This window comes from Dasypus novemcinctus, chromosome 7 (genome assembly GCF_030445035.2).
Source record: "Dasypus novemcinctus isolate mDasNov1 chromosome 7, mDasNov1.1.hap2, whole genome shotgun sequence".
Lineage (NCBI taxonomy): Eukaryota > Metazoa > Chordata > Mammalia > Cingulata > Dasypodidae > Dasypus > Dasypus novemcinctus.
This window is the reverse complement of record NC_080679.1, coordinates 12138589-12209028: the sequence shown is the minus strand read 5'-3', so window position 1 is coordinate 12209028 and position 70440 is coordinate 12138589. Positions and strand designations below refer to the sequence as shown.

At 47.6% G+C, this 70440-nt stretch overlaps 2 protein-coding genes, 2 long non-coding RNA genes and 3 other non-coding genes across 10 annotated transcripts; 1 reads left to right on the top strand and 6 right to left on the bottom strand.

Moving 5' to 3' along the window:
• Positions 1–4101: 4101 nt before the first annotated feature.
• NCL (nucleolin) lies at positions 4102–12716 on the bottom strand. Its single transcript, XM_004447061.5, has 14 exons — positions 12494–12716; positions 11379–11492; positions 9847–10321; positions 9271–9474; positions 9081–9167; positions 8752–8890; positions 8039–8163; positions 7172–7295; positions 6921–7084; positions 6383–6506; positions 6029–6162; positions 5297–5423; positions 4685–4911; positions 4102–4565 (listed from the first exon to the last, which is right to left on the bottom strand). Exons 1-14 carry the CDS (start codon positions 12509–12511, stop codon positions 4492–4494), a joined length of 2136 nt encoding a protein of 711 aa, XP_004447118.1. The 5' UTR covers positions 12512–12716; the 3' UTR covers positions 4102–4491.
• On the bottom strand, positions 5097–5231 carry LOC111762825 (small nucleolar RNA SNORA75). The gene has a single exon (XR_002795841.1). It is a non-coding gene; the product is annotated as a small nucleolar RNA SNORA75 (small nucleolar RNA).
• Positions 5806–5884, bottom strand: LOC111762830 (small nucleolar RNA SNORD20). Its single transcript, XR_002795843.1, has one exon. It is a non-coding gene; the product is annotated as a small nucleolar RNA SNORD20 (small nucleolar RNA).
• On the bottom strand, positions 8962–9029 carry LOC111762828 (small nucleolar RNA SNORD82). Its single transcript, XR_002795842.1, has one exon. It is a non-coding gene; the product is annotated as a small nucleolar RNA SNORD82 (small nucleolar RNA).
• Positions 12717–38426: 25710 nt separating the features above from the next.
• Positions 38427–50654, bottom strand: LOC131279107 (uncharacterized). 4 transcript variants are annotated; one of them, XR_009186437.2, is made up of 5 exons: positions 50421–50654; positions 49797–49894; positions 48700–48931; positions 41479–41636; positions 38427–40799 (listed from the first exon to the last, which is right to left on the bottom strand). It is a non-coding gene; the product is annotated as an uncharacterized lncRNA (long non-coding RNA). The 4 variants fall into 4 exon arrangements; XR_011649184.1 differs by having other exon boundaries at positions 50485–50654; XR_011649186.1 differs by having other exon boundaries at positions 48795–48931; positions 50421–50641.
• A 76-nt stretch (positions 50655–50730) lies between these two features.
• On the top strand, positions 50731–55562 carry LOC131279108 (uncharacterized). Its single transcript, XR_009186438.2, has 2 exons — positions 50731–51130; positions 53515–55562. It is a non-coding gene; the product is annotated as an uncharacterized lncRNA (long non-coding RNA).
• A 6095-nt stretch (positions 55563–61657) lies between these two features.
• On the bottom strand, positions 61658–67249 carry NMUR1 (neuromedin U receptor 1). Its single transcript, XM_023587124.2, has 4 exons — positions 67228–67249; positions 66758–66771; positions 65154–66009; positions 61658–61984 (listed from the first exon to the last, which is right to left on the bottom strand). The coding sequence occupies exons 1-4, from the start codon at positions 67247–67249 to the stop codon at positions 61662–61664; spliced, it is 1215 nt and encodes a 404-aa protein (XP_023442892.2). The 3' UTR covers positions 61658–61661.
• Between the last annotated feature and the right edge of the window lie 3191 nt (positions 67250–70440).

Here is a 70440-nt window from a genome sequence, read left to right as displayed (position 1 = left end):
ATCCTCGGCACAAAAGTGTAAAGAACTTCAAAGTATCTGGCCTAAGGAGCGGATATGGCTCAAGTGGTTGAGTGCCTGCATCTCACCTGGGAGGTCTCAGGTTCCATTCCCAGAAAAGAAAACAAACACGCAAAACAAACAAAAAACCCAAATCAAGGGAGTTGATGTGGCTCAGTGGTTGAGCACCAGCTTCCCACATACAAGGTCCCAGGTTCAATTCCCAGCCCCAGTACCTGAAAAGTCAAAGAACAAAATCTGGCCTAAACATTCCCTTCCTGCTGCTACCATGGAGTTCCTTAAATGTGGGGAAAGGATTTTCCTCAGTGTTCCCTTGTTCAATCGTTGAGGACTGTTTTAGTTTGCTAAGAGCTGCAGAAAGCAATATACTAGAAATGGGATGGCTTTTACAATAGGGGTTTTTCATTGGCTTGCAAGCTTACAGCTCTGAGGCCTTGGGAATGTCCACATCGAGGATTCTTCAAGTGATGCTTTTCTCCCTGAAGACTGGCTGTCGGTGATGCGGAACTCCCGTCGTGTGGCAAGGCCCCTGGTGGCATCTGCTGGTCTGCTTCTATTCTGGCTTTCCTTGCTTCAGCTTCTGGTTTTCTCTCTGCTCCCACGGGTATCTCTCTTTGTATTCATCCCATTATAAAAGCCTCCAGGAAGAGGATTAAGACACATCCTGGGCTACTGAAATAACCTAATCAAAAGACCCTTAACTGAATCTAATCAAAAGCTCCCATCTACAATAGGTTCACACCCACAGGAATGGACTAATGTAAGAACCTCATTCTCTGGGATCCATAAAAGCCGCAAACTACCACAAGGACCTATTATGCATCAGGCAGTAGTATAGGCTCATGGGACAGAACAGTGAAAAACCCCAAGCGTCTCCACTCAGAGGCTGGAGGGAACACACATGCTCTTCTCTTCAGTTTCCAGGCAGAGGTCTCAGCAAGAGTAACCCCCTGGCCTCTCATTCCTCCACAGGAAGTAGGTTACCCGAATGGTGGGAGACAGCCATTGGCGTGCAGCTGTTAATCGGATGCAGTTAGTCTGTTGAAAGACCCTAAACCTTGAGAATTTGCTCTTTTCCTTCCTTCCAGGCCTCACCTGTTGTCAGGGAGCCACCACTCTCAAGAGGACTACCCAAGTTGCCAAAGGTGAAGGGAGGCCAGTTTCAGGCAGGAAGGAGGGTTGTTCATCAGATGCTGCAGGCACTCAGGTGAAAAATGGAAGACCTACCAAGGATTTGGCAACTTTTAATCACTGGCACCCTGGGTTAGCATAGTTGGGAGCAAGGAAGTTAGGTCAAGAAGTGGATGTGGCTCAAGCAACTAAGCTCCCACCTACATGGGAGGTCCTGGTTCAGTTCCTGATGCCTCCTGGAAAAGACAAGCAAGACAACAAACTGGCGCCATAGGCAGGAGTGGCATGCTGATGGAACAGACACAAAGAAGGAAGACAATGAGACAACAAAGTAGGAAGCTGAGATGGTTGAAGCGACTGAACACATCCCTCCTACATGGGAGGTCCCAGTTGCAGTTCCCTGTGCCTCCTAAAGAGATGAGGGAAGCGGATTTGACCCAATGGATAGGGTGTCTGCCTACCACATAGGAGGTCCAAGGTTCAAACCCAGGGCCTCCTGACACGTGTGATGAGCTGGCCCATATGCAGTGCTGATGCACACAAGGAGTGCTGTGCCGCGCAGGGATACCCCCTGCATAGGGGAGCGGCACGCACAAGGTGTGTGCCCCGTAAGGATTCCGGGTGCTGCTGACAATACAGGCAGACACAACACACAACAAACGAACACAGAGAACAGACAACTGGGGGTGGGGGTGGGGGGCAGGAAAGGAGAAACAAATTTTTAAAAATCTTTGAAAAAAAGATGAGCAGACAGCAGTGTATTGACAGAGAGCAGACAGCGAGCAAACAAGGGAGGTATGCAATAAAAAAAATAAATCTTAAAAAGTAGCTCAAGGGTATAGCAATGGAGGGGGACAAGGAACACCTAGGGTGCAGGGCCAGAGAACCAGCTCTTTTTGGATGAGGGAAACCCTGACACTTTACTCAGAGGAGAAAGAGGCATGAGGTACAAGGGCACAGTGAGTGGACCAAGCATTGATAAATGAGGCAGCTCAATGCTTGTCCTATGTCCTTTTGCTTTCAGCAACTCTTCATTCTAGAATCCAACTGGCAGCTTTTCTGGGGTTCAGCAGCGTCTCTTGAAGGGTGGTAGGTGAGCAGACTTCCTAGACTCTAGGCCCCTGACCTGAAACTAGATCTACAGGCTTCTCTCCAGACACCTCCCCCTCAGGGGTTTCCACATTCTTTTACAGACTCATGCTGCCACCTGGTGGAAAGATGAAAACTGTAGCACCAACCATTTGCTGAAGGGAACTGATCCCTTTTCTAAAATGGCTGCTAAAGCCACCAAAACGGCAACCAGATTTAAAATTAGCGCACCTTCAGGATTTGTCCCTAATGCAAGGCCTAGCGACCCCTCCTGAGCCTGCAAGTTAACACGCTCAATACTCATTTCAACTCCACAGCAAGTCACCACACCACCCTAAAGAAAGAACCCCAGGGCGGGATGGCTCTCCTTACACAGGAAGGCAGCAGAAACCCTTAAGTTTTACCCTTGCTTTGCACTAGTTTTGAAGGGCCAAGATAATGCCTGGCATTATTACTGTATGGGAGCAAATGCAGCGGCAGGGTGGGTATTCATATCCCTTAAAATGCAAACCTTCAGCCACAAAATCCTGTGGGCCAGCCAGCACTACCAGGGAAAGCCTTCCAGTTAAGAGTTCCCTGTAATAAAGCCCTCTCACTCCCAGCCATCCAAACACTGCACACAGGCCATGGGACTTGAACTGGTGTTCCTACTTGACCTGACTCATGTTCCTACTTGACCAATGGCTTCTTTCAAGCTTAGCTAATAGAAGTCGTTTAAGTGCCCAAAAAGGGCGCACAGTGCAATGGGTAAGGCACTGGGGCCACCAAGTTTACCCTTAAATCTAATGTGGTCCCAGGAGACCCCAACAAGGGGAGTCTTACAGGCCTCAAGTTCAATTTGGAAGACTCGTGACACTAATCCATACCTTAAAAGTATTGGCTCTACTCAGCCTAATTTGAACTAATGGAGTTGATCTATGTAGTCTTTGATGGGCTTCAATTGAAGCAGTCTGTGAATCATCTTGAAAACTGTCAAGGGCTCATTGTAGTTGGTAAGCTGGACTGGAGGACTGCCCTTGGACGGCTATTCTCCCTAGAAGCACCATACCTACATTGGTTGTCAGCCTCCCATACTTGAGTGTGGTAAGTTACTCGGAAAGGCTGGCAAGTGGCAGGTGACCACACTTCACCACAAGTGTCACTTTGTACTTTTCACTCTGGTTAGAATAGGCAATCACAAATTCTGAGGTTTTCCGACTTGACGGCCTTGGATTTACAATTAGGCTCTGTACCAACCATTTCAGGCATTGGTTTTCAATAAATTCATACTGTTAATAACCTTAACCCAGACCTCTCTCAAGGTCTAGAAGTGAGGTGCTTAACACCACCAAACAATTACATACATGTGTACAGTTTTGAAGCCAACAGTTTTTTCTCCAGTTCAGCATTGCTAGAGGTTGCATAAAAAATGCCAGGCCCACCTCCAGGGTTGATGCTGCCCCAGGAGAAAGCCTCACTTCTCCATCAAGCCCTCTGCCGCATTATTCATGATTTATTGCGGTCATTGCAAATCCCCAAGCTGATACTCAACGCACAGCAGGGGACCTGGCCAACAAGCCCTGGCAGCTTTTTCAGAGGGCTTGCTCAGGACACCTGAATGCTCAGGCAGGCTAGCAGGAGGGGCCACAGGGATGCCCGACAAGCCTCTTGTCAGAGCACACACAGGCCTGCAGGAGATGGGTCACCCCACCACCATCTCACCCAAGTCCCAAGTGGCTGAGATACTCGAAGAAACCAATGCATCGAGTATTTCCATTACAGGTAAGGTGGATCTGGAGTGGCAGAGCTGGCGGCTCATCCAGGGCTTTGCCTCATCTCAGTGAGATGCAATTCCAGGAGAAACATTAGGAAACAAGTCTGGCACCAGAGTTTAGGACTTTTAATTTGTCCCAAAGTCACTGAAGCAAAAATCATGATAAAACATTCTGCTTTCCTTTACACCCCCCAACGCAAAAAACTATTCGTAGGAAAAAAATGGTTTTGTACATGGGATGAAACTTAATATAAATCCAAAACTTACAGATAAGGGTTAGCTCTATCACTCATCTCTTTAAAAAGTTTATATGAATATCCAGTCAAAACCAACAGGGCATCTCCCTTGAAATGTTATCTCTACAGATTTCCAAGTAGACCACAGGACTGTATACTGTCTTGGAATGTCCTCAGAAGGCTCTGTCATTGATCAGGTAACAGAGTAAAAACCCCAGAGTCCTTTCTTTCAAACGGAAGAGGGATAGACAGGGACAGAAGAAACTATTCAAACTTCGTCTTCTTTCCTTGTGGCTTGTGGTCTCCTCCTCCTCTGCCTCCTCGGAACCCTCCTCGCCCTAAAGAAAGAAAAGGCATCCTATCACTCAAGTTCTTCAGTCTTCCTCCCCAGTGACTAACAACATGGGGACTAATGCAGGGAGCCCCAACACAGACCGAGGCCTGCCACTCTCCTTACCTCCAAAACCTCCTCGGCCTCTGCCACCACCAAATCCACCTCGGCCTCCTCTGCCACCACCTCGGCCTCCAAATCCTCCTCTGCCTCCACCACGACCCCCAAAGCCACCTTCACCCTTAGGCTTGGCCCAGTCCAAAGTAACTTTGTTTCCGTCAATTTCACCATCTTCCATGGCCTCCTTGGCAGCTTTGGCGTCTTCCTCACTGTTGAAGTCTACAAAACCAAACCTGAAACATCAAAAAGGATACACCAGTGATTAGAAGCAAACATATACTGAATGTGCACCAAAGGTAACCTCATCTGTCGGATAGTAATCCCAAAGAAACTAGCCTTAGTTTCTACACACTGAATTAACAGAGTAGCTTCCCATGAAAAATGGAAATGGGTTTTACTGACAATTCGAACTGCAGAAAAATGTATCACAAAGCAGCAAAATATACCTCTGAAGACAGAAGGTAAAACAAGGCTAGCTCTGTGAATTGTCTCTTCTTCTCGTGCGAATCCATAAACTGCCACCAACTGACAGAAAGGAGCTCAATGAGAAGACACGTCTCTAGACAGAATGGAGACCCTACCACGCTGGGAGCCATCACTGCACCATCCATCCCTTACCCTTTGGAAGATCCTGTTTCCCGGTCAGTGACTATCCTGGCACGAATGGAGCCATCAAATGACTCCTTCAATGTCTCTTCAGTGGTGTCCTCAGATAGACCTTTGACAAACAAGGTTTTGGATGGCTCTGGGGGAGGGGAGAAAACAAAAATTACACCTCACATATTTGAAATCATGCATACTGACCAGATACCAAATCTGCACAATGCCTAGTATAGCACTAGAGGCCAAGAATTGTCTTAGCTGAAAACAGCTTTTCAAGAAAGTATACATATACCAGAAAGCAGCAAATGGCAATTTAGCTAGAGAACTAGTGCTAAATTAAGGAAAAGGACTCCTACTAACACCTACCCAGAGTTTGCACTATCTACAATCACTGGTGCAGTGGTTACGATCCCATCTCGAACTTTGTGGAAAGCAGGACAGTCCCAACAAGAGAAGAATGCCCCAACAAATACCACACAGGGCAGCATGTCACAGGCCAAGGTGCTGCTCTGATGTGAAGATACCTGGATCAGAACTTGACTATCTAGAGGAATTTCTTGTGATTTCATCAATTATTTCTCAGATAATCAGTCATCATATCCAGTATTTTTTACTCAGGAGCAACAGAAAAATATTTACCTCTAGGTTTGGGGGTGAATGTAAAGATGCCAGCATGAAAAAAAAATAACTTTCAGCGAGTACTAGCGAGTGCCACCCCCCAGTCACATCATCACAACAGCAACTTACGGCTTCTTGCATTAGGTGATCCCCTGGGCCCTTGCAACTCCAGCCTGATCGCTCTGCCCTCAATTTCTCTTTTATTACAGGAATTTAAAGCTTCTTTAGCATCTTCAAATGAAGCAAATTCTATAAATGCATACCTGAGAATGAAGTCAAATACTTAGCATTCTAAGTTATCAAGTATGTATCTCCCCCATCATACTGGATGTCACCAAGCACTTTTGCCCAAGTAGATACTAAGATATTTCATACCATTCTGTTTCTGCTGTTGACCAGGAAAAGAGCTTGGTTTTTTTTTTGACCCATGCAAGCCATTCCCCTAATTTATGGCTCATAATTGATACTATGTTAATTTTTTACCCTTTAGATTTGCCATTTTGGTTCTGGGGCACCTTGATAGAAGTTGCCTTTTCAAATACTTCCTGAAGAGTTTCTTCTGTTGCATTGTAGGAGAGGTTGTTTAAAACCAGAGTTTTTGATTCACCTATAAAGAAATGCCATTCTTAACACTCTGAAACAGGTTCCAACTTCAGTCATGGCTGATAACTTATTCAAGAACACCTCCTGTTACTTAACAAACTGAATCCCTTTAACATATATTATGGCCTTTCTCCCGTTCACGTTCTTATGTAAGAAGCAGACTACAGTTTGTCTCCCTAGAATATCACAACTATAAAACCCATGTGGATCAATTCATTTCAAGTCAGATTTCACAAGTACATTCCAATGCAAAATGACTTCACAATTCTCACTCAAATGATGGAATTACTACAAATTTAGCTACACCCTGCTTGATCTTCAGCTATATCTAATTAATGAGTCGTTATAAAGTACCAAGTCCCAAAGGAATTGGAATCTGTGTCCAATTCCAAAACCTTGTAGAAGCCGATAGTCTTACCACTCCAAGTGCTGTTCTTTCCACCTCTAAAGTCTTGACTTTGGCTTTGCCCTTTCTCTCCCGTGTAGTACAGAGAAATGGATCGCCCATCAATCTCTGTTCCCTGCTTTTCTTCCAAGTTTTTTTCTGCATCAGCTTCTGTCTTAAATTCAATATAAGCAATCCTGCAATTGAGAAGAAAAGTTGAGCTGACATTCTCCTCAAATCAAGGAAGTACAGATAAGTTTTACAACTTTTGTTAGTAAGCATACCCTTTACTCTTCCCATCCTTGCTGACTAATCTGATTTCCACAGCATCTTCAAACACTTCTTTTAGTTCATCCTGAGTGACTTTGTAAGGCAGATTTTTGGCCAAAAGTGTTCTGGCATCTCGATCTAGATAAAAACAACGAACAGCATAGTTTAAAAGACAAAAAACAACAAATCCCCCAAGATTTTTCAGAGTAAAGAAAACAGCTCCACTCAACAAATATGAGATCCTATATGTGCAAGGCCTTGTGCCAAGTATGGAGATGCAGCGGGGGGGGCAGAACACACTTGGTTCCTCTGTACCAACACAACTGCCAAACTATACTGCACAGAGAGTTCAACCCTGAATAAGTGTTCTATCATTCTGAATTAAAAAGGCCATGAAAACACACAATTTAAAACATGGCAAGATTTTCTAGAGAAAAAGGATACAAAAAGTTAACTGGGGACCTGTCCAGTAAAAAATTTTAAGTACTCCACAATAAGGCCAAAAAGAGTACACAAAGAACATTCAAGATCTTAAGTGGTAATGACTACAAGCTCAGTATGGCTGCAGAATGTGAACAAAGTATGAATTATAGACAAATATTTAATAACCGATATATTCATGTAGATCATATAATCAATTATTTTTAAAAAAGACTATCCTTACTTGCCTCACTCATGAAATTTATACCAGCAAATGATGTCAAATAATCACAGTATCCTCACAACATTTAAGGAAACCAAGAGAAAAAGGTTCAGTCACTTGCCTTGGCAATGTAGCTCCTAAATCCTGCTCTTAACCACATCAGACTGCTCCCTAAATGCATACCTACCAATGAGCAAGTTACCCATCAGTATCACCCATCTCTTGAAGGAATACATACCTTTCTTACTGTCTTTTCCCTTTGGTTTCTCTAATTTAATTTCACTGCCAAAGACTTTTGAACCTGTGAGCTCCAAGGCTTTTTCCAGGTCTTCAGCAGATTCAAAATCCACGTAGCCAAACTTCCTTTAAAGCAAAAGGAACAGAAGGTTACAGGTAAAAAATCAAGTAACACAATACACAACCCTGAGCAAACAGCAACACTAATGTGATGTTGCAACTAAAAATTACATAAAAAGCACTTGAAGTAGTTATAAAATTCAAAGCTCTGCAAATTGTAGCTACACAGCAAGGTCTAAGTAGCAAGACCTGATGCAAGCTCACCTACTACTAGTAACAGTGACAGTAAGAGCTGATAATCCTCACAAATGAAGCTGCTTGAACTTTAAAATGAGACTCCTATGACTACCTGGGTCTAACAGTTTTAGATCAATTCCAAGAATATATGCATCAAATTCTTAAAAAAAAAAAAAAAAGTAAAGGTTATTCATAGATATTTCAATTTTGAAGTTCTGAAAATAGGACACTAACGACTTACACTTTGTTAACACCTAAGCTTTTTGAAAACTTTTACATATTCATTTCTCATTTTTGCCTAGTAGGTGATGGCAATCCTATCCTTCCAAAAAGTGGAGTAGAAAAAGCACCCGCAGACCCACATGTAATATGCAGTGAAATACTGTAATCCAAGTTCCCCAAAGACATGTTACTTACCTAGACACACCAATTCTGACGTCCACAACAGCAAGATCATTTTTAGCAAAAAGGTCACTGATCCCCGTTTTTAATTCAGGAGCAGATTTGTTGAAGTTCAGGTTTCCGACAAATAAATTGAAAGCTGTCGTTTCTAATGCTGTACACAAAAAGGAATTCAAATTAGCCTATGGAGCTAAGTTAATTTCCACTATAAGAGTTTTCTAAACAGCTCATCAGTATCACAATGTAACATCAGGTCTCAGTATTAAGTCCCTTTCTTGTTCATCATTTGTGCTCATACTTCCTTCCCCAGAGCCTGGCCCCCCCTCCCCAAATTCTCAAATTACCTTCTACTTTCTGTTTCTTGGCTTCAGGCACTGCTTTCTGTTTAGACATTTCCTTCTTTCGTTTTCCAGGTGCTTCTTTGACAGGTTCTGAAATAAGATTTAAAACAATCTATCAATGAGTACCCATACATACCGAAGTGCCTTCCTTTAAACAAATCCAGTCAGAGTACTTCAAAAGTAATTTGATCACCTTCCTCCTCTTCCTCCTCCTCCTCTTCATCGTCATCATCGTCCTCATCATCTTCCTCATCCTCTTCCTCTTCATCGTCGTCATCATCTTCTTCATCTTCGTCCTCTTCATCCTCAGCCATGCTCTTGGCTTTCACAGGAACAGCTTTTGCAGGAGCTTTCTTCCCTTTGGCTGGTGTAGTCTCCATAGCTTCTTCTTCAGAGTCTAAATGAAAAACAAGCTACTTCATCAGAAACTCAGAGAACACCCTCAGAACCAACACTAGGAAAATCTAAAAAACAAAGAAATGCAGTCCTGCCAATGCCACCATGTGTTAATGGCAAAAATTAACAGGTTCTTTGGAAGCAAAACACTACATCATGAATACTCTTAAGAATGTGCTGTTGGGCACACATAAGCATTTTCTCAGGGGCAATTCTGCATGGGTAATTAAACCTAGGCACCACAACTAGCCTAGATTGCCTGCAAAGATTATCTAACTTCAGGTTGCCACAGGAGTATGTAGAGCTGTTCCCAGAACCTCACCTATGGTGTCGTACAGCCAGAAGCCCAAGAACTACCAAGGGAACTCCTTACCATCTTCGTCATCATCATCGTCTTCCTCATCGTCGTCGTCGTCATCTTCATCCTCGTCATCATCCTCGTCCTCTGAGGCAGAAGCAGTAACTGCTGCTTTCATCACTGCTGGCTCAAATTCATCTTCATCCTCATCGTCATCCTCTTCCTCGCTATCTTCATCCTCTTCCTCATCGCTGTCATCCTTTTTGGCATTCTTGCCATTCTTTGCCCCCTTGGCTGGGGCCACAGCTCCCTTCTTACCAGAGGTTGCCACTACAGCTGCCTTGCCAGGCATGGCTCCCTTCTTGCCAGGTGTTGCTACTGCTTTGGCTGGTGTAGCCATCTTCTTGGCAGGTACAGCTGCTGCTTTTTTGCCAGGGGTGACAGCTGCTTTCTTGGCAGGTGTGGCAATGGCAGCCTTTTTTGTTGGGGAAACCACCTTCTTGGCTGGAGCTGTCATGGCCTTCTTGCCTTTTTTCTGAGGGATGACAACCTGGAAAATAAAGGCAGCCATGGTCCCACAGATGAGTGCCAATTTCTGACAATGTCTCTGGTTCAAGACTACATGCATTAGGGTCCTTTTAAAGAATCTAGGATCTCACCACATGTCTACATATGTTAATTTGGCCCTCATTCTTAGTTAAGGTAAAATACCCAAGCACCCTTTCTCAACACTTAAGCCTCAACTTTCTCATCTGGAAATAGTGCTAACATTCCATATTGTTCTAATGATATAACAAGTTGATATATATTAACTACTTAGAAGTGTCTTGCACATAAAATGCTACTAGTGTTATCTGTTACTACATTATTTGTGGCTCCTATGGTGAGTTAATGGTATAGAGCTCTTTGAAAAGTCTACTGCTATGACCAGAGATCAAGAAATTAGTAAACAGACTAAACAATACGCCCTGGCAAAACTATATATACCAATCCAAAGTTAGCACATCAGTATTATTTAATAGATAAAAATACTAAACAAGAAATCTGAGCAGAAGCAGAGATTTGTTGTCTCTACAGTGAGTAAAGAGTAGCCAAGGATGCTAACAGGGTCACTGTTAACTCCAAGGGAGGTAACAGACCTCAATCCCCACCAAAGATATTTACAACACCCTGTTCTTGGTGCTATGAAACTTATATACAATAGAATACAGATACGGATTAATCCTGCTTGGAGGCAAGAGGGAAAATACTCAGGCCTGAATACTCTGCTGTCAACAAACTTGTCCCAACTGTTTCTCATCTAGCAAGTGGGACTAACGTGTTGAAATGAGAAAATCATTTAACACAGCATAGCACAATCTGGCCCAGCAGCGGGCCCATTTAAAAAGTGTCATGTAAGTCCCTAGGGTCTTCTTTTGGGTCATGACTCATATTTATATTATTACCCAAATATTACTTTGAAATGTCAAAAAGAGCTTGTGTGACATTAACCACTTCAGGTCATATGAGTTAACATAAATTTTTTTGCCAGTATTTCCAGATATCCAACACCTCCGGTTTTACTCTGGATTTCATATTTCAAGGTATTTCTAGACTTAGTTAATTACCTCTTCTCCACTGCTGTCATCTTCATCTTCTGACATTTCCTCATCATCACTATCTTCTTCTACCTCCTTTGGGGGAGGAGCCATTTTCTTGGGGTCGCCCTGGTTTTTACCAGCCTAAAACAAACACAATTAGCACATTATTCCTTCTTTGCTATTTCATGCCATTCTCCATAGTGAAATACTGAAATCCACTTCAGTTAATACCACAACTTAAAAATCGTCAACACTGTCACCATTCTTGGTGGCAACTAAAGACAGGAGGAATCTCAACCTCCCACCCATTCTTCCTGTCAGATTTTACGGACAGAAAATCCACACTGGAACAAAAAGGTTATTTTCTTTTATGTCTTCCTGAACCACACCTCCTTTGTGAAAACACTACTTTCAGCTCCGCATATTACACTGCATACTCAGTGTTTTAATAACACATTAGCTTGCAAATGGACGTTTTCCAGCCAACAATTCATAGCCCTTCACCCTAGGGAAAATACCCCCCCCCCCCCCCAAAACCCTAGTAAATCCTGGCACTTTCTTCCACTCTTCTCGCCCGGACTCAAAACCACGTGGGGTACCTCGAGGGCCACCATGTGCGCAGGAAGCACGCACAACGCCTCCTCCGCAACTCACCACGTGTCCGCCCACCTTACCGGGGCAAAGTTGCCCGTCAGGCCTTCGGTTCAACTCAACCCCACCGCTCCCCGCCCTAGGACCGAGCCCCCTCCATAAAGCCCCTGCCCCACGCGGTGGGGGCCCACGTGGCGGGCCGCGCGCGTAACCCGGCCAAGTGCGTCAGGAGGCGGGGCCCAGTTCGCGCGCGTCGCAGGAGTTTGGCCTCATGCCTCCGCCCCGAGGCCCAGCGCCCCCTCCCCGCGCTCAACCCCGCAGTCCTACACCGCCGCCCTCGCCAACCCAGCACCTGCTGAAGTGCTTCACCTCGCCGCCATGCAGCCCCAAACCGCGAGACCGCCCCGCTCTTCGCGCGAGACTTCACTCAGCCAGGCGACTCTCGAACGCGCCTGGGAAGGCGCGTAGGCCCTCCTCGCGGCGCCGCGCGCGCGCGCGCTCCTCGCAAGGCAGACGGCGCCGGGCGTCCTTGCGCAGGCAAGGCCTTTTACCTTCGCGAGCTTCACCATGATGGCGGCTTATGACGGCGGAGTGTGGGGCTGACGAGTGGCGCAGATGAGCCCAGAGGAACCCAAGCGACGTCGATGGCGGCCGCGGCTTCCGAAGATCCCGGAGCGCGCCCCTTGGCTGCCAGCTAGAGCTCGAGACTGAGGCGAAAGACTGAGCCTGCCCAGTAATCGCCTCTGGAAAGGCGACGACGCCGCCCTCGTGACTGCGTCTCAACCAACCAGCGCTCGCGCCCTGCCTACGGACCAATCGCGAGCCCGTATCCGAGAGCAGCGCGGGGCGGGGCGCGGGCGGGAGTGGGAAGGCCGCGGCGGCCGGGGGAGGGGGAGGGGCTGGTGGCGGCGTCCTGGAGGCGGGACTCGCTTTGTGCTTGGTCTGCGCTGATTGGGCGGTGGAGCGCGGGTCCCAGAGCTCCTGCGCGGCCCGCACTCGCCGCGCCTGCGCCGTGAGACGGGAAATTTTGGCGCCTCGTGTCGCCTGGCCCAGGGGCTCAGGACCCTGGTGGTCCCGGGCTGCGGAACCCGGCGACGCGTCTGCGGCCTGCACTCTACGCTGAAAGAGGAGTTCCAGCATATTCCTACTGATGGCCCCGAGCCCTTTGGAGTTCAGGGGCCACCTGGTTCACACTATCCCTTTCCGCTGTCCCCCTTCTCCCGCCCTCGGACGGACTTGGGGTCAGAAACCTACTCCTGGCTGCAGGTGCTTCTTCCCCGGGTCCCGGGCCTGCAGCCACCCCCTGAAAGACGTTAGTAAAGACAGTGCATGTGTTTGTGAGGCCGACCGTGTTCACGCGCTGCCGAGCAGGGCACAGACATTTAATCGCACAGTAACCTCGTGCGGTAGGTGTTTCCTCTGATGGGGAACAGAACAAGCTCAGAGAACTTTCTGGCGGTCACAGAATTTTCTAACGGGTATAGGGAGAGGAGGAACCTGGACAGGGGGACCACAGGACTGGCTCTTTGACCACCTAGCAAATTCCCTCCTTGTTAATTGTGGCTAAAGCACCCATTAAAATATGACGGCTGAAAGGCCTGTGGCAAGGTGGCTTGGAAGCAGGTATAAAGAGCCAAAGGAGATGTTTCCTCCATGGCAGAGGCACTTGTCGTTGCATTGTGATTTTGTCACTTATTCGGGTGGGTTCCTTTGTGAGTGGAACTTAAATGATAATTGGTGCCAATTAACAAACCAAAGCACTTAACTTCTATTTTAGAGCCTGCCTAGGATATACCTGGGCATATGGTACCTAATTGTTCGTACAAAGCCAGGATGCCTGTGACAACCTTTCCCCACCTGAACTGATGTTAAGAATTTCCCCTGGAGATTCTAATAAAGAGGTGTGGTTGGGGCCCAGGATTTTGCGTTTTAATAAGGGCCCATGGGAATTCTTGTGAGCAATCAGGTTATTTTGCAGTTCTTGCTGGCGTACTCCTGGGGTTCCCTGGGCACAGTGAGGGGTTGGGGCTAGTTCTGTGGTCTGTACCCTGGATTCTGACGACCTCTGGAGAGCCCCCTAGGAAGTTGATGCTTTGGACTCTATAGAATGGGGACAAAGAGATCACTTTCCAGGTGTTGAGGGGCAGATGGAACAGCATGAGCAAGGCATGGTGGAGTAAGACCATCAGTGTTTGCAAGCAGTTTGGCACAGCAAGTTTAGGGCACCCCTGGGAAGAGACTGGAGAGATGAGTAGTGGTCCCGATAGAGAGACATGGATGAATTCTAGAAATTTTACCTTGGCTAACCCCTTGTCATTCAGATCTCCATTGTAAGGTGCCACCCAGAGAATCCTTATTTTGTTAACCCAAATTAATCTTCTGCAGGTTCTTATCTCTGCCTGTTTTGTTTTTTTTTTTTTTTTTTGGTCTCTTCATAGTTTATCTGTCCACTTCCCCCTTGATGAGACACAAACTGTTCTCTGTTGTATTCCTGGCATCTAAGCATGGCCTGGCAAAGTGGTATTGAAAATTATTTGTTAAACAAATGAATGAAGATTTAGGATAGAATAAGCAGCAGAGAGAGCCTGTATAGCTTAGTGTTCAAGGGTGTTGCTTTGGAGTTGCTCAGTTTGGGGCAGAAAAATAGTCACACCTAATAATTATATCACACTAAGTGACAGCCACTGTACTAGTGCCGTACATAGCAACTCATTTAATATTCAAAACAACCTTACAAAAATAGGTATTAGCACTGTTTTAAGAAGTTGGGGCGTGGAGAGGTAAAGTAACTTGTCCAGATCATACAGCTTGTAAGTGGAGGAGCTAGGGACTCAAATTGAAACCCTGCCCTGTTACCTAAATTTCTCTATAAAATGGGGTAATAATAGAATCTACCTTTTGAGTTACTATGAGGATTGCGGCAATACATGTGTTTTTTTGAGGGCCCTCAGTAAATATATGCCATCATTATTATTGATAGACTTGGTGACTTGGCCAGGGAGGGAGAAGGATAACTTATTTCTATTTTTATTGATGGTATATATGTAAATGGAGCAAAAGGGCTGCAGGTTTGGGGGAAAGCTAATGAACTGAGTGGTGGGCATGTTGAGTTTGAGGTGTGTGAAGGGTATTCAGGTGGGGAGGGGCCGCAATTGGCTCTGCAAGGCCAAGCATAAGAAAAAGGCAGCCTGGACCTGCAGGTGGAGGAATCCTCCCTGGGGCGGCAATTGTAGTGGGGGTGGACACGCATGGGCTGAGGAACTTGTCCAGAAGAGCAGCCTGCATGGGAAGAAGCAGAGCTGGCTCCAGTCCCAAAGCGGGTGGAAGAGGAAGGCCCAGAGGCAGAAGCCAAGCTAGAAAGAGGGGCATTTTGGAAGCCAAGGGAGGGGAGGGCTTCCAAGAAAAGAAAGCAGGAGGGAAGTGGATGTGGCTTGAGCAATTGAGCTCCCGCCTATCGCATGGAAGGTCCCAGGTTCAGTTCCTGGTCCCTCCTAAAGAAGACGAGCAAGACAGCAAGTTGACACAACAAGAGGCATGAGGAAAACATAATGAGAGACACAACAAAGCAGGGAGTAGAGGTGGATCAAACGATTAGGCGCCTCCATCCCACATCTGAGGTCCCGGGCTTGGTTCCTGGTGCCTCCTCAAAAGAAGACCAACACACAACAAACAGGCACAGCAAATGCACACGAGAGGATGGGGAGAAATAAAATAAATATGTATTTTTAAAAAGACAGTAAAAATTGTTTCTCTTCCTTCCTTGTCCCCTAGCAGTTCAATTCCAGAGGCAGTGACTGCCACAGAGTTCGAGGCAGGGAGGGACAGGAAGGTGTGGCCTTTCAGATGGGATTAGGCAAGTTCAAATGAGGTCACTGTTTATCTGGGTGGGCCTTTAATTCAATCTAACTGTAGTCCTTCTAAGAAGGAAGTTCCCCGGGAGACGTAGACAGAGACTGCTTGGTGCTGCCACGAGCCAAGGAACTCAGAGTGGGGGCCAGGCAAGGAAGATTCTTCTCTAGAGACTTCCAGAGAGCACAGCTCTGCTGACACCTTGATTTCAGACTCCTAGCCTCTAGGACTGGGAAAGGAGGAATTTCTGTTGTCTTGAGCCACCCTATTGCTGGTCTTTTGACACAGCAGGCCTGGGAAACTGCCCCCCCCCAAGTCCTCCTGAGTCCGGAGCCGCCCACGAGCACCCGCTAGCAGAGCCTGCAGGATGAGCCCCCCGCAACCTAGCAGAGCAGGGCAAGGGCCAGGAAGGGGTGGGAGGCGGCCGCGGCCAGGACCAGCTGTGCGCCGGGCCCCCGGCTGCCTGGAAGGATCCTTGGCCTCTTCCGCATCCGAGCCTGCCCGGGCCCGCGGGTCCTGGGTGCATCTGCACCCTCGGTAGCGGGGACGATGGGTAGAGGGAAGTTCCCTTTACCCGCGTGGCCGCTTCCATCCTGCTGGTTCCAGGAGGCTGCTCAGGACTTTACCCAAATACCAGGAGGGAACCCTGGCGCCTCGCCCCTCGCCAGGCCACACCTGGCCCGCTGGCCCCCGCACGCAGAGTTGAGGCGACCCCGGCCTCCTGGGCTCGGGGACGGAGTCAGAGAGCCTCGGCTGTGCCTCCCCGAAGCCGGCCTGAGAACCCCCCTCTCCTCACGCGGGCTCAGGAGCCAGCCCCTCGGCCCAGCCGGCCGCAGGCAGGAGCCCCCCGGCACTGCACCCCTCCTCTCCTGCTGGTCCAGGCCCAGGCCGCCCCCTCCTCCCTGGGGAGGCTGGCCTGCGGGAGAGAGAGCCAGACATGCAGGACTCCAGCCGCTCTGGCTCTGGGCGCCGCCGGGGAACCTTCCAGAAGCCGCTGGTCGCCTCCCTGGCATCTCTTCCAAGGCTTTTCTTCTGGAGAGCCCTTAGGGCTCCCTCTCCTGCTCGCAGGGGAAAACAGACTCCCTGGGGACACTCCCAGCTTCTGATTTACTTAGCTCCCTGGCCGAGCTTCGTTTTCCCCTCAGAACCCAGGGGAACTGGAATCTCTAAAATTACACCCCTTCCCCTGTGCCAAGGTCCCCTGCCACCTCCCGGGGACCTCCTCAGCCACACCCTTCCTTCTAATACCCTCTTGCCCATCTCCCTTTTGTTTTTAAATTTCATTTAGTTTTTAATTTTTTTATTTTATTTTATTTTTCTTGCCTTTCTCTCCAGCTTCCGGAGGCATTGGGGACAGTGTCTGCCCAGTCTTCCCAGCCCTACCCCTTTGGGGAAGACCTGGCAACACTTGCTAGCCCAGAGGATGGTTTGTAGTTGTAGACCTTATCATTTTTTTTTTTGTCTTGTTTTTTTTCCACATTTTGGAGGACCTTATCTTTTTTTTTTTTTTTTTTTTTTACCGTATCTATGTTGACCTCTCTGCGGCTCCTCTATCTCCACCACATCCTCCTCGGGACATCCCCCTGCCTCCATCATGCCCCTTTCTCCTGGCCTCCTTCCCCTTTGCCGCCCTTTTTCCTCCCGCAGGGTTGGCGTTTCCCGAGGGCGTTTCTCAGCCGTCCTCCCCCCTCGGCGTCCTCTCCCTGGACGGCCTTCACCCGCGCCTCGTCCCCACCTCCCAGCCTCTGAGCTTTCCTTTGGCCCCAGGCTCCTCAGTGGCTCCCACAGAACTTTTCTGTATTTTTATTTATCCTGTCTTTATTTACAATTCTGATTCTTTTTTCCGTCCTGGGTTTTCTTGCTTTAACTTTGATTTTTAACTATCGCATAATAATAGTATATTGATTGAACAAACGGAAGTGTAGGTGACGGCCTGAGACTTCACTGCCAGGCTGGGAACCCAGCAGGTGGCTGAGACTGACCCGGGACCATGCAGCAGCTCTCCTGGGGGCGCTGACCCGCCCGCCGCAGGTGCAGGCTCCCTCTCAGCGTGGGTCTGACCCGCTCGTGGGAAGAACTGATGGTGTGAGTAGCCACGTGGACCATCTGCACCTCGTGATGCAGGCTGGGGTGGAAGAACCGGAAGGAGAAAACGAGATTCCTGCCTCGCTGAAGAGCTGAAAGTTGCTAATTTACACTGAAATCTGGAACATCATTTTGACAAGCCGAGAGAAGACCAAATGGCTTTTTGCACCTATTATGTGTACATGGTTTTATATTACAAAGTGTGCATTCTTGTCATATACTATATTGTTAGTCTTCAGAGTGATTTTTTCCCCCATTTTTTTGAAAGTGATAACTTCACATCTTGGACCTTGGTCAATTGTACTATTAAATATTGAGCACTAAAACTCTGGCAGTTCCTGCATGAAATTGTCAAATATTTTAGTGTATTTTTGTGAAGTCCCTTTTTTTCTGTAATTCTTTTTGTAGTAGGTGCTGATTAATAAATATTCCTGTGTAATTTAGACAAATAGTAAATCCTTCAATTGTAACCAGATTGTGTGAAGTTAGACATTTTAGGGTTTAGGGTTCTTAATTCTCAGCACAAAGTGACTGTTTGAACATACAAGTAGTAGGTTGGCGGTACTTTTTTTTAAGGGGTACCAGGAATTGTGCCCAGGACCTTGTATGTGGGAGGCAGGTGCTCAACAATCGAGCTACGTCTCTCCACTTCTCAGTACCTTTTGCCCCCTAAAGATTTATTTTATTTATTTATTTCTCCCTACCCCTTTGTCGTTTGTGCTCATTGTTCATCTTCCTTTTAGGAGGCGTCAGGAACCAAACCCAGGACCTCCCAGCTTGTAGGTGGGAGCTCAATTGCTTGAGCCACCTCCGCTTCCTGGCAGTATTTTTCAAATGGCCAAAAACATTTAAAAATTGTTTATTCAAAAATATTTTTTCTTTAAAGATTTACTTTTTAATTATTTCTCTCTCCTCCCCCCCCCCACCCATTGTCTGCTGTCTGTGTCCACTCGCTGTGTGTTCTTCTGTGTCCGTTTGCATCCTTGTCAGTGGCACCAGGAATCTGTGTCTCTTTTTTTGTGTCATCTTGCTGCTGCAACTCTCTGTGTGTGTGGCGCCACTCCTGGGCAGGCTGCACTTTTTCTTGTGTGGGCCTCTCCTTATAGGGCATACTCCTTGTGCATGGGCCTCCCCTACACGGGAGACACTGCTGCATGGCATGGCACTCCTTGCATGCTTCAGCACTGCGCATGGACCAGCTCACCACATGGATCAGGAGGCCCTGGGTTTGAACCCTGGACCCCCCATGTGGTAGATGGATGCTCTATTAGTTGAGCCAAATCTGTTTCCCTATTCAGAGATATTTGACAGTACCTTGTTGTGAAAACTCAGAATCAAACTGCAAATCTATTTCTGTTCAGATGCTAAAGTCAATGAAAAGTAACTGCTGCCACCGTAGTGTGTTAAAATTACTAAATACAGAAAATAACAGAATAGCCCAATGGAGTGGAATGTTAGAGTTTTGCATGAGATTCTAATACAGTGGAATGCAATGGTTCCTGTAAACATTTTGGCAGGATTCTAAAACTCAATTAACTCCATCTCTTCTTTGGAAAAAGAAAAAAAAAAAGGGAAAGAGACCACATTAAGTCTGTGGCGGTTGCTTGGTTGGAAAATGATGAATGACTGTTGTAGTCTTAAGAATTACTGCTTTACTTAAATAATTTCTTAGCTAACTTCTTGCAAAATGACACCTTCGTTATTAATCATGGAAGTCGGGTAAAAACACCACTCAACAATGAAGTGTCAGGTGTGCCAAGGCTAGAGGCCGATATTGGTGGCCTCGGAGGAGATTCTTGTGATTATCATGCCAGAGTGACTTTATATAACAAAAATTTGAGAAATTTAAAAAGTTGCAGAGGGGAAGCAGACTTGGCCCAGTGGTTAGGGCGTCCATCTACCACATGGGAGGTCCGTGGTTCAAACCCCGGGCCTCCTTGACCCGTGCGGAGCTGGCCCATGCGCAGTGCTGATGTGCGCAAGGAGTGCCCTGCCATGCAGGGGTGTCCCCCGCGTAGGGGAGCCCCACGCACAAGGAGTGCGCCCCACAAGGAGAGCCGCCCAGCGCGAAAGAAAGTGCAGCCTGCCCAGGAATGGCACCCCACACACGGAGAGCTGATACAACAAGATGATGCAACAAAAGAAACACAGATTCCCATGCCGCTGACGACAACAGAAGCAGATAAAGAAGACCTAGCAAACAGACACAGAGAGCAGACAACTGGGGCGGGGAAGGGGAGAGAAATAAATAAATAAATAAACAAATAAATCTTTTTTTAAAAAGTTGCAGAATAATATAGTACTTAGTAGAGGAAAACCATTAATGAACATGGTATGATTTTAAAAATTATTTCCTACATCACCTGTCTTGATTATTTGTAGTACAAGAATATAATAATATTAAGAAAAAATATATTGATGACTGAGTTTTTTGGCACCCCTTAACTTTTGCACCCAAGGCAACTGCCTCGCTTGCCTCACTCTAGTCTTGCTCCTGCCCTGCCGTGACCTCCACACTCCCCGTCAGCTGGGCTACTGGCCTTCTCTCAGTGGGCGTTCTGGGCTCTGTGCCACCTGCACCGTTGCTTGTGCTCTTTCCCCTGCCTGAGACGACTTCCCGCCACCCCTGGCTTCCTGGACATCCTTCAGGACTCAGCCACCTCTCCCTGGAAGCCCTCCCTGTTGTCCTCAGACTGGATCAGGTACTCCCCTGTGCTCCTAAAGCATCAGCTGAACAGCGCCCATGGGCCAAGTATGTTTCTGTGTGCTTCCCACTCAACCCTGTGCTTCTGGAAATCAAGTGTACTTCACTCTTTTAGCTCCAGGTTCTGCAGAGTACCGGCTAGTGCTCAATGAATGCTGCTTCCGAGGATGAGGCCCTTATGGCTTAGAGCTGTGGGAGGGACTTCTGGGTTAGCCTTGGAGATCCCAGGAACTGCTTGAGGGCTTCTAGATACTGTGAGATTGCAACAACTGCAGGGAATGTGTCAGCAGCTTCCAAGCCCTCCAGTCTAACCCCAGCCCATAGCCACCTTGGCTGCACCTGGTGCTGCCTTTCCTGGATCCCCAGTGTCCCCAGATGAGCCTTCGCCTCTGTTACTGCCTCATCCTCCTGGGCCTAGAGCGCTGTCCTGTGCAGATGACTGAAAGAAGGTGAGGTCAAAAGTGGCCATGAAAGGGGCCATCTTCCTTGGAAACATCCCCACCGCGTAGAGGCTGAACTCAGCTTTGTAGATTCAGAAATCTGCTTTTAAAAGATAATTTAAATTTTTTGAATCAGAAATACATGAGAAGCCAAATCCTAAAAAGATAGACAGCATCCATGTTTCCCATTTTCCTGGTCCTATATCTCTATCCTGTACACGTAATTGCTTTTAAAAACATGTGTTCAACCAAACAATGAAAGAAAAAATAGATAAAAAGGACTCCGTCAAAATGAAAAACTTTTGTATGAAGGACACTGTCAAGAATGTGAATTTTGGGAAACAGATTTGGCTCAATGGATAGAGCATCCACCTACCACACGGGAGGTCCAGGGCTCAAACCCCAGGCCTCCTGACCCATGTGGTGAGCTGGCCCACGAGCAGTGCTGATATGCGCAAGGAGTGCTGTGCCACGCAGGAGTGTCCCCCACATAGGGGGGCCCCATGTGCAAGGAGTGTGCCCCATAAGGAGAGCCGCCCTGTGCAAAAAATGTGCAGCCTGCGTGGGAGTGGCGCCACACACACGGAGAGCTGATGCAGCAAGATGATGCAATGAAGAGAGACAGATTCCCAGTGCCACTGACAAGAATACAAGTGGACACAGAAGAACACACAGTGAATGGACACAGAGAGCAGACAACAGGGGAGGGGACGGGAAGAGAAATAAGTTTTTAAAAAGTAAATCTTTAAAAAAAAGTGTGAATTTTGTGTGATTTATGTATCTTTAAGAAAAAAAGATTTTTAAAAATCCATCTAAGAAAGAAAGAAAAAAAAGAATGTGAAAAGGCAACCTACAGAATGGGAGAAAATAACTGCAAGTATTATATCTATTAAGAGTTTAAGGGAAGTGGATTTGGCTCAACTGATAGAGCATCCACCTACCATATGGGAGGTCCAGGGTTCAAACCCAGGGCCTCCTGACTGTGTGGTGAGCTGGCCCATGTGCAGTGCTGATGCGCGCAAGGAGTGCCATGCTATACCCAGGGGTGTTCCCCGTATAGGGGAGCCCCACGTGCAAGGACTGTGCCCCCACAAGGGGAGCCGCCCTGCGCGATAAAAGTGCAGCCTGCCCAGGAGTAGTGCCGCACACACAGAGAGCTGACGCAGCAAGACGACACAACAAAAAGAGATAAAAGATTCCCAGTTCCACTGACAACAATGCAAGCGGACACAGAAGAACACACGGTAAATGGACACAAAGAGCAGAGAGCAGATGGCAGGGTGGGGAAGGAGGGGACAGGAGAAATAAATAAAAAATAAATCTTTAAAAAAAAGAGTTTAATATCCAGGATATATAGAGAAAACTGCTACAACTCAATGACAAAAAGAAAAATAACTCACTTAGAATGTGGGCAAAAGACTTGAATAGACATTTTTCTAGAGAGGATAAGCAAATGGCCAATAAGCACAAGAAAAGATATTCAACATCAGCTGGCATTAGGGAAACATAAATCAAAACCTCAGTAAGATACCACTTTGTACCCACTAGGATAGCTATTATTTTAAAAATTACAAAATCATAAATGTTGGCAAGGATACAGAGAAACAGGAACTCTTATACATCGCCGGTGACACTAGAATGGTGCAGCCACTGTGGAAATCAGCTTGGTGGGTCCTCAGAAAATTGAAAGTTGAATTACCATATGACCTAGCAATCCCATTTTTTGGTATATACCCAAAAGAATTGAAAGCAGGAATTCAGACAGATATTTGTACACTAGTGTCTATGACAGCATTAGTCACAGTAGCCAAAAAGGTGGCAGCAACCCAAGTGTCTACCAATGGATGAGTGATAAACAAAATATGGTATAAGATGACGGAATAGTATTCATCCATAAAAAAGAATGACGTCCTGGTACGTGCTACAACATGGATGAACTTCGAAGATAACATGTTGAGTGAAGTCAGACACAAAAAGGCAAATATTATGTGGTCTCACTTATATGAAATCCCTGGAAGAAGCAAACTTCATAGAGACAGATGATCTATAGGTTACCAGGGAAAGGGGAGGGGTCGGAATGGGAGGAGGGGATTATAGCTTAATAAGTAAGGAGTTTCTGTTTGAGGTAATGAAAAAAGAGGAGTAATGGGCGTTGGTGATGGTAGCACAATATTTTGATTATAATTAGTACTATTGTACACTTGTACATATGTAATGAAAATGGGAAATTTTGTGCTTTAAATCATTTACTGCAATAAAAAAAGTATCAACAATAAAGGACAAAACCACATGATCATCTCAATAGACACAGAAAAAGCTGTTAGAATTTCAACACCACATCATGATAAAAAACACTCAACAAAATAAAAGGGAACTTCCACAACTTGATAAAGAGCCTTGCATCTGCAAAAACCCAGAGCTGATACATACCCAGTGGTGAAAGACTGAATGCTTTCCCCCTAAGATCAGGAACAAGACAAGGAGAGCTACTCTCATCACTTGTATTCGGCATTGTGCCGGAGGTTCTAGCCAGGGCAATTAGGCAAGAAAAAGAAATAACACACATCTAGTTTGGAAAGGAAGAAGTAAACTATTTCTATTTGCAGATGACATGAACTGAACATAGAAAATCCCAAGGAATCCACCAAGAAACTCATAGAATTAATGAGTTCTGCAAGGTTGCAGGACAAAAGATCAATTTACAAAAAATCAATTATAGCTCTAAACAATAGCAATGAAAATACAAAAATGGAATTAAGAAAATTCCATTTACAGTAGCATCAAAACAAAATACTTAGAAATAAATTTCACAAAAAAAATGTGAGACTTGTACACTGAAAACTACAAAATATTCTGAAATTAATTAAAGAAGGTCTCAATAAATGGATTTGAAGTGTTTGTGGATCATAAGGCTTCATTTTGTTAAAAGGGAAATGATTCCCAAGTTGATCTGTAGTTTTTATTCCCCTCCATTGTCTGCTCTCTGTGTCCATTCGCTGTGTGTTTGTCTGTGTCCACTTGTATTCTCATCAGGAGGCACTGGGGATCTGTGTCTCTTTTTGTTGTGTCATCTTGCTGCATCAGTTCTGTGTGTGTGTGGCACCACTGCTGGGTGGGGTCTGGTTTCACGCGGGGCAGCTCTCCTTGCACAGGGGCCACTCTTCGAGCGGGGGGCACCCTTAGGTGGGGGCATCCCTGCGTGGGCCAGCACTCCTGTGTGCAACAGCACTGCACGTGGGCCAGCTCACCACACGAGCCAGGAGGCCCTGGGTATTGAACCCTTGGACCTCCTATATGGTAGGTGAATGCTCTATCTGTTGAGCTACATCTGCTTTCCTGACCTCTAGTTTTGATGCAATCCCTATCAAAATCTCAAGGGCCCTTTTTGAAGAAATTGAAAAGCTGATGTTAAAATTCATGAGGATATTCAGAATAGCCAAACCCAGAATAGACAAAACAGTCTTGAAAAAGGGCAAATTTGGAAGACTCACACATCCTGATTTCAAAATTTACTACAAAACTGCAGTAATCAAGACAGTGTGGTACTGGCATAAGGATGGTCCTATAGATCACTGGAATACAATTGACAGTCCAGAAATAAGTTCTTGCATCTCTGTTCAACTGAGTGCCTTACAAGGATGCCAAGACAATTCAATGGGAAAAGAATAGTTTATTTTATTTTTTACTTTTATTTTTTTAAGATTTATTTTTTATTTATTTCTCTCTTCTTCCCTTCCCCCCCCCCCCATTGTCTGCTCTCTGTGTCCATTCACTGTGTGTTCTTCTGTGTCTGCTTGCAGTCTAATCAGTGGCACTGGGAATCTGTGTCTCTTTTTATTGCATCATCTTGCTGTGTCAGCTCTCCGTGTGTGTGGTGTCACTCCCAGGCAGGCTGCACTTTTTTTTGCATAGGAAGACTCTCCTTATGGGGCACACTCCTTGTACGTAGGGCTCCCCTACACAGGGGACACTCCTGCATGGCTCGGTAGTCCTTGTGCTCATCAGCACTGCACGTGGGTCAGCTCATCACATGGGTCAGGAGGCCCTGAGTTTGAACCCTGGACCTCCCATGTGGTAGGCGGACGCTCTATCAGTTGAGCCAAATCCACTTCCCAGAATAGTCTTTTTGAAGTATGTTGTTAGGACGATTGGCTTTCCACATGCAAAAGTATGAGGTTGAACCCCTACCTCACACCATACACAAAAGTTAACTGAAAATGAATCAAACACCTAAATGTAAGAGATAAAACTCTAAAACTTTAAGATGAAAACAAAAATAAATAATAAAGAAAAAGAAACAACAACAACAACAAAAACCTGTAAAACTCTTAAAAGAAAACAGTGGTAAATCTTCCTGATGTGTTTGGCAGTGAACTCTTAGATATGAAACCAAAGGCACAAGCAACAAAGAAAAAATAGATAAATTGGACTTCAGCAAAATTTAAAGCTTTTGTGCTTCAAAGGACACTGTGATGGTTTATTTCATGTGTCAACTTGGCTAGGTTATGGTCCAGTTGTTTGGCCGAGCAAGCACTGACCTGATTATTACTGTAAGGACATTTCAAAGATGGATTTACATCACTAGTCATTTGATTGCATCTATGGCTAATTGGACCAACAATCATCAAAGGAGATTGCCCTGAGCAATCAGGGGAGTCTCCCCATGCAATCCAGTGAAGGTCAGTTCTGTTTCTCTGGGGAATCCTGAGAAATACAGATACCATTTAAAAAGTGAAAGGATGTCCACAGAATGGGAGAAAAATTTGCAAATCATGTATCTGATAAGGAACTTGTACCTAGAAAATATAAAGAACTCAATAATAAAAAGACAAATGACCCAGTAAAAAAAATGTGCAAAGGATTTGAATAGACATTTCTCCAAAGAAGATACACAAATGGCCAATAAGCACATGAAAAGATACTCAGCATCATTAGCCATCAGGGAGAGGCAAAACAAAACCCCAAAGAGATACCACTCAACACCACTTAGATAGCTATAATTTAAAAGTCGGAGAAAACGATGTTTTAAAAAGACAAATAAAATAAAATGTCAGATGATAACAAGTGTTGACAAGGATGTGGAAAAAACTGGAACCTTCATACACTGCTGGTAGAAATGTAAAACAGTGCAGTTGTTTTTGAAAACATTTTTGTAGTTCCTCAAACTATTCAACATAGAGTTATCATATCATCCATCAATTCCACTACTAGGTATCAGCCTAAAAGAAATGAAAACATATGTCCATACAAACACTTGTATGTAAATGTTCAAAGAAGTATTATTCACAATAGCCAAAAGTGGAAACCAGGCAGACATCCCTCAATTGATAAAAGATGGTAAATCTCTACAGTAGAACATTATTAAGCCATGAAGAGGAATGGAGTTCTGTTACAGACTACAACAGGGATGAATTTTGAAAAGAGAATGTTAAGTGAAAGAAGATAGACACCAAAGGCCACATATTATAGGCTTCTACTTCTATGAAATGTTCAGAATAGGCCAATTACAGAGACAGAGATTAGATTAACGTTGCCTAGGCTTGGGGGAGGCAAGGGAAGGGGGGTGACTGGTAAGGGGAGCAGAGTTTCTTGTTAGGGTGGTGAAAATGTTGGAAAATCGATTGCAGGAGTGGATATAGCAGTGGCTGAGCCCCTGCTTCTCATGTGTGAGGACCCAGGTTCAATCCTCGGTGCCAAAAAAAAAGATACTTGATTGTGATGGTGTATGCAGAACTACGAATAGTTTTGCAAAATTATGAATATACTAAAAAACCACTGAATTGCACAGTTAAAGCAGGCAAATTGTATGATATGTAAATTATCTTCATAAAGCTGCTATTTCAAAAAAAAGGAATGAAGTACTGCTTCATGCTACAACATGGATGAGCTCTGAAAATATTATGCTTGTAAAAGAAGCCAGGCACAAAGGGATACATAATGTATGATTCTATTTATATGAAATATTCAGAATAGGCAGATCCATAGAGACAGATAGAAGATTTGAGGTTGGTGGGGAGGGTAGCAGGGGAGAAGGGGCACAGATTATCTTTTTGGGGAGATGAAAACGTTCTGAAATTAGTGGTGATGGTTGCACAACCTTGTTACTATGCTGAAAACCACTGAATTTTACACTTTAAAAAGATGAAGATCACAAGAATTTGACCTCAATAGAAAAAAAATCAGTATGGAGAAAACAATGGATTAAGCTTCAAGGAGAAAGAGCGGCTTCCTTGGGTGAGGGCTGCATTCTCTGCGGATCTACAAGGAAAGTCGAGCCACAGGGGAGCTTGGCGAGCATGGGAGAGCAGTGGGTGCTCCCTGCACCACACGCCCAGACCCTAGCCCCCCTCACCACCTCGCGCCAGTCCAGTCCAACCCACCCGCAGCTCTCCCCTGACAAACTGCTCCCCAGCCTCGCGTTCTTATAGATCTCCTGATTCACCCAGCCACGTTCTCACGCCCGTTGGATTCAGCCCATCGATGGCCAGCACCCCTCGTGCTCCCAACGCAGCGTCCTCACCTAGCCTGGTGCCCAGTACAGCGAATCTCAGGACACGTTTCTTTAAAAGTTTGTTTTTCTAATTTGTATTGGGGTAACATATATAGAATAGAAATTTTCCCATTCTCACCACTTTCAAGTGCATCAAGGTTCTGCTACCGTCATCACCATTCGTTACCAAAACCTTTCATCATCCCAAACAGAAACTCTGGACTCATTAAGCACTAACTCCCCCCACCAACCTGTATTCTAATTTGTCTATAAATTTGCATATTCGTTATTTCATGTAAGTGAGATCATACAATAGCTGTGCTTTTGTGTCTGGTTTATTTCACTCAACACGATGTCTCCAAGGCTCACCCATGTCGTAGCACACAGCAGAACTTCATTCCTTTTTACGGCTGGGTGGTACCCTCTTGCGTGCACATACCCGTTCATCAGCTGGTGGACACTTGGGGTGCTTCCACTTTGTGAGCAAGGCTGCTGTGAACATTGGTGCACCAGGCTGTCTTGGTCTGGAGAGTTGGAGGAGCCCCGCTGAGGGAATGCAGTTTAGGGCCTGGGATCTGTCAGCCTGGCGTGCAGGGGGGAGGTGGGTGGAGGGAGGTGGGGAGGGAGGTGGGGAGGGAGGTGGGGAGGGAGGTGGTTGCCTTGGGCAGGCAGAAGAGCTTGTACAAAGGTCCTGGGGAGAGAGCACTGGTGCCTTCAAGGAGCTCAAGGGGGACTGCTGGGCTTGAAGACTCATGACCAGGGGGAGAGGAAGAGGGTGGCAGATGGGCTAGAGAGACAGGTTGGGATTTGAAGGACTTTTGCTTTTTTTTTAAAGATTTATTTATTTTTAAATTATCCCCCCCCCCCCATTGTCTGCTCTGTGTCCATTCACTATATGTTCTTCTGTCTTCTGTGTCCACTTGCATTCTTGTCAGCAGCACTGGGAAATTGTCTCCTTTTTTTGTTGTGTCATTTTGTGGCATCAGCTCTGTGTGTGTGCAGTACCACTCCTGGGCAGGTTGTGCTTTCTTCGTGTGGGGCAGCTCTCCTTGCGGGGCGCGATCCTTGCGTGTGGGGCTCCCCTCTGCGGGGAACACCCCTGTGTGGCATGGCAGTCCTTGGGCGCATCAGCACTGCGCATGGGCCAGCTCCACACGGGTCAGGAGGCCCTGGGTTTGAACCCTGGACCCTCTATATGGTAGGTGGATGCTCTATCAGTTGAGCCACGTCTGCTTCGCTGAAGGACTTTTGCATTGCACCTGAAGCCCAGGGGGAGCCCCTGGAAGGTTTTAGGCTGGAGAGTGACTCAGTCCCATCTAATTTTTGGAAAAGCTTCCTCTGGCTGCTTCACAGGATGAATGGGGGAGCAGGGAGGGGCGGAGTTCAGGGAAGAAGGAGCTCCCTTTAGGTCTGCTTGGAAGTCAGCACCCCGTAGGGTGCTCCCATCCCTGGAGGAAGCACCACCTGCTGGGTCCCATTTGGTAAATCAGTTTCGATATTCTGGTTTACTTCCTATGTCAAATGCCAGAGTGAAAAGAAATTTTGGTAAATAACAGATTGTTCAGGGAGCAAGAGGTGAACTTTGTGTTGAATATACTTTGCATTTGTCTGGAGGCAAAAAAATGAGTGAAAAACAAAAAACAAAACAATAGAAGCCACACACAATGTCATCAAAAACTCTTGGCTGCAATGTGGATAATTGGGAAATATATGCTATGGGCCAAATGTTACCAGTGGCCGTGGGATGGTGGGGTAGGGGGTGGAAGAGACCGAGAGACGAAAGGGGGCCTTCATTTTCTACTCACGTGTACGTTTACAGTTTACATTTGTGGCTCACGTCATTTTAAAAATTTAAATTTATCAGTGATTGGTATTGTTGCTGGGGGTTTTTTCTTGGCCGGTGTCGGGGCCAAGAGAGAGGAGGAGAGTTTGGTGACGGCTCTTTATCAAGGTGTCAGGACTTTGGGTTGACCCCCTGCGCCGACCCGCCAGCGCCCCCTTCTGGCCGGCCAGCGCTTTTCTTCACGGCTCCCCTGGGGCTGGACCTGGTAGGTGGAGCCGGGGCAAGGTGGCAGCTCGCCGAGGGCAGGTGTCCAGGGCTGAGACGGCCTGCAGGGGCTGGCGCTCCAGCAGAGGTGGTGTGGGAGCCCAGCGTCTGGCGGCTCGACGGTGGGGGCCCTGCTCCGCACCTCGTCCTGCTGGGCCAGGACCCCGATGTCCCACCTAGGAGCTGCGCGCAAGGCAGAGCTGCTTCCCCTCGCACAGGTGAGGGGAGGATGGCCAATGGCAGGGAAAGGCTGCGACAAGGGAAGGCGAGCACAGCACAGAGCGACAAGGACTCTTTAACGGGAAAAAGGGTAAAACAGACCCGGCAGTCTTCACGGGCCCTTCCGTGCCCTATTTTTCTCCCCAGACAACATCTGATCTTATAATCAGCGGGCAAGTGGTAGGAAAATGTGGCTAACTTGGGAGTCTAACTTGGGGGGCCTCAGGCAAGGGTGCATCTATTTGGAGACCTTTCACTGCAAGTGGCTGCTCAAACCGCTTCAACAGCCAAGGGCATTGCAGGGGCTTGCTGATCCGCAGCTCAAGGGTGTCAGCCCACGGTCATATTTCTGTCTCTCTGCACCTCCATGTCACCTTCCTGCTCTGGCCAATTTCTGCCCTGGTGGCAAATGGCTCTTGCGGGGTTTAGGGTCTCATGCCTTCACATCTCAGGGTTCACAGGGAGCTAGAAATGCCCTGTCCAGAAGTCCCAGCCAAAAGGAAGTCCCCTGCACTGCCCTGGGGTTAGAGGCCCCCCCTGGCCGGGTAGTGGGGTGCTGCTGGGCCAGTTGGAGTCGACACTTGGGCCAGTGGGAGAGGAGCAGGTACCCAAAGCACGGTCAGGGGAGTCCCTAAAGAACAGGGAAGGGTTGTGGGCGAAGCACTGAGCTCACAGTTAGGTAGTGCTGCCACCATCGTCGGGGTGCTGTGGCCGGTGTGACCCCGGGCAGGAGCCCCCCACCCCCACCCCAGGTTGTTTCTTCTGTGAAATTGAGGGCTGGGTCGCCTGTGACCACCAAGGCTCCTCTCCGGCTTTGCCCAAAGGACGTGCAGGGGCCCAACCTGGCCAGCAGGTGGCAGCACCAAGGCAGGTGCTTGTTGGGGCCCGACTGAGACCACGGGCCTCCCTGGCGAGACCCTGCAGGCACAGTGCCAGCCTGGGCACCCAAGACTCTCAGGTGGCAGCAGGGTGACTTCAGGGGCATGCGACCTCACTTCAAAGGGCCCTGGCAGTGGTTTAATCTCTGCCATCTTCGCCATCTTGAGAGTCTAAATAACTGCTCAATAAAGGATCCTGCATTTTAATTTTGCCCTGGACCCCGCAAATTAGGTAGCCGGTCCAGGTGGCAGGACTCAGGGATGCTCCATCACAGCTATTGCCAAGAAGTGTGCTCGGCCTTCCCGGGCCTCCTGGACCGACCTGGAGAGGGTGGGGACCCCCACCAGCAGTGGGTGGGGTCAGCAGGCTGCAGGCCCAGGGCCCTGGCAGAAGGCTCAGGCAGGGTGAGGGAGGCAGGGAATCCTCACTCGACAGGCAGACAGATGGACAGAGCCTGGCCGACCACAGGCGGGTGGCCTTAGGGGAGCAGGGAGCCCGGCCAGTGGGGACCCCGGGCTGCTGGCTGGAGTTTTCTGTCCTCCCCCAGGCGCAGGCGGCCTCTGGGGGGTGGCGAGTGACTCATGCTTTTCAGAGGAGGCGATCAGGGAGCTCAGAACTTATCCGGGTTGGCAAGGCGAGGCAGAGACAAGCCTGGGTGCAGAAGCCTTGCCAGCAGCCGCCTGGAGGAGGGCCGCGCGGGGCAGGCTTTGCCTGGGCGCCGGGGCAGTGAGGCTGGGAGTGCAAACCGGGGGAGGAAAGGCCACGGTGTCCCCAGGGGATGTGGGGAGGACCCAGGGCTTCTCCCCAACAGCCGGATGCTCCAGGGTCCCCTGGCACTGTCCCAGGTGTGTGTCAGGGAGGGGCAGGGGGCTCCGGGCTTCCTGGGCAGTCCAGCATTTCTCTGAGGCTGAGCAGAAGTCTGTGCTAGGCCCTCGCTGGACCACGGGCTTTGCAGAGTGCACGGTGGAGCCCCGACATCACCTGCCACAAGCAGACTCACCAAGGCCCGCCATCCTCTGGCCACAGGTGTGGCCAGGCCAGCCCTCCAGGTGTGTCCCTTCCAGGCCTGGTTTTGATAGAGCTGGAACTGGAGGCGGTGCGATGGCCCCAGGCCTCCACGTTGCTCTTCCTGAGTGTGGGCAGGAGGCTGGAGGACTCAGGACAGGTGACACCGTGGGTGAGACAGAAAGGTGGGACAGAGGCTGCTGGAACAAAGCTTCAGAGGCATTGTGGTTTGGAGGAAGAGAGTGGGCTCAGACCGACTGGCTCTGCGGCTCTCCAGCTGTGTGACCTTGGGTTGTTCTGCTCCCTCTCTGAGGCTCATCTGTAAAAGGAGGAGAATAACAGAGCTTGCAGGATTTTTTGTGAGGATTCACGATATACAAAACACATAAGGAAGTGGATATCGATCAAGCAGTTGGGCTCCTGCCTAACCACATGGGAGGTCCTGGGTTCAGTTCCCAGTGCCTCCTAAAGATGAGCAAGACAGTGAGTTGGCACAATGGGCTAGCACCATGAGCTGACACAACAAGATGACACAACGAAAAGACACAACAAGGAAACACAATGAGAGAGACAACTTGAGTGAAGGTATCTCAAGCCAATGGGCACCTCCCTCCCACATGGGAGGTCCCGGGTTCAGTTACTGGGACCTCCTAAAAAGAAGACGAACACACAAAGAACAGACGCAGAGAGCAGACAGAGAATGCAACAACAAGGGGAGGGAAGAAATGCATAAATAAAATAAATCTTAAAAAAAAAAACACATCTGGTTTGTTGGACTTACCCCACTCAGCTAACATGGAGGTGAAGAAGGTCAACCACCACACCATGGAGCCAAGAGTGCCTACAACTGAAAGCAGGAGAACTGCATCCAGCATCCATGTGGAATCTAAGCCCCCTCTTGATATAGATGTGGAGTGGACACAACCATTCTAAGGTCCACAGGATGGAGGAATAGAGTATGGATTAGAGTGGACTTACTGATATTCTGTTCATGAACTATTGTGATTAGTAATCGAAGAAAATGTGGCATTGGTGTGGAGAAAGTGGCCATGGTGGCTGCTGGGGGTAGGGAGTGGGAGGAAGAGATGTGATGTGGGGGCATTTTCGGAAGTTGGAGTTGTCCTGGGTGGTGCTGCGGAGACAGTCACTGGACATTGTATGTCCTCCCATGGCCCACTGGGTGGACTGTGGGAGAGTGTGGGCTATGGTGTGGACCATTGACCATGTGGTACAGCGGTGCTCAGAGATGTATTCACCAAGTGCAATGAATGTCTCATGATGATGGAGGAGGTTGTTGTTATGGGGGGAGGAGTGGGGTGAGGGGGGTGGGGGGTATATGGGGGCCTCATATTTTTTGAATGTAACATTAAAAAAAATAAAGACAAAAAAACAAAACAAAGGAAAAAAAAAAAAACACAACACATGAAAGACCTTCCATGAAAGAGGGTGTTTTCCTGCCTAGACTGTATTAAAATCAATTACCAGGAAGTTTCATAGGTGGATTTCTGCTCCTTTAGAAATAATACCATTAGGATTTGCTGTGTGTGTTTTGGCTTTGAATGCTGGTGGAACCAACCGCCAGAGAAGGCTGTTTCTGTAAAAGCGCTCCTGAGCACATCTCCCGCCACCCAGCCCCGTCAGCTCCCTCCTCTACGGCCGGGAGCGCCTGGGCCTCCAGACACCTCCCCGCGGCCCTCCCGGGTTCGGCTCACCTCTCCCGGTGCCTCATCTGCAAAACAGAGGTCTGAAAAGTACCTGCCCACGTGCGGGCCTGAGAAGAGGGGACCGTGCGGGAGGGGCCGCACCTTTCCTGTTTGCTCCTGCGCCCCTCCCCCCCAGGCTCCTCCCACCCTCCGCCTGGTCCTCGGGGCCCACCTAGGCCCCCGCACCCCGGGCACCTCACCCCACCTGCGGCAGATCTGCCTGCACCTGCGCCCTCCCTGCACTCCTTCCCCCTCTCAGAAATGAAGGTGCCCTTATTCCTGGACAAGGCTCCCCCCACTGCAGAGCCCGTCACCCCCGTTCTCCTCTAGGGAGGGGCAACAGAAGTCTTAGTCCCTGGATCTTCTCTCCCCTCCCTGCCCTTCTTACAGGAGCGGCAGCCCCCAAGGCGGCCTCCCCGCCAGCCGCTGCCCACCGGGCTCCCGATGCCACGCCCTGGTCCGGTGGCCGGTGGCCTCCTGGTGGGTAGAGCCCGGGGAAACCTTCCAGGTCTCATCTCCCTTGGCCCCGTCTTAGTTGGCCAGGGCCGCTGTGGCTTTCTCTCTCAGGTAGGAGGCTCCTGCCTCCCTGAAGCCTGCAGGGCTCTGGTGGCGGCTTGCCAGCGGGCCAGGAATCCATCTCTGCTCCGTCACGCGGCCATCTGTCTGTCTGTCTCCTGCTTTTGACACCGTCCAAATTTCCTCTGCTTCTAAGGACTCCGGTCCTACTGATTTAAGGCGTGCCCTGACTCAGGGTGGCCTCACCTTAGCTGTATCATCTCTGATGATCCCACTTACAAACGGTTTGCAGCCTCGGGACCAGGAGCTGGGACTGGAAAATGTCTTTGTGGGGGACAGTCCATCCAAAAAAACCCCTTGGCCCGGGAGAGTTGGGCTCCCTCTTGGGAAGTGCCCTGGCTCTGGGGCTCGGCCGGGACCCCCCTTCTCAGGCACCTTGCTGCCCCACTGCCCTGCTGCCCCAGTCTCCTGTTCCCTGCACTTCGCTCCAAGCTCCTTTATTTATTTATTTACTTATCTATTTATTTCTCTCCCCTCTCCCTCCCCCCAGTTGTCTGCTCTCTGTGTCCATTTGCTGTTGTGTTCTTCTGTGTCCGCTTGGATTCTTGTTGGTGGCACTGGGAATGTGTGTCTCTTTTTGTTATGTCATCTTGACGCGTCAGGTCTCCATGTGTGTGGCGCCACTCCTGGGCAGGCTGCACTTTCTTTCGCACTGGGCGGCTCTCCTTATGGGGTGCACTCCATGCACGTGGGGCTCCCCTACGCGGGGGACACCCTGCGAGGCGGGGCACTCCTTGCACGCATCAGCACTGCACATGGGCCAGCTGCACACGGGTCAGGAGGCCCAGGGTTTGAACCACAGACCTATCATGTGGTAGGCGGATGCCCTATCCGTTTGGCCAAATCCACTTCCCCCAATCTCCTTTTTAAAAAGTCACGTTTAGTGAGGTATAATTTACATACAGTGAAATGCACCCTTTTTAGGTAAAGAGTTCAATCGTTTTGATAAACATACGCAGTCATGATATAATCAAGATAGGACTGTTTCCACCCGCAAAACCTCTCCTCTGTCAGTCCCCCCCTCGCCCACCACACGCAGCCCTGGTCTGTTCTCCTTCTCCACAGTTTTGCCTTTTCCAGGAGATCAGGAAACTGGAACCACACGTACGTCATCTCTGGAGTCTGGCTTCTCTCGCTTCGCATCACATCCACCCTGTTTGGGATCTTCTCACTCTACACTTGGCCACCCAGTCACAGCCACAGTTTAAGCCACCACACTATGCTGCTGGTAGCAACCTTGAGAGCTCAAGTTCACTTCCAGGGCTCCAGACCTGGAGGTTCTGCCTGGCTCCAACAACCCCATCAGCCCCACCAGCTCCCTGAAACCAGCTCGTCGTCACCAAGCTAGAAAAGGGGGCACTTGCTTCCGGATACTCGCCCTCCCCAGCCAACTCCTTCCTCTCCATCCTCCCTGCCGCTGCCTGATCCAGGTCCCCTCTAAACAGCTGCGAGAACCTCCCGGCAGTCTCCTCGCTGCTCACCTGGCATCTACCCTTGAAGATGTCCAATCCATCCCTTTAAGACTCAGCGGGGCAGGCAAGGTCCTTGGTCAGGGATGGGGACTCTGCCTGGCATCTCGCTCTCTCCGCACTCCACGGAGCTTTTGCAATGGCCAAGCGGCCCACCTTCCATTTCCTCCAGACATCGCACGCTTCGTGGGCCACAGCAAGAAACTAGTCAACAGCTGCACACCTCTGGCGGGTGAGATTGTTGAAACGAAACTGTTGGCCCGTAAGCAGCATCACGTTATAGCTCAAAATGTTTACTCAGGATTTCCAGGTTATTGTTAAGTGGAAAAAGCAAAATGTAAAAGAATACCTATGGTATGCTATCTTGCAGGTAAGAAAGAAGGGGTGTTAGGAAACCTACAGGTACAAAAAGAAACACGGAGGGTGGTGGATGTAGCCCAAGTGGTTGAGCACCTGCTGCCCATATATGAGGTCCTGGGTTCGATTGCCTATACCTCCTGAAAAAAAGGAAACACAGGAAGGGTAAACCAGAAACGAATGAGATTGGTTGCCGGGGAACAGAGGAGGCTGGAGGTGGGGGTGGCAGGAGGTGGCCCTGACAATCCAGCAGAGACTGGAGGCCACGATTTAGAATGGGCTCCAGCACTCGGCTGTGGGGTTTTCCCCAGCACCCCAGATTAGGTGACGAGCACCAGACCTGCCTGATCAGGACTGCTGCTGGGCAGCAGGAGGCTGAGGGATTAGGAGGACCCAAGATTTGGGGATCCTGGCAAGAGTGACTGGCCTGTTGGTCCCTGGGGTACAGGCCGCATCGCAGGAAACGGCGATGCAGGGGGGCCGGTGGGTTTGCGTGGAGAAGTCAGGGAGCTGGGGATCTTGTTGAGGTTAAAGAATCTGAGAACAGGGGAAGTAACTGAATGAGAGAGAGGAGGCGCCACCCGTGGAGTTTAGGTCACAATTTCACAGGTGGAAGAACACCTACCAATTTCTTAGGGCCAGCATGTGCCACGTGGAGGAAAGGTGACGAGAAGGGACTAGAGTGGCCAGGACACCTGCTGGGAGGCTGAGGTCCCAGCAGTAGGGGGGAGCCCCTGAGCCAGCTGCCCACACTAACAGGTGCCAGAGAGGCTGCAGCCGACCACAGCCAGGAGGGGCAAAGGGTGAGAGACCTCGGGGCAGAGGGCGTGCGCCTCCGAGGAGCAGGGTTTCGCAGAAAGCTTGAGGAGGCTGGGTCTAGGCACTGCAGTTGGGACTCAGGCTGCTCCCCCCTTTTTTAGGGGGACCCCGGGAGCACAGATCTGGCCCAAACTTTCCTCACCCAGATTGGAAACACTTGGGGCTGAAAGGCTCAACCACAGTGGCCTGACCCCCTTGCCTGGCCTATCTCCCCTTCCTTCACCCCAGCTTTTCCCTGCATTGCTGGGCCCTCTTCCCATTGTCCTGCCTCGTTAAGCCCAGCCTTCATGTTCATCCTCTTAGTAACAGGCATCCACCCCTCCATCCCCTCCCCACAATGCCTTCGTCAGCCTCCTCCCAGTGGTACAAAGGAAAACGTGGCTGGATTTTGCCCCCAGTTCAGAGAAATTTGGAATTTCCCAAGGGGAGCGTCTTTTGTGTTTCATGGTGGGCCCAGGACCACACCTGACAGTTCATAAATAGGCTCAGGGGACCACGGGAGGGGCCAGCACACAGACCACCTTAGGGTGGGGGCTATCATACTGGAAAGGTCAGCCATGCTAGGTTGACTTCTGGAAGACTGAGTCCAATGACAGGGGCACTGATTCCACTCATCACACCTCCATAATGAGACCCCATAGAGACTCAGGACACTTGATGCTCCCGTGAGCTTCCATGATGGCTAAGGCACATCCCCATGCCAGGAGGGCGACACCTTCTGACTCTTTGCAGAGAGGACCTAGAAGCTTATTTTTGAGATCCTCCCAGACCTCATCTTATGTTCTTTTCTTTGGGCTCCTTATTTGCAATCTTTAACTGTAATAAGACTATAATTGTAAAGATAGTGCTTTCAGTGGGTTCTATGAGTTGTCCTAGTAAAATATCAAACCCAAAGGGGTGGTGGGAACCCCTGAATCTACAGCTAGTTGGTCAGAAATGAGGGTGGCCTTGGGCTCCCAAACTTGTGACAGGTGCCTAATGGGATATCTCATAGAGGCTGGCACTTATCCTGTGGAGTCTGACTCTGGGTAGAGTCAGCATTGTGATGCCAATAGTATTTACCCAGGCTGGGAAAGACCCATTACTGAATACCCAACAGAATCAAATAAATGTAACCTTGAGCTTGGAAGACTGTCAAAATATTTAGGATTTACTATCGCGGGTGGGAGGAGGCAGGGAAGGGAGGCAAAATACAAATTGGCCCATTCATTATGCACTCAACCATGGAAAACTGACAAAAGGGAAACAGGCCAAAACATAGGGGTTGCCTCTGGTTATTGAGATTATAGGTTTTCCCCCAACTTCTTTATAATTTCCATGTTTTACAATAAGCATATTTTACTTTCATAATTAGACTAATATTTAAAAATACACTTTCTGTACTAAAGAGCAGCCATGGTCCACCTTCATAGGGGAACACCACCATTTTGGTCACAAACCTCTTTATGCACCTCCTCCCACTCTCTACTCACCCTTCTCCATGCCTTGGGGGTGCCCTGACACCAAAGGAAGTTTCACCGCTGTCCTGAAGAGGCAGATGGCTCCCAGGCCAGCCCTGAGCAAGCTGACCAAGAGTATTAAAATTTCAGAACAAATGTGCAAGTCGGAATGGAAGCACCCAAAAAGCAGCCCAAGGGCCAGCCCTGTCCAGGGAAGGGGACACCCGGGCCGAGTCCCAGGTAGCAGGAGTGTTATCCTTGGGGATGGGATTACAGCTGACACCCTGATTCACATCCAGGTTCTCAAGCACCTTTGAGACAAACGTGGCTTTTCTCAAGGCAAAGGTGTATAGACTTAAAACTCTTAGGGCCAGAAAGGCAGAGCATAAAAAAAACAAACTGCCAAAGGCAAAATCAAACTTTATTTTTATACGATATTAGGTGTAACAGACATGTATGATGCCAAAGCTTGTATTTTAAATTCAAATGGAAAAAATATAATTTAAAAATAGAAATGACTTAAAATTTCATAATTTATTATTACTCCTCAGACTTGAAATAAGAAACTCATGTCTTTTTTCTTATGCCCCAAGATGTCAATCAAGGTCAGGTCGTGAACCTTATGTAGCAATATACAGCACAGAAGTCATCTTTGAGTTCTTTAACTGGAGGTAATTTTTAGGTTTTACTTAGTTTCATAACAGAAAACAGGTGCTCATAAACATACCTACAAACACAGAATCTTTGCACAATGGTTTTTATATTTAGGGTACCCATTTCCACGGTGTTTGTAGAATTCTGGTATTCCAAGATTTAGTTTTCAGTAGTGCTGCACTGCAACTCAATAACTCCCATTTGTAGTTCTTCATTCACATGATTAATATTAATTGAAAAAGGTGAACTGAACAATTCTAGTTCATTTTCATAAAGTTTGAAATCACAGAACCTGCTTTGGAATTCAGTCTTCAGCTCTCTAATTTTTGGAATGTAGTTCAGGCTATCACTTTCATTTTCTAAAACTAATTTCAGTGTAGGGAAGTGGGCCAGATTTTCCTTGCCAAATGAGTTTCTCAAAAACACAATTTCACTAGAAATGAGCAAATTGAATCATACCTTTGTGTGACTACTTGTGAACACCCTTGAAGGGAAATATCGAACGTGTTTAGATGGGTCATAATGTCAACCAAAAAGGCTAAGTCTTTGATCCAAGCCTTGCTTGTAAGTTGAGGCAGATTTTCCTTTAGAAAACATGAAAAAATCAATTTCTCCCAACAGTTCAAAAAACTGCTGTAGCACAATGCCATGACTCAGCCACTTACCTTCCATGTGGTAAGACAGATTTCCATATTGTGCATCTAATTCACTGAACAAAGTATTGAATTTTCTGTGGTTCAAGCCATGGGAAAGTATCCAGGTTATGGTGTAAATTACTATGTCCATGACATGACCCATTTTTAACTTTTTAGTGCAAAGTGACTCCTTGAGAATGAAGCCATGCACAGACTTAAGCTCTGTGCCTGGTACCTTGATTTAAGTTTTGTAACAAGCTGCTTAACACTAGCCATTGCAGAATTACAATCTGTGGTAACACTAGTTTTGACCAATCTACATTAAAATTTTTACGACTTTTCTCAATACAGAAAAATAAATCATTTCCTGATGTTGTGCCTATCATGAGTACCACGTCCAAAAGCTCTTCAGTCACATCAAAAGTTTCATTGCCACCATGAATAAATACAGCCAACTGGGTGACATCGTTTACATCAGTGCTCTCCTGAGCTGCGAGAGAAAGCCACAAATGACTTAACTTGTTCTTGCAACTTGTCCTGTAAGTTCTCAGCTTTACAGTCTATAATGCTGAGCAGCAATATGACTGCCTCTGTTCAGGACACAAAATTTCTGCTGCACTCAATAGACAGTCTTTTATAAACTTACCATCTGTAAGAGGTTTTGAGGCCTGGGCAATTTTACCACTTAATACATAACTACATTTCACTGCAGCATCACTTATTTTACTTGCATTCACAATCAACTCATGTGGAAATTTCAGTCTTTTTTTCAGTTCATTAAACTTTTCATCACACATCTTTTCTGTATATCCATCATGGTTCTTGCTGTGGTTTATTTCATAATGATGTCTTAAGTTATATTCCTTCAACACAGACAGGCTTTGTTTGCATATTAAACTTGTAGGAATATTCTTTACCTCCACAAATAAATAAGCTCTCTCCATTTTTCTTTTTTTTTAATTTATTTTTATTTCTTTCCCCTTCCCCGACCCCCTCCCCAGTTGTCTGCTCTCTGTGCCCATTCGCTGTGTCTTCTGTGTCTGCTTATATTCTTGTCAGCGGCACCAAGAATCTGTGTCTCTTTTTGTTGCGTCATCTTTCTGTGTCAGCTCTCGGTGTGTGCGACGCCACTCCTGGGCCGGCTGTGCTTTTTTCACATTGGGCAGCTCTCCTTACGGGGCGCATCCCTTGTGCGTGGGGCTCCCCTATGCAGGAGACACCCATGTGGCACGGCACTCCTTGCGCACATCATCACTGCACTCCTTGTGCGCATCAGCACTGCACGTGGGCCAGTTTATTACACGGGTCAGGAGGCCCTGGGTTTGAACCCTGGACCTCCCATGTGGTAGGCGGACACTCTATCCATTGAGCCAAATCTGCTTCCCCTCCCGTTTTTCTTGAAATACACGGCTTTCCTCTTCCATCTTTCGTTTTCCCATTTTTGAAAGAGACAGCACAGGAAATTTTTTTTTTATAGGAAAAGAGCACTAGTACATAAGAAAAAAAAAGTATTAACTATATACATATATTTAAATGTAAGTGTGATGTTCCCAGCTTTAGTGTCAGGGAGAACCTATGGCATGGTGGGGATAAGTGGCAATTGGAGATGGCATGCTGCACCTAAAAGGAAGAAGCTGCGTCTTATCTCCAGCTGACTGCTGACTGCTTACATATGGGGCTGCAGGCTAGGTGCTGCTAGATTCTCTGATGTACCAAGTCCAGACTTTTTGTGTGAAAAGTCTTTTCAAAATATTCATAACAAATTCAATTTTTGTCTTTAAATACTATGTAAGCCAAAATGTTTGCCCATCAGATTACGCCATGGGACACTGGATTGGAATTGGTTTACACTTGACAGAATTAAATATCTAATTCTAAAACCACAGCTATTAGAGCGTTTTTAAACAGAATCCTAGAGGGCCCCTAAAAAAAGGAAACCACACTGATGGTTGTACAATGTGAACTCTCTCTTGTAGATCCCAAGGTTAAGGCTAACTAGGATAAAATTCATTAGCTGGACATGATGATGACAATTTACACATTTGATACAGGAGGAAAGGATTTTAAAGTGCCGAGTGACACTAACTTCACACCAGCCCCTCCCTTCTGGAATCCCACCGACAGCCCTGGCAAGTCTCAATCTGCAGGAGCACCAATACTCCTTACCTCTCCAGTGGTTGCTCTTTCCACCTCTATTTTCTGGGCCTGGGCTCTTCTCCCCAGGATGATCCAGAATGATGGCAAGCCCATGGAGGTCTGCTCCTTGCTTCTCTTCCAAGGTTCTCTCTGCATCAGCCTGTGACTTGAATTCAATATAAGCAATCCTGCAGGTTTGGGGGACGGAGTGGGAAAGAAAAGAAAGAACAGACAGTATTTAGACTCATACACTTTTATCCATTTATTTTTGAATGGTAATATGCAAGCAAAATTCAAAATGCAAAAGGTAGAATATCATGAACATCTTCCTTCCACTCTTATCCCAAGCTACCCAACTCTATCTTTAGAGGCAACAGTCTATATATACATATACACACTCTCTTTTCATTCTTTCATTAAACATGCATATCATACAGCACTCCACCAACACCTTGCACTGTTGTGACACATTTGTTACAAACTATGAAACAGCATCACCAGAATATTACTACTAAAAATATTTTGACAATGCTCTTAAATCAAGAGTTAGAAAGGTTTAACAACAATGTAAGGTGTTAGTGGTAGGGTGAGTTATGAGAGTCCTGTATGATGTCATATGTTTGTTTTGTAACTTCACAACTATTACTATACAGTTATTGTTTATGCATGCTTGTGTGTGGGTGATATAGTTCAATACATTTAAAAAAATATTACTACTAACTATAGCCCATATCTTACATTTGGTGTATTTTTTCCCCAACCTACCCAATTATTAATACCCTTAACCAGCTCTACTGGGATATAATTTACATACCATACAATTCACTCCATTTCATATGTACTATTCAACAGTTACTAGTGTATTTACAGAGTTGAACAACCATTACCATAGTCTAATTTTAGAATTTTTCTTTTTTTCTTTTTCTTTTCTTTGTATAATTTTAGAATATTTTGATCATCCCCAAAAGTACCTACTAGCAGTCACTCCCCCCAATCCACCCCTAGCCCCAGGCAACTATTAATTTATTCTTTTTCTATAGATTTCCCTTTTCTGGATATATCATATAAATAGGATCATTCAATAGGTGGCCTTTTGTGTCTGGCTCTTTTTTTTTTCTTTCTAATCCTAGGTTTATTCAATACAAGTCTTTCATTCTACACAACAAAGTATAAACACATCATCATCTAAAATGCAACAAAGTTACAAAACTCAAAACAAAAACTTTATAGTACTGACTGTACAATAAAAATCTAGCTTCTTTCACTTAGCATGTTTTTGAGGTTCATCCACGTTGCATATAGTATGTATGAGTATTTAGATACACGGACAGGTATACTTAGATCAGTAAAAACATTCCTTTTTATGGTTGGATAATATTTCGTTTTATGGATATACCATTTATTTATCCATTCATTAATTGATGGACATTTGTGTTGTTCCCAATTTGGGGCTATAATGAATAACACTGATAGGAACATTTGTGGAAATGTGTGGGCATGTTTTCATTTCTTTTGGGTAACCACTTAGAAGTGGAACTGCTGGGCCTTATAGTAACCATGCTTTTTTGAGGAACAGCCAAACTGTTTTCCAGAGTACACCATTTAAAATTTCCACCAGCAATATATGAGGGTGCCAATTTTTCCACATCCTTGCCAACAACTCTTTTTTTTTTTTTTATGATAACCTAGATCCTAATGTAGTAGCTGCACATTACGGTTTTGATCTGCATTTCCCTAAGGTCTAATGATATTGAACATCTTTTCATGTGATTAGCCACTCATCTTTTTTTTTTTTTTTAAATAAAAGGTATTTATTTGGTGTAGGAGCTTACAGATACCAGGTCATAAAGCATAAGTTACTTCCCTCACCAAAGTCTATTTTCACGTGTTGGAGCAAGATAACTGCCAAGTCTGTGGGGTTTCAGGCTTCCCGGATTCCTCTCTTCCAGGGTCTTGCTTCTCTCCAGGCTCAGGGTTCCTCTCTTCCCAGAGCTTGCTTCTCTTTCTTCACAACCATGCTCCTCTGTGCTTACTTTCCAGAGTTCCAACTCAAGACTCCAGTGTTAAACTCCAACACCAAAAACCCTCCTATTCTGTCCTTTGCCATGCCTTTCATCTGTGAGTCCCCACCCACCAAGGGGTGGGAACCCAACACCCTAATGATGTGGCCCAATCAAAGCCCTAATCATACTTTAATCACCCCCAGGTACAGACCAGTTTACAAACATAATCCAATACCTATTTTTGGAATTCATAACTATATCAAACTGCTAGAGTTTCCTTTCTCTTCAGTTTCATTTCATAGCCAAGGACCTTTGTATCATTAAACCCCAAGGTTTTTTGCTGGTCATCAGCAGATCTGAAATCCACATAACCAAATTTCCTACAGAGATGGTGAAGAAAAGGGAAAATGCACACAGGTAAGACCAAGAGCCAGTCTACTTTCTGTCCCGGCTCATTACAGAGGTTGTGGAAGTGAGCAGCCGCCAAATTTACAATTTAAATCCAGGGACCAGAGAGTTGGCAATATCAGTATCACCAAGAGCAGCGATTCTTCACTAGGGGCAATCTTGCTTCCCAGGGGCATTTGGTATCATCTGGAGATTTATGGCTGTCACCATTGAAGCAGTGCTCCTGGCATCCAGCAGTCAGGATTCAGGGCTGCAGCTCAAGATCCTAAAATGTTGTGGCCTCCCACAACAAAGAATAATCTGGCTCAAAAGCGCAACACTGCACTCCTCAAACAAGTGGTTATCTTTATTGTTTTATCAGTGACTTGTACATTCAGCAGTTGCATTTGAGCAAGTTTTATCAGCAAGCAGTATTTTCAGTTAATAAATAAGGCTTAAAAATCATGTAAGAATGGATTTAAACTTGCTGAATATAAAGACGGAACCTTGAGTAACTGTATTTTAGTAATTGCTTATTGTATTAGTTTTAATGCTAGCACTGCATGTGCTGTGCATATTCTGAATTTATTAAAATAAAAAGTTCAGGGAAGTGGATGTGGCTCAAGTGATTTGAGCAATCAGGTACAGTTCCTGGTGCTTCCTAAAGAAGATGAGCAAGACAGCAAGGTGACACAACAAGATGACGTAACAAGAGACACAAAGAAAATACAAAGAGAGACACAGCAAAGCAGGATGTGGAGGTGGCTCAAGCGATTAGGCACCTCCCTCCCACACTGAGGTCCCGGGTTTGCTTCCTGGTGCCTCCTAAAAAGAAGACCAACACACAACAAACAGACACAGCAAATGCAAACAGCAAGGGGGTGGAGAAAAATTAAGTAAATCTTAAAAAAAAAAAAAAAAGGTTTAACTGCAGAGTCAAAAAAAAGTCTCAATAGTGCTGAAATCCTGCTCTAGAGCAAGGGCCCTGAGCTGGGCAAGTTCACCTGCCAAGGTCTTTGTTAATGTTCCTGCTTAACAACTGACAAAAGTCAACCAAAAGCTATAGAAAAGGAAGTCCGAGACTACAAGTATTTGAATTTTGTTTTAAAAAGTTATTGTTGTTAATCTCATTTTTAAATATTTAAATATAATGTTGAAAGACCACTGGAGAGGCCATGAAAAAAACCAGCTGCCTGTCTTTATGAACGGTAACAAAAGCAATATCATTCCTAATATGGAATCTCTTAACAAATCTAAGGGTTATTACAGTAAGAATTTTTTAAATGCAGAAGACATTATTCTTTACTGTAAATACAATCATATTTCAAAGTATAGTAACAAAAAAACTGTAAGAAGAGAAATGTGACTGAAGTTGTGCTTATGGTTTCTTGAAAAGTTAAACATACAATTACCCTATGACCTGCAATTCCACTCCTAGGTATACTCGGGAGAATTGAAAATGGGGACCCAGATGCTTGTACACCAATGTTCAAAGCAGTGTAGAAACAACCCAAATGTTCATCAATGGATGGACAGATAAACAGAATGTAGTATATCCATACAACAGAATATTATTTGGCCATAAAAAGAAATGAAGTACCGAAGCATGTTACAACATGGATGAACCTTGTAAACATGCTAAGTGAAACAAGCCAGACACAAAAGGACAAATATTGTATGATTCCACTTATATGAAGTATCCAGAATCTAGATTAGGCAGTATTTAGATGGTATTCAAATTGCTAGAATAAAATGAAAAAACAAAACCAAAAAACCACAGGGCTATACAACACAAATAGTGAACCCTAATGCAAACTATGGACTATAGTTAATAGTACTATTATAAGAATATCTCTCAGCAATTTTAACAAAGGTACCACAGTAATGCAAAATGTTAAAAATGGGAGCAGGTATATGGGAACTCTATTTTCTGCATGGTCTTTCTATAAACCTGCAACTTCTCTAGATAATAATAATAATAATAGGTTAAAATAGCAATTTGCATTATATTTTACAGTAACAGTAAAATTAAAAATGTTTCCAAACATGACAAAATAAAATTGAACCACAGACCATTATAAAATAAGGACCCAGGGAGCTCAGTGGTTGAGTGCCTGCTTCCTACATATGAGGTCCTGGGTAATCTCTGGCACCAGTACTTTCAAAAAAATAAAAATACATACATACATACATACATACATACATAAGGACTTGGTTCTATTTAAATCAAGAAGTCATGCTTAAAAGCATAGGCTTTGAAGCCAGAGCACCGGAGTCAAATCCTGTCTTTGCTTCTTTCTTGCTGTGTGATATTGGGCACACATTTAACTTCTCTGGACCCCAATTTCCTCCTTTGCAACATGGGGGTAATGGCAGTATATGCCACCTAAAATTGTCTTTGGAGTCAGAGGTATACATACAAGGAACTAAGAATAATTCCTGGAATAGTGAGTGCTCAATGACTTTTTACTATTATCACTTTAATTTTTTTCTAGAAAATTCTGAGCACTATAAAAAACCTGCTTACACCCAAAATATATGTTTATGAGGATGAGGAAGAAGGAAGAAAGGATGACATGGTTTTTTGTTTTGCTTTGTTTTATCATAATTATGGTTAGTTTTATTGGAGCAAAAAGGATACAAATAAGAAGAGACACATATGGCAAGGTCTGGAAGGTTCCCCATGCAAAGCTTCTGTGTCCTCTCCCCAAAAAGAAAGAAGTTGTCATTTGAAACGATGAAATTTGACTCAACAAAAAAGCAGAACTGATAGCACTTGTATTTTTAACCAAAGCTACATGGGTTTTATAATTAAAATTGTTACTTGTTCTAAAATAATTCTAGGCAAAGAGCATTGCTAGGCTGGAAAACTATGCTTCTCAGAGACTTGGGGTGTTTAAATATTTTGGTTGGGAAAACGGGGTAACAGTCCAAGTTAAAAATATATTGGAGTTACTAAACTTGAGCCACTAAAGGATTTTAAATACTTATTTGGAATGGCAATGGGCTACAGTAAAGTCCCACCACAAGGCTGAGCAGGTAACAGAAGGATCTGACAAGACAATGTCTAATAACCCAGGATGAAGTATCATAAAGTTATTGAAATTCCTAAATTCTCCAGGAATAATAAGTGCTGAGCTGATAAACTCCTCAAGATGTCCTTAATTTATCAGTATTTACCTGGACAAGCCAACTCTGACACCAATAACTCCAAGATGATTTTTAGAAAAAAATTCACTGAAACCAGTTTTTAGTTCAGCAAGTTTTGTTGAAATTCAGGTTTCCAACAAACAGCTGAAACTTACAGATGGCTTAGCTGCTATGCAAAAAGGGGGGGGGAAGAACTCAAATAGTGATGCTAGAGGAAAACTCCATTAAAGGGTTTGTGGTGAATTTTGACACCAGGCTTCAATAAAAAACCCCTTCGCTCCTCATTTGGGCTACCAAGACTTTGTTCTGACCCAAGTAACCCCCGTGAAGAGAGCTTTAAAACACGGCAAAGAAGTTACCTTTCAATTTTTGTTTTTTAGTTTCAGGGTAAGCTTTTTTCGAGGTACCAGGGCTGGGGATTAAACCCAGGACGGCATATGGAGGAAGCTGGCATTCAACCTCTGAGCTACGCTCGCTCCCCTGAGGTTTTGGTTTTTTTTTTCATGTTTGCTTATTGTTTGTTTTTGATTTTGGTTTTTGGAGGCACGGGGAACCAAACCCAGGATCTCCCATGTTGGAGGTGCTCAACTGCTTAAGCTACATCCACTCCCCCACAATAAGTTTTCTGTTCTGCCATTTCCTTCTTCTGTTTATCAGGTGTTTTGTTAATAGGCCCTAGGGGGAAAGCCAGGCTACTGCATATATTTTTTTCTAGGGGTACCAGGGATTGATCCTGGGACCTTGTACATGGGAAGCAGTGCTCAAACTACTGAACCACACTCACTCCCCAGGGATACTGCATTTTTGAACATCTGTGCTACTAATGAATAAACCAGAAGCTTTTACACTGTCCACAAATATCAAACACAAGTTATGCCCATTCTTCACAATACACCCTTGTTAGGTCTGGCCAGAGTACTTTTAAAATCATTTACAGATTAAATGGAAAGTTCTTCAAGTTCAGAAAAGAAACCCAGCAGCCCCTGCCAAAAGGCTTCCCTTACAACCAGCATTCCTCGATCTTAGCCACCACGTTAACAGAGCTGATTTAGATCATTCTGATCTTCCTCATCACAGTCTTTGTCGTTGTCTTCGTCATCCTGCCATCGACCTCCACCTTCACAGGAAGGGCTTTTCTCCCTTTGGCCCATGTAAAATATATCGCTTCTTATTCAGAATCTAAACGAGAATCTACCTAATCAAACACTGCCACACCAACTTGTCAAGAGTGAGAATGCCTAATTATTCTTTCGGAGAAACTGGTCATAAACCTGTCTATATAAAAAGACTTAGAAAAAAATTTCTTATTTTGAAATAATTTTATATGTATTGCCACTGTATTTTAGTAACAACAGTAAAAACTATCGCTTGGGAAGCAATCCCACTTGACATGTTATATAGACACCATCAATACAACATAAAGTCACCGAGAATTAAGTTCTATGGGAAGACCTATCTACCTGGTTCACGAGCACAAAGACAGAAATAATCATTATGTACTACTCAGAAGGAAGCAGCCAGATTCGGGTTACGTGAACAGCAGAGTTCAGATGTCCAAGCCTGAAGAATCAGCCCAGGGTTGCCAAGGCGACATTCAGAAGGGTGGTGTTTTCAGGGAACCCCTCAAAGAGAGATGTGCAATGGCATGGTGGACTGGCCCTTGGTATCTCAGTGCGACTTGCCAGGGACCACCTGGGAGAGGATTCTTTACCTTCCTCCTCCTGGTTCTGATCTTCTCCCTCCTCGTGGTTCTCACTGCAGTTCCCAAGGCCCTCGGGCTCGGTGCTTCTCCTGTCCTGGGCTCACCTGCTCTGTGGGGCTCTCTTCCTGTTTGGCGATATTAGTTTCTCAGCAAACATGGGAGCTGGAGGCTTTTTTCTTTTCCCTCCTTTCTTTCCTGAGGCAGCAGTAACCTTCCTGCCACTCTTCTGAGAGGTGATAAGCTGAAGAAGCAATTGTGACAATGAAAAGATCTCTGGGGAGTGGATGTAGCTCACTGGTTGGTATTTGGTATAATCACATAGTTGGGCATTTATCACTTCTATCATTAGTAGTCCATTTCTTTATTTCAATACTACTATTACTAAACAAAAAGCAAACAAGAAACTTCTACACCCCTCAATCTAAATCAGTTTTCCCATCTATAAAATGGAGCTAATATTGTCGACCTTATATGGTAGCTGTGAGGATTCAATGAGATAGTGAATAGAGCCCTAGTTAGCACAGCTGCTGCACATACGAAGCATTCAACACCAATGAGTTGTGTACTCATTCATCCCACCCCCTCAATTCTTTTATGACTCTCCCAATTAAGTCTACCTACATTCAAATATTAATGTGGAGGCTCCCAGCCAGAAGTAGAACATGGTTGGGACTTATATATCATCAAAAGGGTAAGTATAGAAACCTAGGTTTGGGGGCTCACAAACTAGTGGATTTTACAAAGCAATTTTAAGATTTTCTTGCAAACCAGTATTTCCAGACAACTTCTCTAACATTAAATACCTTTATTTTTCCAAAATAAACAGCACTTTGTCTCCATGTATGGTGATATATTACTCTTTTTACATAGTGCTAGATTCAATTTGCTAATCTTTTATTTGGAATTTTTACATCTGCTTGAGAGAGTGGCCAGCGATTTTCTTTACTTAAAATGACCTCGTAAGATTTTTCGTATTAAGTTTAGGGTGGTCTTGTAAAACCCAATACTACTTTTCAGATTAAACAATGATGTTTAATTGCTTTACAGTAGATTTTGACTGTTGACATTAGTCAGTCTGCTCTGCTATGTACATATAATTACCTCACCTTTGGTGCCACTGCCCTTATCTTCTGACATCTCCTTTCTCATCCTCGCTTTCCTTTGGAGAAAGATTCATTTTCTTTAGTTCATTTTGATTTTTTTCCTGCTTAAAATAAACAAGATTATTAGGCACTTCACAGGCCCTTCAACATTCCAAGCCATGCACGTTTTGCTACTGCTGCTTGCAGTACCCTGTAACAAACTCATGTTAGGTATCTTCCAATTTTTAATTTTCATTTAGCATCTTTTACTCATACCAGCGAATACCAAATAGGAAAACAATATAATTTTTAATGTATGTTGTATCTTTAGCCAGGATTTCGAAATGGAAACTCCTTAAAGTAAAAAGGCGAATATCCAGGAATTCTTCCTTTTTCCTCTCCTTCTGCTCCCTTCATCACGCGTTTTCAAATAACTCCAATGTTTTCTAAGATTAAGTGAAAGGGCATAGGGCCAAAACGAAGGCCCCAAATGGGAACAAAAACTGTACCTACAACGCAAGTGCCTTTCCCTCTCCAGACTGGGAAATCTGTAAACTGGGGCAACTTCCATCACTACCTCCATCAGAACTCATAACACAAATAAGGGGCTCAGGCCAGAACCTATAACAACTTCCCAAGCCAACGCACAGTCTAGTCCCCATCGGATTCCCCAGCTTCAAGACTATCACTGGTACAGAGCCCGCCCTCTCACAGCGGATCAGAGGCCCGAGGTGCGCCCCTGCAGGCCACCGAGCGCGACAAAGCCGGGCAGGGCGCCTCAGAGGAGCCGGGGGCGCGTCTCAGGTGCTCACAGGCCCAGCAAGCCAGGCCCGGGCGGAAGTCAGCCCGGACGGCGCCATCACCCTCGTGACTCGGCCAACCAGAGCCCGCGTCGCCCCTGGGCCAATCAGGAGCCGCGAGTTCCAGGGGTGGTGGGAGGTGCGCAAGGCTTGAGGCCGGGTCTCGACCTGGTGCCGCACGTACGGCGCCTGCGCAGAGGGTGCACATGTTGGCTGCGGTGGGCTCCGGTTACTTATCCTGGTTTCCTCCGGAGACGGAGTTGCGGGCGGCGCAAAGTTCCGGTCCCGGACGGCGGCTGGTGGGGCCTCAGGAAAGTAAACAGCGGTCGTAATAACAGCAGTTTATTGAGGCCTGATGCTAGCCTGTTCAGGCCGCACACCGACTCAGGAAGTTAACGTGTTAGTATTCTCACTTGCAGCCGAAACGGAGGCGAAGAGATTACCGCCTGAGAGTCCCACGAACAAAGCGAGGTGGAGCGGAGACTCGAACCCGGAATATGGGACTTCACGGCTAGATTCTTGGCCTCGACTACCGTCTTCTGCTGCCGACTCGCACCAGTTAGTAATTGGTAGTAATGGTTATAGCTAAAATAGTTTCACACCTAGTCTGTCAGCATTGTACTAGTTGCTGTTTCATGGACTTTTTACAGTAAACTTGCGACTTAGATGTTAGTTCCGTTTTACATTTTGGGAATTTGAGACCCAAGAAGTTAATGAACTTGTCTAAGGCCGTTGATTTACATCCTCATTCAATACCATTCCGTACGATTCATTAATGTGTTCTCAAAGTCCACTAGCACCAGTAGGCAGCAATGGCAAGATCAAAATCCTGGGAATTATCCCTACACTGGGATCCGAAAAAGGGCCCTTGGATATGTATTTGGGGATGAAGAACGGTAATCCCCATTAAGGAGGCCTGCCCTTCGTCCTAGGTTAAGAAAGGCACAAATTGGGAATAAGGAGAATAGGGAGAACAATTTGCTTGTTTTAGATTTGATGCCTCACTAAAAACTTTTACATAGTTTACGTTAGAAGAGTAGCTCAAATGTGTTAAGAAAACTGATGCGGGACAACTCAAAAGAAAATGAAAGCCCACTTTACTTTTTATCAAAGATGCAAGATTCAAATAAAATATTAGCAAATAAAGCAAATTGAACCAGGCAGTATAGTGAAAGAATATTGATCAAGTTGCATTCATCCCTGGAGTGAATGCAAGAAAGTAAGGAATAGGTCTGTTAAACTCACAGACTGAAAAAGGAAGCATATTATGTTAGATAGGGAAGTTATTTGACTTCATAAGGCTTATCTGTGAAAATGCAAACTAAACATTTGATGACAAAAATTAGGAAGCTTTCTTATTAAAGTTAGGAACATGACCTAGGGACTCTAAAGACTCCAAGTACAAAATCCATAAGTAAAGTTAATGACGGATTTGACGATAATTGAAAACTTCTGGATGCAAGTATATAAACAAATTTAAAATATGAACAAATTGGAGGGAAATATTTGCAATAAATATAACAAAAAGTATCAGAATCGACAAAGAAGCACAAATCTGTAAGAAAAAGACAACCAAAGAACATGGGCAAAGGATATGAACAAGCAAGTGATACTTTAAGCTGCTGGTATTTTCAGAAGAAATGTGGCCAATTAAAGATTTGAAGAGATGCTTGACCTCACAACCACTAGGGAAATGTAATTTAATACAGTAATGCAAACACCTGGAGAGAAATTTGGCAATTTCCAATAAAGGAAGTTCTTATTTCCTTGCATTTAGGAATTCCATTGATAGGTACCTACTCTGCTGATGGACATATACATGAATCTTTATTGCAGAGTTTAAAAATATGTAAATTTCAAACATTAGAGAATAGTATAATGAATCCCCTTTTACCTATCACCCAGCTTCAAAGCCTTAATATATATGTATATATTTTTTAATCAACCCTCACATTTCGACCCCCTCAAGGCTCCCTTGTCCCTTTGCTTTTTTTTCTTTTGCTCATTGTTTACATTCATTGTCTGCTCGTTTTTTGTTCATTGGCTGCTTGTAGTCTTGTTTTTTCTTTAGGAGGCACTGGGAACTGAACCCAGGACTTCCCATATGGCAGGCAGGCACTCAGCTGCTTGAGCCACATCTATTCCCCAAAGCCTTAATATTTTTGCCATTCTTTTTTCTATTCTCTGCCCTACTTTGTTGTTTTTTTTTTTTTTTTTTCTTCCTTTCCTTTCTTCTTCTACCTCCCTACTTTCCTTTGTTTGGGTATTTTAAAGCAAGTCCCAGGCATCACAGTTCACCTGTAAACATTTCAGAATGTTTCTCTGGATAATAGGGACCTTGATACAATCTAATATCTAATCTGTGTGTAATTTTCTCTGTGTCAAAATATGGCTTTTTACTGTTGGTTTGTTTGAATTAGGATTTAAAAAGGTTCACACACTACGTTTGGTTGATACGCCTCTTAATATGTTTCATAAGTCTCTTAATCTATAATAGGAATCCTCCCTTTTTAAGGCCATTTGTTGAAGAGACTGAATCATTTGTCCTATAGAATTTGTTCTTATTCTGGATTTGGCTGACACCTTGTGGTGTCTTTAACATATTTCTCCATCCTCAGTGTTTCTTGTAAACTGATGGTGAGATCTGGAAGTTTTGTTAGATTCAGGTTCGATTCTTTTGCAGGAATACTCCATGGTTGGTGTTTTGTGCTTCTGTTACTTCTCACTAAGATTCTCTTAACATCTGGGTGTCCCACTTTGTGAAGTTAAAATCGATCAGACAGTTTGTTGTCAGCTCAATTTTTCATGAACAGGAGAAAAGTATATGTAGAAAAATGATAGGAAACACATTGCTGAAATGTTAGTGATTAATTTGGATGTTGTGAATACGAACATGTCTTTTTTTCTTTCAACTTTTCTTCATTTTTTTTCACATTTCCTAGAACAAGAATAGAAGAACTCCTGTCTAACGAAGGTAATACAGCAGAGAAACTGGAGGGGATGTTCCAAATCCAAGCTCCAGAAAGGGCAGCCAAGGAAGTCCAGAGAATGAGAGTAATGATAGTGGACTGTAGTTTTTTTGGCTTTGCTTTTGCCTGTCCAGCGTCCATTCTTCCTCCTGACATAGCCCTCATTTCCCTTTGGGGTCTTTATCCTCCTCTAGTGGATAGAGTGTTGGTAGTACTGTCATTGACGATGCTCATCCTCCCCTGGCCAAAGATAGGAGGCCTACTGGGTGCCCTCTTTCATGAGTCCTGAGCAGCACTGCCTCCTGAAATCCTTCCCTCCTCTAGGGCAGGTTCCTCTCATGTCCCCAGAGTTCCAGCTGTCAGAACGCTTATGATGCCAGTCTGTTTATATGTTCCTGCTCCTGAGGCCTTTTACCCTTTCTGACATATACTTGGTGCACAATAAGTATTGAATGAATGAATGATGCCCACATTGCTTAGAGTTGATGGAGAGACCTGAATATTAGATAAAAAGATTAGAGCTACTTTAGTAGATGTGCCAGAGAACGTGGCAGCAGCTGCCAGGCACTCCAGTCTAACTCCAGCCCTTGTGGCCACCTTTCCTGAGCTGGGACACTCTTGCCCAGCCTGGTACAGCCATCCCTGAATTCCACTGTCCTACTTGGGCCTTAGTTTCTATCCCTTCCAGTTGTATTCCTGGGCCTGGAGCCTCATCCTTGCAAAAGCTTGAAAGGATGTGGTTGGGGTGTTACCAAAAGATCACACAAGGGTACATTTACTTTAGCTCGCTACACTCCTCAGACTGGCTCTGCTTGGGAGATTTAGAAATCTGGACAGTTAGGGAGGGTGCTCCTGTCATTGTTTCCCTCTGATTCCCTTGGTGTGCAGGCACTTGACACATTTTGCTTTAGAAATGTCAATACCTTTCAGTTTGGTCTGACTTTGGCCTATGGCCATTCTGACTTTTTAGGGTAATTAGTGAGTGGCTAGGCTGGGATTCAGACCCCTGCAGTCTGACTCCAGAGTCCTTGCTCACAACCACTACACTCTACTGCTTTGTCAAGAGAAGCACAAAATTCTTTTCTTGTGCTGAAGAAGGTTTAGACCTCCTTCCCCAAATCAGATTCCTTAAATCTGTCTGTAGTTTTCCTATCTCTTAAAAAAAGAGAGTTTTAAAAACTAGAGAGGAGAGAAGCGGATGTGGCTCAAGCAATTGGGCTCCTGTCTACCATATAGGAGGTCCAGAGTTCTATGCCTGGGGCTGGTGAAGGCAAGCTGGCCCATGTGGTGAGCTGGCCCTCACAGAGGGCTGGCCTATGCGGAGGGCTGGCCTGCACAGAGTACTGCCCTGCGCACGAGTACTGGCCCACGTGGAGAGCTGGCACAGCAAGATGACGCAACAAAAAGAGACACAGAGAAGGGATAATAAGAGATGCAGCAGATCAGGGAGCTGAGGTGGCACAAGAGAATGATCGCCTTTCTCCCACTCTGAACCTGGGATCAGTTCCCCAAGCCACCTAAAGAGACTACACGCAGGGAAGCGGATTTGGCTCACCTGTTGAGTGTCTGCCTACCACATGGGAGGTCCAGGGTTCAAACCCAGGGCCTCCTGAACCCTGTGGTGAGCTGGCCCACTGTGTGTGGGGTGCTGTACCATGCAGGGGTGTCCTCCCCGTAGGGGATCCCCATGCATAAGGAGTGCGCCCAATAAGGAGAGCCACCCCACACGAAAAAAAATGCAGCCTGCCCAGGAGTGGTGCCACATACACAGAGAGCTGACACAGCAAGATGATGCAACAAAAAGAGACAGATTCCCAGTGCCGCTGATAAGAATATAAGTGGACACAAAAGAACACACAGTGAATGGACACAGAGCAGACAACTGGGGGGGATGGGGAAGGGGAGAGAAATAAATTTAAAAATTAAAAAAAAAAAAAAGGAATACAAGCAGACACAGAAGAACACACAGTGAATGGACACAGAAAGCAGACAACCGGGGGAGGAATAAATAAATCTTAAAAGAATTAGGAAGAGAGAGTATGAGAATGATTATTAAATATTACAGTCGGTAATTTTTTTAAAAAATTAATAATATCTGCTTATCTTAGACATAACCATTAGTAGAACAAGCAGAATATATAACCTTCAAACCAGTGGGTGGGTTCTGTCAAGGTTCTGGTTGCAAACAACAGAAAATGGCTCTGGCCAACATAAGCAGCTAAGGGATTTATTGAAAGGCTACCAGTAGCTTAAAATATCAACAGGAAGGATGGAAAACCTGGGTGAGAAAGCAGACAGAAACCAGGGGATAGTCTGCCTAGTGCGCTGTGGTTAGCACTCCTGCCCCTGGGCACACTAGCTGTCCTAGGTCTTGGTATCAGTTGGCCAGATCCAGGTCCATGTTGCATTGTGCTGCTGGCTGGTCCACACGGTACCACACGGTATACTTCAGCAGGGGCAGAGATTCTTTTCAGCTTCTGTAGTGGGAGCCTGGGCCTGGTCTCTCACCAAGAGTCACTCTATGAGGGATTCTCCCCAATGGGAAGGGAGTTCAAATGCTACAGGACCCTGTCCCCCCCAAAACAAACAAACAAACAAATCCTCTATTAGGAAAACTTGATTGGCCATTAGAAGACAAGAATGGGGCAGATGGAGAGACTGAGAAATGGGTAAAAGAGGATGGGCTCAAAACCATCTTGAAAAATAAAAATAATTGGAGGACTCACTTGTCCCAATTTTAAAACTTTCTGAAGAGCTACAATAATCACCCTGTAGTACTGGCACAAAGAAAGCTATACAGATGAATGGAATTTCATTGGGAGTTCAGAAATAAACCCTTATATCTATGGCCAGTTGATTGTTGACAAGGGTACCAAGTCTACTCAGTGGGGAAATAACAGTCTCCTCAACAGCAGGCCTGGGAAGACGATATCCACATGCAAAAGAATGAAAGTGGACCCCTACCTCACACCATATACAAAAATTAACTGAAAATGTATCAGAGACATATATAAAAATAAAAACTGTAAAACTCCTAGAAGGAAATGTGGGGAAGCATCTTTAGGATCTTGTGTTAGACAATAATTTCTTAGATTTTACATGGAAAACACAGCAACAAAAGAAAAAAGTAGGTAAGTGGGACTTAAAATTAAGAACTTGTACATCAAAGGACTTTATCAAGAAAGTAAAAAGACAACCAAGATGGTGGGAGGAAATACTTGAAAACTATCTGATAAGGGTTTAATATCCATAATTATGAGGAACTATAAACAACAAAAAGACAACCCAATTAAGAAATGGACAATAGATTTGAGTAGACATTTCTCCAAAAGACATATACAAATGGCCAATAATCACACAAAAAGATGCTCAACATCATTAGTTATTAGGGAAATGCATAACAAAACCACAATGAGATACCACTTCACACCCACCAGAATGATTACTATTAAAAAACAGAGCAGATGTGGCTCAAACAGTTGAGTGCCTGCTTCCCACATGAGAGGTCCCAGGTTGGGATCCTGGTGCCTCCTGGAAAAGAACAACAACAAGCAAAACAAAAGAAAAAAACAACTCAGGGTGGCCAATGTGACTCAGTGGCTGAGTGCTGGCTTCCTACATACGAGGTCCTGGGTTCAATCCCCAGCCCCCAGTACCTAAAAACAAAACAAACAGAAAATAAGTATTGAGGGGAAACGGACTTGGCCCAGTGGTTAGGGCGTCCGTCTACCATATGGGAGGTCTGCAGTTCAAACCCCGGGCCTCCTTGACCCGTGTGGAGCTGGCCCATGTGCAGTGCTAATGCGCGCAAGGAGTGCCCTGCCATGCAGGGGTGTCCCCCGCGTTGGGGAGCCCCACGTGCAAGGAGTGCACCGTAAGGAGAGCCGCCCAGTGCGAAAGAAAGTGCAGCCTGCCCAGGAATGGTGCCGCCCATACTTCCCGTGCCACTGACGACAACAGAAGCGGACAAAGAAACAAGACGCAGCAAATAGACACAGAGAACAAACAACCGGGGCAGGGGGGGCAGGAATTAAATGAATAAATAAATCTTTAAAAAAAAAAAAAAAGTATTGGGGAGGATGTGGAGAAATAGGAACCCTTGTACATTGGTGGTGGAAATGTAAAATGGTACAACTGCTCTAGAAGGCAGATTGGCAGTTTCTTAGAAAGTTAAGTGTGGGATTATGTGACCTGGCAGTCCTACTTCTAGGTATATATCCAAAAAACTTGAAAGCATGGACTCGAGGTGTTTGCACATCCATGTTCATAGCAGCATTATTCACAATTGCCAAAAGTTGGAAGCAACCCAACTATACATCAGCAGATGAATGGATAAACCAAATGTGGTCTATATATATAATGCATTATTATCCAGCCATAAAAAAGAATGACGTTCTGATATATGCTTGAAGACATCATGTTGAGTGAATTAAACCAAAAACAAACCAACAAATATTGTATGATCTCACTTAGATGAAGTAATTAGTGTTTCTAAATTCAAGGAGTCAGAAACTAGAACACAGGTAAGCAGCAGCCAGGTTGGGGAGGGAAGTGGGAGTTGATGGGAAGGAGTTTCAGATTGGGTTAGGGAAAAATTTTGGAAATGGATGATGGTGGTGGTGGCACAATATTGTGAATGTAATTAACACAGCTGAACTGTAAATTGAAGGTGGATAAAACTGGAAATTTTAAGCTAAGGAATAAAAAAAATGAGACATGCTCACAGATGTCAGGAGGGATTTTGGAAATAGCCTGTGACTATGTAAAGACTAGATGTGACATGCAACATAATTCTCATTTCCTGAGTAGATGCTTAACAGAAGGAAGGGTGGGCAGAGGCAGTTTTGTAAGAGCTTGCTGGTGAGGCTAATCTTGGACTTTGAATTTCCAAAGAAAATAACCCTTTTTCTGACCAGGAAAGGATGATTCCAGTATACTCACCCTGGCCTTCAGGAATACTGCCAGAGGGTTGGCTGTAATGGAGTCTGGGATCTACGACCCATCCGAAAGGAGATGAAGAGCAGAGGAGGCTAATTGGGGAAAGCAGGGCAGGCGAGTACCTGCAAGGTTAGATGGGGTAGAAGATGCCATCTCTAGTGGGGGCAGCAGAATAAAAGAGCAGGAGTAAGAGTCACGGGCAAGAGTTCACTTTCAGAAAGGGAAAAACTGGAGATCTTGGGAATGAGGCTGGACCAAGGGGCTGTGAGGCCAGGTGGACGAGAAAGTTTGCCAGAGTGGCTGCCACGCTCAGGAATTGACCCCCAGGGCATCAGGAGGCTCAGCCACATGGACGCCGATGTCCTGTGGATAAGAGCAGGAGTAGAGTAGATGGGAACTAGCGTCCAAGCTCTTGAGCATCCAAGGAGGGGCTCAGGCTTCACATCTGTCAGGACAGGCCCACCCAGCCAGGCCCGCTTCAGCTCCCGGATCCATGCTGTGGCCCGTGAAGCCACCACTTCTCCCCGTTACCCTCAGGGAGCCGGGGAATGTCCCCTCAGCCTCTGCTGCACTCATAGCAGAGCTCTGACGCTTCTCGTGGCCTGACACGGCTGAGGCTCCCCACACTCCCTGACTGCTGAGCCATGAGGCTGCCCCAAACCGTCGTGCAGGCCAGGCTGGCGCCTCCTTCCCTGGCAGTCGGGGTTTCCGCCAGCCTCTTCTGAGCGCAGCAGACCGGCCAACACGCAGGGACTCATCCCACTCGGGCTCGAAGACCCAGGGCACACCCAGGGCTGCCCAAGGCCCCTCGGGGTGGGGTCCATAAGTCAGATGAGGGGACCTAGAGTGTGGAAGGAATGTCTGTATGGAAAAGGCCAAGCACTAAACCCATCTTGACTATGAAACCATTGTTAGAAGGAAACAGGTCAAAATGGAGACAGTACTTTCCTCTTTAGAGTAAGGATAGGGCTGGTTTTAATACTTCAGGAATTGTTTTCTTTTTTTTTTTTAATGTTGCATTAAAAAAATATGAGGTCCCCATATACCCCCCACCCCCCTCCCCCCACTCCTCCCCCCATAACAACATCCTCCTCCATCATCATGGGACATTCATTGCACTTGGTGAATACATCTCTGAGCACTGCAGCACCTCATGGTCAATGGCCCACATTACAGTCCACACTCTCCTCCAGTCCACCCAGTGGGCCATGGGAGGACATACAATGTCCAGTAACTGCACTGCAGTACCACCCGGGACACCTCCAAGTCCTGAATGTTTTTGTTTCTGTTTGTACTTTCAGATTTTCTACAGTGAGCATTTATTTTTATAATTGTGACCCTGTACAGTCACCTTCTCTTTGTGGACAGGGACCTGAGCCAAGCAGGGGACTTTCCTGCAGAGAACCTGGACCCACAGACCCACCTACGTGAGGCCTTCTTCCTCCCAGGCCAGGCTGCAGCCTCCGGCCCGGGGCCAGGGTTCTCCGCCAGAGCCCTCTCAGGAGGACATGGCAGGGACTGCTCGGATGCCTGGCGGCAGGACCCGGTGACTTTCACCCATTAACTCGGTCCTGACTGAGCACCGAGGTGGCCCCAGGGATTCAGGATGGGACTTGGGTTCACGGAGTCACCTGTCCTTATACTTGCCTCATTGAGCCCTAAGAAGTCTCACCACAGGGTCACTCCTGGGTCTGCCCTTGTCTCCTGCCAGGTCCGGGGCTCTGCTCACCTGACGGCAGCGGCAGGAGAGGGTGGGCCCAGCTCAGACACCAGCCCCCCATCTGGTGCCAGGCCCCACCTGTTCCACCACAAGCAAAGACCGAGGCCCAGAGTCACTCCTGGGGGCTTCGTGAAGCGGCATGTCGCGGTCAGGGAGGGAGGAAGCGGGGGTGGGAGGCGACGAGGATGTGGAGTTACTTCTGCCTTCTTAATCTGAGGGTATCAGGTGGTTTCTTTACAAGCAGTGGCTCAGGCACACACAGAAAACCACAGCTGATGTGCCAAAGCATGACACTATGAATGGTGGGGGGTGGGGTACACAGGAACCCCTTCTATTTTTTAATGTAACATTTTTTGTGTGATGTATATATCTTCCAAAAAATACAATTTACAAAAATGATGGGGGGGGAGTGGGTTACAGGGGAAACTCTTACGTTTTTTGTTTTTTTATGTTTTTTAATGTCACATTCCTTGTGATGTATTAACTTTAACTTTTTTAAAAAGTGGGGAAAAAATGGTAGGGTCCCTTTCCTTTTTTTTTTTTCCTAACCATTATTTTACTGGGGCCAGAAATGAACTCAGGACCTCGTATGTGGGAAGCTGGAGCTCAACCACTGAGCTACATTGGCTCCACAATTTTTTTTAACCTTTATTTTCTTTGTTTTTTTATTATTTTAAATCTCTGTGTGCATTTTTTTTTTTTGAGGTACCCGGGATCAAACCCAAGACCCCGTACGTGGGAAGCAGGCACTCAAACCACCGGGCTGCACCCGCTGGGCCCCTGTCCTTTGGCCAGCAAGGAACCAGGGCCTGGGAAGGTGAAGCAGCCTGCTGGACGCCACAAAGGCAGGTGGCAGCGGCAGGGCTGAGATTGGAACCAGCTCCCCTGCCACCCAGCAGCTCCACCAGGTGGGGGTCTCAGAGCAGGATGAGGGGACTGGTGGCCAGTGAGGGGTCAGGTGCAGGCCGAGAACTAAAGAGTACAGAATGGGTCAGGACCGTGGTCGCTTAACAAGAAATGAGAAGGGAGGGAGCTCCCTTGGGACTGTTTTAGCAATTAGGGCGGAGATGGGTCCCGAAGGAGGATGCTAGGCCGCTGTTAACAGATTGCGGTGTCTCTGCAAGGACTTGACCCGGGGAACTTGGGGGCTCGGGAGGACAAGCAGCAAGACAGGGGTCCTCAGGCATTGGCGCTTACTGCTCCTCGTCTCGCGCTTTCCCTTGAGTCTCAAACGCATGGGCGGGGGCAGGAGCCACGGAGGTGCTGGTCAGAGGTTCTAGGCTGAAGCGGGACAGGGCGCCAGGGGGCAGGTCATGAGGACATCCTGCAGAAGGCAGTCGCGGCTCCCCAAATGCCCGTGGTCCCCTGGCACCTCCGGGCCAAGCTGCTCTGAGGCTCCGCTCAGGAGGGATCAACTTCCTGCTGCCCCTTTGGGCCACCATCCTCGGCCGGGGCGAGGGCCCTAGCCGCCCGGGAAGCCCAGGTCATAGAGGGTGCTGCCCGTGGTCACCCGGCTGAGGCTGTGGGAGCTGCGGCGGGGCCTGTGGCGGAGGCAGCCCGCCCCAAAGCACAGGGCCTCCCGGAAGGTCTCCTGGAAGCGGCTGGACATGAGGCTGTAGAGGACGGGGTTGATGGCCGAGCTGAAGTAGAAGAAGGCGCCGGAGACAACGTGCACGTACTGGAAGGCCAGGTGCAGGCCCGCCGTCCAGCGGGGCACGGAGCTCCACATGAGGCGGTCGATGTGGAACGGGGCCCAGCAGATCCCAAACACGAGGACCAGCACAACTGCAGGAGCAGAGAGGGGAGAGCTGGGCCCGCCGTGCCCCAGCCGCCTTCCGCAAGACCTCAGTCGGGTGGTCCCCGCCATACTCTCCTCCCCTCCCCAAGGCCTCCTCTTGGACCTGTCCCCGCTTAGGGCTCAGACTTCACAGCCAGTCGGGACAGGCTCAGGCCCACCCATGAGGAGTGGCACTGAAGGCCCCCCCACCCTGTCCCCCTCTGGCTCCTGGCCCCGTGCAGTCAGCTCATCTCCCCGTTATCCTCAGGGAGCTGGGGACTGTCCCATCTAGAGGCGCTGCTGGCTGATGCATGTGCAGGGAGAAGCAGAAGGGGTGCAGCTCAGGGAGCAATGGGAAGTGAGGGCATGGGGCCAGAGAGTGCAAGAGACACTCATCCCCACGCCCCTATACGCACACACATCACACGCCACACCCGCTCCAGCACACACACCCCACACTCCTGGCCCCAGGCGCCATCCCAGCCCCAGCTGACATCTTGTCCTGGACTAACTCCTCCTTCACCGGAGAGAGTGCTTCTCCCCAGGAGAAGATAGGATGGGTGGCCAAGGCCCTGCTCTTTCGCCCAGGCTTCCTCCCAGCCCTGGCCTTCATCAGCCCTGCCCTTCCTTGAGTCCCTGCCACCAGGCCTGCTCTGCCAAGGCCTGCCAAGCTGCAGCCATGCTGGGGTGCAGTGGGCACGAGCGGGAATCAGCCACCAAAGCAGGATCCACTGGTCTTGCTTCCCAGGGACCACGGGAAGATCCACAGTGCTCCAACCCAGTTGGGTGTGCCCTGGCCGCCTCTGCCACCTGCCACTCAGGCCCAGGGGATGGGCTGTGACCCAAGTCCCACCAATCAGAACCCTTGTCTGGGACTTTTCAATAGCACCTAAGGCCAGAGGGGCCTGTGTGCATGTGGCTGTGGTTTTGGTTTCTTGTTTCTTGGTCTTGCTTCTGCATCTCACTCTCTTTTACATGCCCTGTCTTCCGTCATGCCCAAGCACAGCTTACCTCATAATCCCTTTCTGGGAAGCAGACTTGGCCCAGTGGTTAGGGCTCTGCTTACCACATGGGAGGTCTGCAGTTCAAACCCCGGGCCTCCTTGACCCATGTGGAGCTGGCCCATGCACAGTGGTGATGTGCGCAAGGAGTGCCATGCCACGCAGGGGTGTCCCCCGCATAGGGGAGCCCCACGCGCAAGGAGTGTGCCACGTAAGGAGAGCCGCCCAGCACGAAAGAAAGTGCAGCCTGCCCAGGAATGGCGCCACCCACATGGAGAGCTGACACAACAAGATCATGCAACAAAAAGAAACACAGATTCCCGGCGCCACTGATAAGGATAGAAGCGGTCACAGAAGAACACACAGTGAATGGACACAGAGAGCAGACAACTGGGGAGGGGGATGGGGAGATAAATAAATAAATAAATCTTTTTTAAAAAATCCCTTTCCAACAAAGTCTCGAGCAGACAGCCTGGTGCACAACAGCCCTCAGAGAGCAAAGACTGAAAGCAAGAAGAAAGCTCGTGGTCCCAGGCCAGCAAGCTGGGGGGCCTTTAAAAAGACACCCCAGGGAAGCAGATGTGGCTCAAGTGATAAGACCTCTGCCTACCATATGGGAGGACCTGGGTTCGATCCCTGGGGTCTCCTGGTCAAAAAGAGGAGAAAGCATGCCTGCGTGGTGAGCTGAGTGCCCGCATGGCGAGCCGAGTGCCCGTGTGGTGAACCGAGTGCCCACATGATAAGCCAGTACCCACGTGGTAAGCCAGTGTCTGCATGGTAGGCTGAGTGCCCATGCAGCAAGCTGAGTACCCAGACGGTGAGACAGTGTGTGCGCAAGATGATGATGCAACAAAAGAGAGATGAAGGGGAGAGTCAAGGTGAAGCACAGAAGATGCCAGAAACTGAGGTGGTGCAATTGACAGAGAACCTCTCTCCAGATCAGAGGTCCCCAGGATGAAATCCCAATGAATCCTAGAGGAGAAAGATGACAAGAGAAGACAAAAAAGAGAAATAGATACAGAAGATCACACAGTGAATGGACACAGAAAGCAAAAACAGCAGGGCAGGGGAGGGTGGGGAAGAAAAATAAATAAATGTTTAAAAAATAAATATAAATAAATAAAAGGCCATTCTATTAAAAGAAAAAAAAGACTCTCCACCTTTGCAGCAGTGAAAGCCTGTCCCAGATGTGGGCCAGCTGCGGGCTCAGCCCATTGGCTGGCGGGGGGTGGCGCAGAGGGGGCAGCCAGTCTGTAGTGCAGGCAAAGCCCTGGCCCCGCTGACTCAGAGCTAGGAGGCAGGCGTGGCTCTGGAACACTGCTCCAGAGGGGGTGGGGGGCCCTCTCCTGCCCCGGCTCACCCCACCTGCCAGATCCAGGGCCTGCCAAGCTGCAGCCGTGCAGGGGTGCAGTGGGCACGAGAGGGAATCAGCCACCAAAGCAGGATCCGATGGTCTTGCTTCCCAGGGACCATGGGAAGATCTACAGTGCTCCCACCCAGCTGGGCGTGCCCTGGCCTCCTCTGTCACCTGCCACTCAGGCCCAGGGGGTGGGCCGTGACCCAAGTCCCACCAATCAGAACCCTTGTCTGAGACTTTTCAATAGCACCTAAGGCCAGAGGGGCCTGTGTGCCTGTGGCTGTGCCTCCCAGGCTGCCATCGGGAGAAAGAGAGCTGAGGCACGGTTAGCAGCAAAGCTGAGAGACCTGCAAGGCCCAGGTCCCAGCGTCGGCCACCACGTGCCCCTGCCCTCTCTTGGTTCCCTGAGTAGGGACAGTTCATGGATATGGCATACAGGGCCCCAAGCTACAAGGCCCAGGGCTTGGTTTAATGCTCTGCTGTTGCATCTTGATGTTCTTAATACGTTTGAACAAGGGACCTCGAAATTTTCATTTTGTACCCCACAAACGTTGTAGCCAGTCCTGCCATGGGCCAGTAACAGTTATCTCTGGTATAAGTTTCTAGCAAGGTAATCTAAAAGGATCTACCCGGAGACACACATCCGCAGACTCACACACACATGCACACGTCGCACCGCCAAACAGCCAGGCTCCAAAACCCAACCAGGCCCCAGAACCCAGACCCTCGGCCTTGCCTGCAGACCCGTCGCCCCCAGTCTCGTGTCAGAGCCGGGCTCGGCCACCGCCCCCACCCCCGCCGCCCAGCAGTGGCACTTACACAGCATCTTGGTCACCTGCCTCCGACCCCGGTCCTGCGACTGCGCCATGGAGGCCGCCGGGTCCCGGCCCCGGGCCCCGGGCCCGAGCAGCAGCCGCTCGCGCCGCAGCCGCAGCCCGATGAGCAGGTAGAGCACGCTGATGGTGGCCATGGGCAGGCAGAAGAAGAGCAGCGCCGTGATCTGCACCACCAGCCTGTAGAGGGCCCGTGGGCGCACCAGCATGCAGATGGCCGAGCCGGGCACGGCGCCCCGGCAGGGCACGTGCAGCCGCTGGATGCCATGCAGGCTGGTGTTGGGCACGGAGCAGAGCACGGCCAGGCCCCAGATGGCGCCAAGCACGCGGCGCACGTGGGTGTGTGTCACCACGGCCCTGGCCTCCAGTGGGTGCACCACGGCCACGTAGCGCTCCACGCTCAGGGCCGTGACGTTGAGCACCGAGGCCAGGCAGACGGTCTCGAAGAGCAGCGTGCGGAACCAGCAGCCGCCGGCTCCCAGCAGGAAGGGGTAGTTGTGCCACATCTCGTAGAGCTCCAGGGGCAGGCCCACGAGCAGCACCAGCAGGTCGGCCGTGGCCAGGCTGAAGAGGTAGCAGTTGGTGGGTGTGCGCATGGTCTTGTGGCGCAGGATGACCAGGCAGGTCAGCCCGTTGCCCACGGTGCCCACCAGGAAGATCAGCAGGTACATGGCGCAGATGGGCGCGAAGAGCTCCGTCTGCTGGGGCCCCAGGTACTTGAGTTTCAGCGCCTCGTCGGTCAGGTTCAAGTCCCTGGGCTCAAAGTTGCCCCAGGTCCCATTGGCATTGCAGGGAAGGGGCAGTTTCTCAGGGGGGACGGAGCAATTGGAGCCGGAACAAGCCTGTGAACAGAAGAGAAGTCACTCGGGGAGTCCTGGCTTTGTCATCATGCATCAAATACTCAAATGACCACAATCTTACATCCTGCCGAGAAAGAAAAGCACTGCCATCCACCCTAAAACACATTCCAGTGTCAGAGATGTAAAAATGGACATCTGAAAAGGGATATGATATGGCGCTTCCATTTTAAGTGTAATGATATGTTGAAACCTTTTACAAACGACAGCTCCTCGCAAGCATGGGCTTTGCCACCTGCAGTCTCCCCTGGGGTCTCTCTCCTTCAAGCCACAGACTTGAGGAGAGTCACATGGGAGCCTCGCCCGGGGCGTCTGTTAAGAGGGCACAATGCACAGCATCGCAGTCTTTAAGAGCCAGGGTTCTGGAAGCAACTGCCTGGGTTCACAGCCAGCCGCCCCCAGTTCCTGGCTGGCTGCCCTTGTGTGTGTCGACCTCTGAGGCCATTTCCTTACGATTAGAGGATCCAGGGAGATCAAGCCTTGAAAGGCATGAACTCGGGGTCTGCCGGCCACTGGTAAGAGTCTGGTTATTTCCCAGCTCACCGAGGGAAGGAGGCTCTGTGAGCACCAAGTGAGAGTGAAAAGACTAAAAAATATAAACAAAAATACTGACGCAAACATCGGCCCACATTTCTGTTTTCTGTCACCCAAGGCGTTCACGTCTAAGTATTTGGCTCCCTTGATGCTACCAGTTCTGGGGTCCCCTATTCTGTTGGGCTCCTCTTCTCGTCACCCAGTTGTGCAGGTCTAGGGGTGAAGAACCCAGGCCACAGGGCTAGAGAGACAGGCCTGGAGTCAGTGTCTTTGTCCTTCTTTGGCTGAGACTGTGCCTCAATCTCCCCATCTGTAATGTGGAGATGTCAACAGAACCTACCTCACGGATCCCGTGACGATTAAGCGAGAGAACACATGAAAAGTGTTCAGGAGTGTGGCTGGGACATCTTCGGTGCTCGATTTAAATCCCTATTAGCATGACCCTTATTTCCCAGATGCAAAGGGAAGGGCAGAGTCCAGGGGAAGATGGGGCAGGGGCTGAAGCAGGCAGGCTCCTGCTGGGCACGGGCTTGGCACAAAAGGCAAGGAGCTGCCCCAAGGTGCGCAGGCACATCCAAGGGCTGAAGCCCTGGCAGCGGGCACTGATGGGCTCTGGGAGGGCCAGGCTGCCCAGGGGCCCCGCCGCTCAGGCTCCATTCCTGGACTCACGGTCCTCTTCCTTCAGCTCCATTTCCCTCCTCAAATGGTACCTGGGGCCTCCCCGTGCCTGGTACCCACCATTCCACTTCCTTCTTCCAGAGCCTTCCCTGTCTCCCAGCATCGTTCTCCTCACCAAAGCCTCCACCGAGAAGTTTCTCTCTTATTCCTAAATCTCCGCATTCGGGGAGCAGGCGCATTTCATCTACCCAAATGCCCCAGCCCCCGACTTCGCCCGACCTGCCCCCGACCTGCCCCCGACCTGCCCCCGACCTGCCCCCGACCTGCCCCCCACCTTCCACCCCAGCCCTGGGGGCGGTGGGCGCGGAGCCCGGCGCGCGCAGGCGCCAGCCCTGATTCGACGGCGGCTCCCTGCGCCCGCGAAAGGGTCGCTGCGCCAGCACCCCCAGACCCGCGGCGTCCCTGGCTGGCAAAAGGCAGAAAGAATCCCAGCGGCTGAGGGACGACCCCTCCCCGGGGGTGGCGCCCGTGCGCCCGACCCCGTGCTCCCCGGGGCCACGCCGCCCGGCCTTTGCCCGCTCGCCCCTCCGCGCCCCCGGCCGCCCACCTACCATGCCGCCTGCGGCCCGCGGGGCGCAGGGCCAGGAGGCCACGGGCCGAGCACCGGGCGGGCGCCCCCGGGACAGGCAGCCGCGGTGCGTGCAGCCCGCAGCCCGACTGCCTCCCCCGGCGCCGGCCACGAGCAGCCCGCGGCGTCGCCCCGCCTGTCGCCCTCCGCGTGCCCCGGCGGGGAGCGCCACCAGGGGGCAGTGCCGCCCCCGCAGCGCGCCCCGCGGGGGGGCTCGGGACACACGGACCCCGGGGTCCCCCACACCTCCACACCCACCCGGCGAGAACGGGGCACCCTGGAGCACCTTTATCTCCCAGAACCCTCCCACCACCCATTCTACGGAGGGGAAAGCCGAGCCGCGGAGACAGGAAGCCTGAGTGAAGGGCACTCACGTAGTGTCCCCGCCCGAGAGCTGCTGACCCCTGCCTAACCCCTGTCACGGGTGTCCCTCCAGCCCCCATCGCCTCCATTTCAGACGTACCTCCAAGGACACCCACCGGCCCCTCCAAATCCACGAGCGCATGGGGGGCACATCCCAGAGCCAGGCCCCTCCCTCTCCCTCCTCCCCAAGCACCAGGACATCTCGCCCAGTCTCCCCTTTTGGGGTTCAGGTCCTCGTCCTCTCCCCAGGCCTGCTGTGGAGGCCTCCATCCCCCTCTAGTCTGTCCTCCCACAGCCCAGGCGTCTTCCTGGGCCCCTGGCAACAGTCACTCCTCCCCTGGAAAGCCTTCGGCCGCCACTTCCTTCTGACAGGATCACACCAAGTCCAGCTTGCCTTCAACCCGACCTCCCCTCGCCTTCCGGATCCCCCTCGCTTACGTTCCCTCAGCCCCAAGCACCCAGATACCCTCCCCTTGTCCCTTCAAATGCTTCCCCGTCCCCTACCATGGGTAGTGCTGCAGGGAGGGGTTTGAACCCTGGACTTCCCATGTGGTAGGCAGACACCCCATCCATTAGACCATGTCCACTTCCCAAAAGAAGAGTTCTTAATCCAGCTTCCTGTAGCCTTAGCATCTGATGAGCATTGTCCACCCCGCCTCACCCCTGGGACACACACACACACACCACTTTGAATAGACTTTTTTAAGGAGGTACCAGGGATTGAACGCAGAAAGCAGATACTCAACAACTGAGCTACATCTGCTCCCCAATGAGAGTTGGTTTTTTCTTTTGTTTTTAGGATTTTTTGTTTATGTATTTGTTTGATTTTAGGAGGTACCGGGGATCGAACCCATGTGCATTACAGAAAGTTCTCTTGGGGTCTTTCAATTTACAAATGCTCGTCGTGAAGATCAGTGTTAGGTTTCAGAGCAAAAACACCTCGCTCTGACTTCCTGCCTTTCAGACTCGGGGACTTGTTAGTCCATAGTGGTTTTCTATATATGGCTTAGTATTTTAGTTTTTCCTATAACTTTTTATATTGGCTTAATTTCAATATAAGCCAATAATATAAGGGTATTGGCTGCTGGGAGCAAAATACCAGAAATGGGTTGGTTTTTATCATGGGAATTTCTGGGGAGTAGATGTACCTCTCACACGGGTGGTCCCAGGTTTGGTTCCTGGTACCTCCTGAGAAAACAAAAAAGTGAACAATAGGCAAAACAGATGAAGGAACTGTTAGAGGCTTGCAATAATTAACAAGCTGTAGCTCAGTTTCCCTGATCTGCACTGGGGAAAGGCTAGCCCCCTCCCCCATAAGCCTACGTGTTTAAGGGCACGGCACTTCCCCACAGGTTAAACAAAGAAACCACATAGAGAAGGGAGTAAAAGGAAATGGAAACCTTCCCTACCTGCATATCAGAGGGAGATAAAATCCCTACAGATCCAAGAAACATCTGCTCCTGCAGCATGCCAAGAAACCATAGCTCCCTAACCCACTATCTTCTAGTCACTAGCAGGGAAAGTTTTCACCTCTAGGGCTTCCTGTTGGCCCCTGCACCTCACTCAGACCCTCACCCCCTCCCACCAACTATCATTTTCCCACCTAGGAAAGTTCTGTATAAATTCAAATCCCCCCTTCCAGCAGTGGGCTGAAGTCTCTCCTCAGACCCCCACCATGCTGATGGGGGGGCTGAAATCTGTTCTTCAGACCCCCTCTGTTGGGAGAGCTTCCCAATAAATTCTTTCTCTGCCTGTGGTCATATCAGTCCCCATGTCCCAGTAAGCGCTGTTTTTCGCCAACAGGAACCAATTCAGGAAAGCCGATGTGGCTCAGGGGCTGAGTGCCAGCTTCCCACATCTGAGGTCCCGGGTTCAGTCCCTGGCCCCAGTACCTCAAAAATAAACAAACAAAAAAACAAATAAAAAATAAATAAATGCGAATTTCTTTTTTTTTCCATTTTAAATGAAGTTTTATTGAAGTATATCATTCATACATGAACATAGATAAGCAATAAATTTATAGTAAAAGATGTGAACTTACAAAACAAACATGCATAACATCAAACAGGACTCGCATTCATCACCCCACCACCAATACCTTGCATTGTTGTGAAACATTTCAATAAATTATGTAAGAACGCAGTCAAAGTATATAATGGGAATTTCTTAGAGGGAAATTGTGAAAATGTCCAAATCAAGACATCATCAGGAAGGCTGTCTCACTAAGTTCAGCTGCTGACAATCGTGGAGTCCTGTCACGTGGCAAGGCAAAA

Coding starts and splice junctions, on each gene's coding strand:
- NCL (XM_004447061.5), bottom strand. Junction 6,163..6,382: donor CAAAATGGCAAATCTAAAGG/GTAAAAAATTAA, acceptor CTTCATTCTCAG/GTATGCATTTATAGAATTTG. Junction 4,912..5,296: donor GAAACAGGATCTTCCAAAGG/GTAAGGGATGGA, acceptor TTGATGTTTCAG/GTTTGGTTTTGTAGACTTCA.
- NMUR1 (XM_023587124.2), bottom strand. CDS start 67,249: ATGGAGCTGAAGGAAGAGGACC. Junction 61,985..65,153: donor GCAGGTGACCAAGATGCTGT/GTAAGTGCCACT, acceptor CTGCTCCTGCAG/TTGTGCTGGTCCTCGTGTTT.